At 45.4% G+C, this 72,089-nt stretch overlaps 2 long non-coding RNA genes across 2 annotated transcripts; both read left to right on the forward strand.

Moving 5' to 3' along the window:
* Positions 1-7,538: 7,538 nt before the first annotated feature.
* On the forward strand, positions 7,539-30,066 carry LOC118881307. The gene is made up of 3 exons (XR_005016494.1): positions 7,539-7,920; positions 8,907-8,971; positions 28,935-30,066. It is a non-coding gene; the product is annotated as an uncharacterized LOC118881307 (long non-coding RNA).
* Positions 30,067-41,138: 11,072 nt separating this feature from the next.
* LOC118881308 lies at positions 41,139-42,774 on the forward strand. The gene is made up of 3 exons (XR_005016495.1): positions 41,139-41,286; positions 41,482-41,569; positions 42,126-42,774. It is a non-coding gene; the product is annotated as an uncharacterized LOC118881308 (long non-coding RNA).
* The last annotated feature ends 29,315 nt before the right edge of the window (positions 42,775-72,089 follow it).

Consider the following 72,089-nt stretch of genomic DNA (forward strand, 5'->3'; position numbering starts at 1 on the left):
GGGGTTTATAGGGAAAAGACGGGAAGTCTCTGGGCTGTGCAGGTGGGGGCTACATGCAGAGTAGCACAGTCAGCTCTGACCATCATCTTGACATTGGTCATGCAGTGGTGTGGTCAGTGTCATGTTGATTGTTTCCGGCACAGTTAATCTTCAAGTCCAGTGTTGGTTTGTTCCCATTTCCTTGAGGCCAGTTCCTGGAATTGTGTAAGCCATTGGTTCAGGTCTGCTCAAGATGGAGCAGCTTATGTCATAGCTCCAGTCTGGTCATCATACAGTTAGCTCTCTCCTCTTGTAGCGGTTTTAGTATCTGCAAAACAAGTCAGGAATGTGTCTCTGACACTGTTACTTATGTCCTTGGGGAGGAACTAAAGATTCTGTGACTGCTGTTGTCCTAATCGTGAACTGCTTGAACCTGTTGTTTTGTGACTCAGGGGAGGCCTGGGAGACTGCAGCTGTTTTACAAGCAAGAGGCAGGGGACATGGAAGGGCCCTGCAGGGTCCTGCTTGGTTCCAGCAACCGAGAGGTACAACTTTGTATGCAAGATGATGAGATGTAGTTTTGTTTATTAACAGGAACAAAAATAGTTTGGTCCTAAAGTAAAATGACCGATTGTTCCAGCACCAGAAAGAGGATAGTGAAGGACACCACCTGAATGAATCTAGAAAGTTGTAGGAGATTGGTGGAAAGGGAATTGTATTGGTCTCAGCCGAAGGCGGCTCAGTTTTGATGTTTATTGCAGAGATTTTCAAAAAAGAGCTTATGGTTCTCTTAAGTATCAAATATTATATTGATGCAAAGCTGGAGTTCGGTTTTCTCTCTGTAAAAATGGTATATTTTTTCGTGGAGTATTGGTCTCCTTAATAAGTGGTTGGAAAAGTTGTTCTCTAGATCTGCCTAAACAGCAGAGATTCTGTATCTCACAGGAAGAGCTTTCTGCCCCTAGTTCTGAATTCATCCGGCCGCCTTATTTTCTTGAAAATAAATGCACAGGGACTTCCCTGGTGGTGCAGCGGTTAAGAATCCGCCTGCCAGCGCAAGGCACACGGGTTCGAGCCCTGGTCTGGGAAGATCCCCCATGCTTTTAGAAACTAGAACACGGAGAGAGTGAGGTCATATGAAATTTGAAACGCTAAATATTGTCATAGTTTTAAGCAGTTTGAAGATTGCTGGAAGAAATGATTTGTCATTCATTCAAGTAATACGCATTTGATGAATACTTGCAAAAAGTAAACAGTAAAACATCCTCTAGAGCCCGCGAGCCACAACTACTGGAACCCACGTGCCTAGAGCCCATGCTCCGCAACAAGAGAAGCCACCGCATTGAGCAGCCGACACACCACAACGAAGAGAAGCCCCCGCTCACCGCAACTAGAGAGAGCCCACGTGCAACAGCGAAGACCCAACGCAGAGAAAAATAAATAAATAAATAAATAAATAAATAAATAAATGTATTTAAAAAAAAAGAAAGAAAATAAATGCACAACAAAATTTCTGCGTTTCTGAGAAAGTTAAGCTTCCTTAAAACTGTGTTCCTTTTGGTCTGGTTTTTTCTCTTTAAAGTGTACTGTCAGGAATACCCTGGCATTTCAGGGGTTAGGACTCTGTGCTTCCACTGCTAGAGGCCTGTTTTTGATCCCTGGTCAGGGAACTAAGATCCCACAAGCTGCGTGGCGCGACTGAAAAAACAGCAAAGACAAAATCATCATACTTTAGCCGTTAAACGAAGTCCAGGACCTTTAGTTGCTCCTCAAGGGCTATCGTGTAATATTCTGAGCTAGGTCCTTGGAGCTGTTTTGCAGAGAGTGAAACCCCCAGCAGGTGGAAGAAGTTAACTGCATGCTGCCCACAAGCACGCAGACCCCAGACCAGCTGGAACCAGAAGGTTGACGATGTTGACCTCACATTACCTCACCACTAACCAATCGGAAGAATGTCCACAAGCTGACCACACACCCCTCAACCTCCCCTCCCTCACCCCACCTTTTTGTAATTCACTTTAAACATTTTTTAAATTTTATTTTGGGAGTATAGTTGATTTACAATGTTGTGTTAGTTTCCGGTGTACAGCAAAGTGATTCAGTTATATGTATACATATATCTATTCTTTTTCAGATGCTTTTCCCATTTAGGTTATTACAGAATTTTGGTTTATTTTTTGTTGCGCTGTGTGGCTTGCAGGATCTCAGTTCCCTGACTAGGGATTGAACCGGGCCACGGCCGTGAAAGCCCAGAATTGTAACCTCTGGGCCACCAAGGAACTCCCTAGGTTAATACAGAATATTGAGTAGAGGTCCCTGTGCTATACGGGAGGTCCTTGTTGATTGCCTGTTTTATATATAGTTGTGTGTATCCGTTAGTCCCAACCTCCTGATCTGTCCCTCTCCCCTACCTTTCCCCTTTGGTAACCATAAGTTCGTTTTCTATGTCTGTGTGTCTGTTTCTGTTTTGTAAAGAAGTTCATTCATATCATTGTTTTAGATTCCACATAGAAGTGATACCATGTGGTATTTGTCTTTCTCTGTCTGACTTCCTTCACTTAGTATGATAATCTCTAGGTTCATCCATGGTGCTGCAAATGGCACTATCTCATTCTTTTTATGGCTGAGTAGTATTCCATCGCATATATGTACCACATCTTCCTTATCCATTCCTCTGTCGATGGACATTTAAGTTGCTTCCATGTCTTGGCTATTGTAAATAGTACTGCTATATATATTGGGGTGCATGTGTCTTCTTGAATGATTGTTTTCTCTGGGTATATGCCCAGGAGTGGAATTGCTGGGTCATACGGTAGCTCTAGCTTTAGTGTTTTGAGGAATCTCCATCCACAGTGTTCTCCATAGTGGCGGCACCAGTGTACATTCCCACCAACAGCCTCACCCCATCTTTAAACACCTTTCCCTGAAAGCCATTGGGGAGTTGGGGCCTTTTGAGCCCTAGATACCTGGACTCCTTGCTTGTTGACCTGCCGTAAACGCTGCACTTTCCTTCACTGTGACCCGGTGTCAGTAGATTGGCTTTAATGCGTGCGGGCGAGTGGACCCAAGTTTCGTTCAGTAACAGCATGTTTGGAGACAAGCAAAACTATCACCTCTCCTCCTGTCTTTTCCTCCTGTGGATGCAGTTTAATATAACAACGGCTGTAGCTCTAGTGCAGAAATGTCAGTAGAGTGAAGCAGAAGTGCTTTGTCAGTACAATCCTTTTGGCATGAGAGTCACGTGGAGAAAATATTACAACACAGATGCCTGGACACAGCCTCACAGATTCTAATTCCACAGCACTGAGCTAGGGCCTAATTTTAACTTTCTCAATTGACCTGCTTCTGATTTGGAAATCTCTGGGTGGGATGTGCCACCCAGGCTGGTGCAGTAGGGGGTCTTCAAGGCGTCACTGAATGACATAAGCGGGAGGGAGGTGAACCGTGACCTGGATTTAACACAGGCAGCCTCTGGCAGGGCTGTGGCCAGGCCATGGGTCCACAGCTGAGCGGACGTCTGTGTCAGCCTCCAATCCTCCTGCCAACGGGTCCGTGACAACCCCTCCAGCAGCCTGGTGCTGCTGTGGATAAGCAGCCCTGGGGGCGGAGTTCAGCCCAGGCACCTACCTAGTACATACATACTGCATGTGCTGCTGAGGAAGCGGCCCTCTCCACCAGGAAGCCTGGAGCACACCCTCCTGTACAGCCCTCAGAGGGGCCCAACCCTGCTGACACCTGCATCTCAGACTTCCAACCTGCGAAAATGTCGGACAGTGCATTTGTGTTGCTTAAGCCCGCCAGTTTGTCGTACTTTGTGACGCAGCCCAAGCAAACTGCTACGACCTGTATTTTGAAGACGAAGGAATTCACATGTGACGGTCACTTTCCTGTTTCCCCTGCCTTTATTTTTATTTTTAAAAAATATTTATTTCTCTTAGGCTGCGTCGTGTCTTAGTTGCGGCACGCGGGCTTAATTGCCCCGTGGCGTGTGGGATCTTAGCTCCCGGTCCAGGTCCCAGGCTTCGAACCCACGTCCCCTGCATTAGAAGGTGGATTCTTTACCACTGGAACACCGGGAAAGTCCGTCCCCTGCCTTTAAATTAAGACGTGTCCCTGAGCTTCAAAGAAGCACCTGTCCTTTTCTGTTAGATGAGAAACTTGAATTTTCTTCTTAAACGTTGCATTTCCTGGTTGTGGTAGATGTGTTAGTGTTGAAAAAAATGGTTGAGAGACTTTAAGAGGAGAATGCTTTACAAATCCTGAAGATGGGTGCCAGTTATCTTGATAAAATTGGTATGTTAAGAGACCAAACATAAACAGGAGAAAACAGAGGCAACTACTTAGGAAATGAAGGATGGGAAAGGCTTCTTCCAGTACAGTGTCAAAGCAGATGAAAAGTATGAAGTGAAAGATTTGAACACAAAATATGTTTTTAAGTGTCTGTATAACAGAATGTGAGAGTAAAAAATTAAGTTAAAAAGATAAAGAACAGGGATTGACAGATACACACTTGTATATGTAAAATAGATCAACAATAAGGACCTACTGTATAGCACAGGAAACTATGTTCAGTATCTTGTAATAACCCATAATGGAAAAGAACCTGAAAAAGAATATATATATTCTTACATAAGTACATGTAACCAAATCACTTTGCTGTACACCTGAAACATTGTAAACCAGCTATACATCAATAAAAATAGATAACTGACAAAAGAGGGAAAATATCTGTATTTAATAGAAACACAGATACAAGAAGAGAAAGCTTTATATTGTAAATATCCATATATATGAAGAGATCTTAATGAAACCAAACTAAAAGGTGGCCATTGCTGCTTCTAGTCAAGGTGAAATCACAGGGTCCAGGTTTACCCTCCTAGCTTAAACAACTTTAAAAGGGGGAAATGTATGAAGTGACGGTTTTTCGCCTTTTGGAGAGAGGGGTGAGTCGTGAGAGACATCAGCTCCCCGCTGGACACCCTGTTCATTTGGATGACTCCGTACTTATTCCCCCCTTTTTTTAAAAAAAATTACTTATTTATTTATTTTTTGGCTGCTTTGGGTATTTGTTGCTGTGCGCGGGCTTTCTCTAGTTGCGGCGAGCGGGAGCTACTCTTTGTTGCGGTGTACAGGCTTCTCGTTGTGGTGGCTTCTCTTGTTGTGGAGCATGGGCTCTAGGCGCACGGGCTTCAGTAGTTGTAGCACGCGGGCTTAGCAGTTGTGGCTCGCGGGCTCTAGAGTGCAGGCTCAGTAGTTGTGGCGCACGGGCTTAGTTGCTCCGCGGCATGTGGGATCTTCCCGGACCAGGGCTTGGACCCGTGTCGCCTGCATTGGCAGGCGGATTCTTAACCACTGCGCCACCAGGGAAGCCCCTTATTCCCTTCTTTCGAGCATTTCCTCAAGACAGCTTGTAATAGAAATACTTCCAGAGAGTGTCCAGGGCAAAGTACAGGGCAGGGGGCTGGGGAGCCCAGCATGCCTCTGGGCTGAAGGAATAGAGTGAGGTGTTGAGGTGGGCACAGCAGCTGGGGTTCACAGGCCACCCCAGTCTTCTGCTGAGACCCGGTCAGTGCACGTGGGTGAGGTGAGAACTGGAGGCCTGGTGGCGGGCTGACGGGCGCACTGCCCACCCAGGGTGCTTCCAGGGTACTCAGTGTAGCTGACGTCTTTACCTGGTGACAATGGAAAACGCGAGAAGTGCACCCTGGAGGTTTGCCAGGCTCAGGCTCAGAGGAGGCGTGGTCGCTGTCATTCCCACACAAGCAGCATTTCATCGGTGGGAATTCAGGCAGAGGCCACAGTCAGCAGCAGCAAGAACCGGAAAAGACCATTCCTGGCTCTGAGCAGCCACTTCCAAGAGCAATTGTGTAGAAGCACACAGTTTGTGCAGGATTAATTTAATGTGGCACTTCAGCTGGGGAAATCAGGAATGGGTTATGTGCTTATTCATTTGGATGAGTCATCACTTCTTATTTCCATTTTTAGAGGATTTCCTCAAGACGCTTGTCATATAAATACTTCCTCTGTCCCTTTCATAAGTATCTAAATCTTTTTCAAAGCTAAATCAGTCTCTTGCCAGCATTACAACCCAGGAATGTTTTTGTTAAGGACCTGAGAGCTATCTACTTTATGTCTCTGTCACCAGGGGAGTTTAGGCTAGGTGTTAGGCACTTTGCTCTGAGCTGTAACTACCTGCTTGTCATAACAGACAGGAGAAGTTGTCTTTCTTCTTTGGATAAAGGGTATGAACTAGCATGGACCAGTTCATCACAAGATGACCAGGTGAATTTAGGATGTACTCTGAAAGAATGTATGCCATTTTTTGGTGTTGTCAAGTCTTTTCACATGAGACAAGTTCCCGTTTATCTTGAGGACATGTATGCAACAGATTTTATCTGCTGAGCTATTAAAAAAAAAGGTGAGGTTGATTTCATTTGCACAAACATTAGTGGTTCGCCTGTGGTCCATAGCACAGTCTGGTTGAATGGCTATTCCACAGTAAAACCGTTTTCTTTATTTGTACATTCGTGGAGAGGATTTTCTCGGTTGCCAGGAGATTTAATTTTCATTTTTATTTTTTTTGTTAGTTAATTACTTCATTAATTAATGAGACTGCGCTGTGCAGCATGCGGAATTTTAGTTCCCCAACCAGGAGTCAGACACGTGCCCCCTGCAGTGGAAGCTAGGAGTCTTCCACTGGACCGCCAGGGAAGTCCCTGGAGATTTTATTTTTAACTTTTCCTCTAGCAGCTTTTAAGAAACAGTTGGCCAAGAACAGTTATATTATTTCACCCCCAAAATAGTGATAACTCATTACCCTTATGATTCCATTTTTGAAAAATGATGTTTTTACCTAACATAAACAATATCCTCTTTAAGAGGTAAGATCCCAGGTATGTGTTTTCTGTTTTCGGTTTGTGTATACCTTCTGATTTTTGTACAGTTTTTAATGCGTTGGTTGTGTAATGTAAAAAGCTACAATTTCCATTTTCATTTCCTTCTGTGGGTAATATTAGTTTGTATCGTGGCTGGTCATTTATTGTATCCTAGGATTTTAATGAAAGTTGTAGCGTTTCAGTTAAGCGAACATGATGCACTCCTTCCTCTCTGCTGGTGGTGGGGGAATCTCAGATGTAACCCGAAATGTCTGAGGGCAGGGCAAGGACCAGGGACCCTGGAGGCCATCCCACAGCCCCCACTTGAGTCCACACCTTTCCTTGATCGCTAACAGGAGTGAAGACAAATGGGCCATTGAGTCCCTGGTCCAGGCGGCCCACCCTCGCAGCACAGCAGTTCTTCACCGCCAGATGTGCTGGAGACACTTATGACGCTCCCTAACTTGACGGCGCGGAGACTTCTGGGAAATAGAGTCCTGGTGCTTGTCCCGCTCTCCAGGCGGGCTTTGGCAGGCGGATTTCGGGCGTCCCCCTGCGCAGGTGCGCCTCGCGGTTTGTGCGTGTTGGCGCACGCGCACCGTTGCCGCGCCGCCCCCGCTTCCAGTGCGTGCCCAGGCCCCTGCTGGTCGTCGTTCTCAGGTCCTGGCGGCTGGCGGGTGAGGATTGCGGGGCGTGCGGGGCTGGACGCCGTCCGGCCGGGCCGGCAGCCAGCGGGCGCGGGCTGTGCGGGCGAGGGTTCGCGTGGGCCGGGCGGAGGCTGGAACGGGGACCCCCGAGCGCGAGCCGCGGAGCCCGCGGGCTGGGCCGCAGGGGCCGGGCGGGCGGCGGCGGCGCAGTGCCCGACCGTCTGCGGCGCGCGGCAGAGCGAGGTCCCGGGAGGGACGTGGGCCTGAAGGGAGCTTGTGCCGTAGGCCCAGAGCCGGCTCCTCGGGCCCAGTGGCCTCGTGAGGCGGAGAGGAGGGACCCCAGGAGAGGAGCGCGCCGGAGGAGCAGCCGCCGGTCCGGAGTCTCGGGAGCCCGGGGCTGGTCCGCGAGTCCCGACGGGGTAGGTGGTGCGTCTTCGGGCCTGCAGGCGGTTGTAGACCCTGCGGCCCTTGGAGAGCAGGGCTCCTGTGAGCCCGCCCCGGGCCCCGCGGGAGAGCGACCGGGAGGGTTTGACCGCTTCCTGGAGGTGGAGGGGTCGAGCTGGAGGGCAGGGCCGGCTGCTCTGAATGGGGCTCCCCTGGGACTTGTGAGTTCCGGGTGTCCTGGGGGAGCAGGGGCCACAGGCTCAGCCGGGACGTGCCGCGTCCACCCCTCCCTCCAACCCCCATCCTCCTCGTCCTCCTGCTGTCGCCGTGTCGGGCTCTCGCACGTGTCTCTCAAGGCCCATCAGCACGTTGGTTGTCTAAGCTAAGCGTCCGCTGCCCCCCTGGGTTGTGCCCCGTGGAATCGCACAGTGTAGTTAGTGCAGGATGAGTCTGCAAGGCTTCTGTCCTGCTGCCTCGGTTGAGGAAGGAAGAGATTGGGCCTGAGGAGGGAGGTGACTTGTCCCAGATCCTCACCGGGTGTGCACGTGGGGTCGCTAACAGGACTCAGAATTCCTAGGGCAGGTGTTCTGTCCACTTCAAATCAAAAGATGTTTTTGAGCGTCGCACTTAAGTTTGTCCAAATAATTGAAAGAGTGAAACGCACCTGAGTATATCCCTTTATCCTGGGTATCCTGTGGATTTTCTGCTCTGAAGTTGTTAGCAGAGTTGGTGAGAAGAGATAAACTAAGCGTTTTTTAATCTCATATTTCACGACGGAGGTTTATTTTAATAGGATTCAGCGTACACTGACTACTGAAAACAAAGTATCCCCTCAGTTACCACAGTCACGTGGGAGTTACAGACCTGAGGGTGGTTGCTCCCTCCTCATTCTAACAGGCCCTTGTGAAGGTGAAAGGGCGGGTCTCCCACAGGTGTCTCTTGTGGAGCGCGGGGCGGGTGCTCGTGCACCCCGAGCCGCTTCAGTCGTAGCTTCACTGCCTGCGTTTTTTTCCTTCTCCAGGTCCGCCTCCACTGTCACAGTCCTGCACGTTGTTCCAAGAGCAGCGGAAAATGAATCAGTCTCCGGTGAGTTTTGCTGTTTACGTATTGACTTGCTGCTCTTGTTTTGTAGTAACAGCTTGGGAGGCGAATAGTTCAAAATTTAAAATGGGAAAGTCGGACTAGGTAAAAGATGTGGTTAGACAAAGCATAGAGGAGCAGGTCAGTACCAAGTGTTTCTGGGAAGTTCTATGCGTAGATCCCACGATCCAATACCCTCTAGCTCCATCCGTGTTGCCACAAATGGCAAGATTTCATTCTTTTTTTTTTGAATTTTAAAAGATTTTTTTATTTTACTTTTGGCTTCGTTGGGTCTTTTTGTTGCTGCATGCCGCCTCTTTTCTAGTTGTGGCAAGCAGGGGCTTCTCTTCCTCGCGGTGCATGGGCTTCTCATTGCGGTGGCTTCTCTTGTTGCAGAGCATGGGCTCCAGGTGAGCGGGCTTCAGTAGCTGTGGCTCGCAGGCTCTAGAGCATGGCTCAGTAGTTGTGGCACATGGGCTTAGTTGCTCCGTGGCATGTGGGAATCTTCCGGGAACAGGGCTTGAACCCATTTCCCCTGCATTGGAAGGCGGATTCTTAACCACTGCACCCCAGGGAAGCCCCTCATTCTTTGTTTTTTTTTTTTTATGGCTAACAGTCCATTGTGTGTGTGCGTGTAGCCATATATATATATATATATGACGCATCTTCTTTATCCATTCAACTATGGATGGACACTTAGGTTGCATCTATACACTGGCTATTATAAGCAATGCTCAGCGAACAAAGGGGTGCATGTGTCTTTTTGAATTAGTGTTTTTGTTTTCTTCCGAAAAAATACAAGTGGAATTTCTGGATCCTATAATAGTTCTACTTTAAAATTTTTGAGGATTGAGGTGCACTACTCTTGACACGAAGTTTACCTGGTGCTGTTAGGTGAATCCATCCAGGATCTCTGTGAAGACCTCCAAAACTGTTAAAACATAAGGGTAGGCACTTCCCCGGTGGTCCAGTGGTAAAGAATCTGCCTTACAATGCAGGGGGCCTGGGTTCAGTCCCTGGTCAGGGGACCGAGATCCCACGTGCCGCAGGGTAACTAAGGAATGGTGTGGAGGAGGTGAAGGAAAAGACCATGCCAAGCTCAGAGGCCCTTTCAGATGGCAACAAACTCCTGACATTGACTGAAAATCAATGTTCTTTACGTGGAACAATCGAAGAGGCAGGATGGGTCCTGTTAGCAAGGTCCCCTGAGATGCCAGGTCTCCTGACCCCCAGCTCCAGATGCAGAGATGTCCGGGACCCAGGCTTTGCTGGCCTGGGAAGGCTGAGGGTGCCCAGCTGCTGATGGGACACACGGGGCGGGGGAAGAGGTGGCTGCCGCCCAAGGCAGACGAGTGTCTGTGCAGAACTGCCTCGGCTCAGCCTCGAGAAGCCTGTCTCAGAAAGCGACAGCAAGTCTTCCAGAAGCTCTGCCCAAATTCCATTCAGGCGTCACCGGTCACACCTGTGGCTGCCCGGATGAAGACTGGGGGCCCACACGTTCACACACTGGAAGTTATTACCAAATGCAAGAGAGTGAGGGATCAGACCGTGAACTAGTCTAATTATAATGCATAAGTAGAATCACGCACACCTTATTCTACTTTCCGGTTTTGCATTTGTAATTTCACAAAATGTGTGATTCGTAGTGGGGGTTGTTAGTTGCTTGTAGTTTTGCCTGATGAGAAAAAAACAGCACAATAAGAAAACATTATAGTTTTCACTTGTAATGGGCATAAAAATACATGCACTGTTGTTGATTGAAAACAGCATTATTGTGAATGTTCCAAATGATTTTCTATTTGGTGATGGGTTAAGTGGCTTGCCCACGTTCACTTTTATGAAAAGGGAAGATTAGAAAATTGCACTCTTCTTGCATTTTAAACTTTAAGAAAATGGATTTCAGAAAACCTGGATAACAAATTAAGAAAGCAATCAGAACTGCAAATATTTAGGGGTTTTAGGTTCGTTTCAAAACACAAGGGAACAACCCATGACATATGTGTCTTAAAAGACCACTTGGGGGCTTCCCTGGTGGCGCAGTGGTTGAGAATCTGCCTGCCAATGCAGGGGACACGGGTTCGAGCCCTGGTCTGGGAGGATCCCACATGCTGTGGAGCAACTAGGCCCGTGAGCCACAGTTACTGAGCCTGCGCGTCTGGAGCCTGTGCTCTGCAACAAGAGAGGCCGCGACGGTGAGAGGCCCGCGCACCACGATGAAGAGTGGCCCCCACTTGCCGCGATTAGAGAAAGCCCTCGCACAGAAACGAAGACCCAACACAGCCATAAATAAATAAATAAATAAATACATACATACATACATACATACATACATACATACATACATACATACATACAATTAAAAAAAAAAGACCACTTGGTACAGTAAGATTCCACAGACGGCCTTGTAATCACAGAACGCAGCACTGGTTACACGTTTCCCACAAGCCATGTTCTCAGCGTGAGGCTAACAGGGTCGGCTCACTCCCCTGCTTGGGGGCAGAGAGCACGGGTCTCCTTTGCTTTCTGAGATTCCTTTCATGAGTGGCTAGAAAGCTTAAGCACTGGAATTCCATTAGAGAAAAGGAGTATTCCTCAGAGGATTGTAAATGACAAACACCCAAGAGGACTTTAACAGTGGCATCCGTGTGTCAGAGATCTCCCACGCATGGCTGGGGCCCAAATGACACAGAACAGGCCCAAGGGCCGCAGTCCTAGGATGCCGCTCCCTAACCAAAAGAGTCCTCTCGCTAGTCAGGGAAAAAGAAAGGTGTTCTCAGACACACACAGCCTCCAGAGACAGCAAGTGAGGACCCCACCAGCCTGGCCTATCCCAGGAGAGTGGCTGATGCAGTGCCCAGAACCAGAAAGGGGAACTAAGAACCAACAGAAAGGGAACCACGAGACCGACGCATTTCTCCCACCTCCCCCGCCTCCCCCCGCAAAGAAGCTGCACTCCAGTACTGACCACGGAGGGTCTTGTCAACTAGGAGTCTTACCCACACAAACGTGTTGATTTTGAGAAACTTTTCAAATGCATAGTATTCAACCTCTCAAAGTAAAAAAAAGTAATGAATTTCATAGTAATGCTGGAAAATACAGGAAAAAGACAATAAAACTTGGAAAACAATGTTTACTAACATGACCCCAACTGGAAAAATTTAGAAACATTTAAGAGGACTCTGTAAGTCAATAAGACAAGGAAAACAAAACAGAACAAAACAAAACAAAACAAAAGAAGACAGTATTGGGTCAGGAAGACGGGCAGTGGACATGAACAGGCCCTTCATATAAACACAGAAATACACCGGTCTGAAAAGACCACGGACTGAAGAATTCCAACTACGTGACATTCTGGAAAGGGCAAAAATACACAGACAGTAGCAAGACCAGCAGCTGTCGGGGGCTTGGGGGCATTGGGGGGGATGAACAGGTGGCCCCCAGGGATGTTTCGGGCACTGAAATGGTACTGGGTGGCACTGCAGTGGTGGCTGCAGGTCATCACACGTGTCCAAACCTGAACAGCAGGACAGAGAGTGAGCCTTGATATAAGCTACAGACTCCAGGGGAGAACTAGGTGTCAGTTCTGATCCACCACTGAGAGGACGCGCCACACAAGCGCGAGATGCTATCAAGGGAGGGAACCCAGAGGGACGGGGACAGGAAACTGCTGTCTGCTCGACTCTCCTGTAACCCTAAAACTGCTCTAAAATCTGTCTATCAGTTAAAATGAAGAAACAGCTTCTAAGCACCTGAAAACGCTCTCAACCTCATTCGCGATTAAGGAAAAACCCCAAGGGAACAGTCCATACCGTTTACCGGGGCCTAGGACCAGCGGGAACACGCCGTGGCCTTGCCCCTTCCTGTCGGGCATCGCGCTGGAGCCCAGAGTCCCCCTGACTTGACTCACCGCACCCCACCCCGCGTTTCATGCCGTCCACAGTCTCTACACATGACATCTTTTGATCAGATGACTCACTGTCCCAATTACAAGGTTTCACTTTCTCCACAGGATGAAAGCAAAACCAGCACACGGGGGAGGCTCTTCAGTCAACCTCAGGGTCCGCCTGCATTCACGTCCCGCTGTTCCTGACAGGAGGCCCACATCCTAAGGAAGGAGGTCCTTACCAGCACCTCAGGAGCCTCATCCAGCCCACCTCACGCTGCTCTGAGAGCCTCGCCAACCTCTGCAGCTACCCAAGTCCTGGTCACGTGAGGGCCGTCACCCTTCCCCGAGTCACTGAGCCACGTGCTCTGACAATGCATTTAAAACCAGGCTCTCGGACTTCCCTGGTGGCGCAGTGCTTAAGAATCCGACTGCCCATGGTGGGCACATGAGTTAGAACCCTGGTCAGGGAAGATCCCACATGCTGCGGAGCAACTAAGCCCGCGAGCCACAGCTACTGAGCCCGCGAGCCACAACTACTGAAGCCCGCATGCCTGGAAGCCGTGCTCCGCAATAAGAGAAGCCACCACAATGAGAAGCCCGTGCACCGCCACGAAGAGTAGCCCCCGCTCGCCGCAACTAGAGAAAAAAGCTCGCGCGCGGCAACAGAGAGACAACGTAGCCAAAAACAAATAAATTAATACATAAATGAATAAAAATTAAAAGAAAGAAAGAGAGAAAAGCAGGCTCTGCTTTGTCAGCACTCTGGAGTTCCCTACTTACCGACGGGCAGGATTCCCGTCTTCTCCTGTAATTACGTCTGTGAAGTGCCTTTCCTGAGGAGAACAGAAGCTCCCAGAAGCAGAGAATTGCTTCTTTAAGTTCACATGCAGAACCTGAAGACATTTGATGTTTACATCTAGGAAAAGAGACACAACACTAGATGGTGTGAAGGGTCGCCAAAGCCAAGAGCCAGGCAAGCAGGACACTTCCTCTGGGGATCCTTCCATCAGCAGAGCAGAAAATGTCCGTGGCCAGAACTGGCACTCAATGCGCTTTGAGCTGAGAAGTACCTGGGGAATCACACAGGCTCCTCAAAGAGTAATTACTCCCACATTTAAGAAACGAGATGGCTTTTCAGGCAGAGAAGGCAAGTACAGTCTTCCCGGCTGGCGGAACGGTGTGTGCTGATGGTCAGGTTGGAGCTGGGCCTCAGAGCGCTGCCCTCTCCTCCAGCCCCCAACCTCACCCTCACCCTCAGCTGAGGAGCTGCTTCCCTGAGAACAGAGAAGCCATCGGAGGGCTTCTCCACCTGCACCCCAGCTCTGCCACCCCCTCCCCACGCCAGGACCCCGGGCCGCAGCTCTCCCCGCTCCCACACGCGTCTACTGGATCAGTCCCGCTGTTGTTTCTCCCGTTACAACACAGCACAACACGACACAACACCCGCCCCGGACCTCAGCTCCTACTCCAGCTACTGTCCAATTTCTCTTTTCCCCGTCACAGCAAAACGTCTTGAAAAAGCTAGGAACACAACAAACCCCGTTCTCCCACTCCTCTCTCCTAAGCCTCTCCGAGCAGGATCTCACCCCACACACCCATCCAAACGCATCAGCAGCGAGTTACGACCTCCCCCAGTGCTGGGCTCGAGGGTTAATAGCTCCACAGAATGGCAACCTCGTTTGTCCAGTCACCCAGGGAACCTCTAAAGTGCTTCCCACGTGGAGACAAACTGCTGTGATTCATATTTTAGGAGAAATACTCAGCGTGGAAAACACACTTGAGCTGGTGGAGGAAAGAGGTAGCAGCACAGAAGCAAAGGTTCTGTAACTACAGAAATGAAAAAATAAGCTATTTTAATGGTAGCAAGTATGGGATGAAGAGGAACGAATAAAAACCGTTTAGAATAAAACGTTAACAAGCCTAATACAACCACTTGCTAACAGAGGATGGAGAAGGACTCTACAATGAACCCATTTTTCTGGGTAGGGTGACAGGCTGGATGATGCAACGATGAGCCGGCAGGGACAAAAGGAGAAGGCAAGGGGCGGGGGAGCTGTAAATAATCGTTTTTGGATCTACTGGATCTAGTCATTTGAGGTGCCTTTTGGACAAACTCCATAGAGATGCTGGCAAGTGGCTGGACAGAGGCATCTATCTGGTCCAGGTGGGAGAACTGACAAAGCTGGAGGTGAAAAGCACCAGAGGGTGAGATCAGACAGGTTTAAGAGTCATGAACCAAGAGTAAAAAGACAACACACAAAGAGGACGGAAGAAAGAATCCGTCAGGAAGAGAGCAAGGAGAGATCTGTCACAGAAACCAACATAGGAGACTCTGCAGATGGGAAGGCGACAGTGGTCTGAAGTGAGGACTGGCAAATCTCCACTGGTTTGTATGCTGGATGACAGGTCACCTCAACCGGATCAGGTTCCGGGAAGGGGCAGAACCAAGACCACAGGCTGCACGATAAAATTCAGATGGGAAATAAGGAATCTTTGCCAGAGACATCACTACTTGGTGTGTAACGCGACCCCGTTAGATTGTAAGAGACAAAGAGGGAAATTTACTTGAAGGGGGACAAGGCAGTTCCTCCAGATGATGCTCACGGCATCCCTGGATTGAGCACTGAAAACAATGTACCTACGGGACAACAGTGTTGTACTGAACAGAAAAGTTACATGCACTGAGTGCTCCGTGGACAGCATGCTCTCGGCTTACAGGAAGCACAAGGAAGGCACCAATGTCAACACGTTAGGGGCTGTCACTCAGGAAGGCTAGCGGCCTACAGCGGGATCCTCAAGGAAACCTTTCACGCCCGAGAACAAAAGTGCTTCGGCAGGACAATGTAAGTCAAGCAAGGGATGGTATTTTGCCACAAATGTCAAGAACCCAAGGCTTGTACTGTGGCTATAAGAGGATCGTGGGATCTACACGTAGAACTTGCCAGAAACACTTGGTACTGACCTGCTCCTCTACGCTTTGTCTAACCACATCTTTTACCTAGTTCGACTTTGCCATTTTAAATTTTGAACTATTCGCCTCCCAAGCTGTTATTACAAAACAAGAGCAGCAAGTCAATACGTAAACAGCAAAACTCACCGGAGACCGATTCATTTTCCGCTGCTCTTGGAACAACGTACAGGACTGTGACAGTGGAGGCGGACCTGGAGAAGGAAAAAAACGCAGGCAGTGAAGCTACGACTGAAGCGGCTCGGGGTGCACGAGCACCCGCCCCGCGCTCCACAAGAGACACCTGTGGGAGACCCGCCCTTTCACCTTCACAAGGGCCTGTTAGAATGAGGAGGGAGCAACCACCCTCAGGTCTGTAACTCCCACGTGACTGTGGTAACTGAGGGGATACTTTGTTTTCAGTAGTCAGTGTACGCTGAATCCTATTAAAATAAACCTCCGTCGTTAAATATGAGATTAAAATACGCTTAGAGTTTATCTCTTCTCACCAACTCTGCTAACAACTTCAGAGCAGAAAATCCACAGGATACCCAGGATAAAGGGATACACTCAGGTGCGTTTCACTCTTTCAATTATTTGGACAAACTTAAGTGCGACGCTCAAAAACATCTTTTCTTAAAACTGATTTGAAGTGGACAGAACACCTGCCCTAGGAGTTCTGAGTCCTGTTAGCGACCCCACGTGCACACCCGGTGAGGATCTGGGACAAGTCACCTCCCTCCTCAGGCCCAATCTCTTCCTTCCTCAACCAAGGCAGCAGGACAGAAGCCTTGCAGACTCATCCTGCACTAACTACACTGTGCGATTCCACGGGGCACAACCCAGGGGGGCAGCGGACGCTTAGCTTAGACAACCAACGTGCTGATGGGCCTTGAGAGACACGTGCGAGAGCCCGACACGGCGACAGCAGGAGGACGAGGAGGATGGGGGTTGGAGGGAGGGGTGGACGCGGCACGTCCCGGCTGAGCCTGTGGCCCCTGCTCCCCCAGGACACCCGGAACTCACAAGTCCCAGGGGAGCCCCATTCAGAGCAGCCGGCCCTGCCCTCCAGCCCGACCCCTCCACCTCCAGGAAGCGGTCAAACCCTCCCGGTCGCTCTCCCGCGGGGCCCAGGGCGGGCTCACACGAGCCCCGCTCTCCAAGGGCCGCAGGGTCTACAACCGCCTGCAGGCCCGAAGACGCACCACCTACCCCGTCGGGACTCGCGGACCAGCCCCGGGCTCCCGAGACTCCGGGCCAGGGGCTGCTCCTCCGGCGCGCTCCTCTCCCGGGGTCCCTCCTCTCCGCCTCACGAGGCCACTGGGCCCGAGGAGCCGGCTCTGGGACTACGGCACAAGACCAGACTGGAGCTATGACATAAGCTGCTCCATCTTGAGTAGACCTGAACCAATGGCTTACACAATTCCAGGAACTGGCCTCAAGGAAATGGGAACAAACCAACACTGGACTTGAAGATTAACTGTGCCTGAAACAATCAACATGACACTGACCACACCACTGCATGACCAATGTCAAGATGATGGTCAGAGCTGACTGTGCTACTCTGCATGTAGCCCCCACCTGCACAGCCCAGAGACTTCCCGTCTTTTCCCTATAAACCCCTTTTCCCTCTAACTGGCAACTGGGAGATGCTCTGGGGGACACTAGTCCACCATCTTCCCAGGTTGCCAGCTTCCTGAATAAAGCATCTTTCTTCTTCCACCAACCCTTGTCTCTGGAACATTGACTTCTGAGCGATGAGCAGCTGCACCTGAGTTCTGTTCCAGCCGATAACATTACTATTGCTCAAGCCTCATTCATATTATATTCATAACAACTTTGAACCAAAGCTACTTCCATTGCACAAAGAAAACTAGGAGTGAATAACTGACAACTGCCCATCACACACCAGCATTGTAGGCTAGCAGAGCTCATGAACACACGTAACACAACATTACGAAGCCACAAACATCCCTTACACAACTTCTCCAAGTGCCAGAGACAAACACATTCATTAACACACCCACAGATATAGCCTCTAGGTAACAAATAAACATATGCAGCAAGAGCATAGAACTTGAGATTATGCTTAGTGATCAACGTTTCAGGTTTCTGTCTTGCTTAGAAATGACCTCGGTATCCAATGATTATCCAGTCAGTAACACAATTTAATATCAGTTCAAGGGTTTACGTAAACTAAAGATCTTGGAATGTATCCACAAGCTAACACAGTACAAAACATAGTTACTGTTGAAATAAAGTTTGTCAGAAGAATCATTAAATGTGGCTAAACACAAATTTACATTTTTCATAACCTTAAATATTAAGTAGAAGTAATGTTAGCTTATTTGATGGGTACACCTATATAAATTTAGGAAGAACACACCCAAGTAGAATTGTTTTCAATGTATGCCTAATACTGATAAATAAGATAGGAGTAACTTTGTATTAAACCAAAGCTATTAAACTAGCTTCATTTGCCAAAGATTGACCTAAATTATGTAAACTTGAAGTCTTTAAATTTCTGAGTTGATTTTTTTGTTTGTGTTTTTGGCTGCACCGAGAGGCTTGCTGGATCTTAGTTCCCTGACCAGGGACTGAACCCGGGCCCTGGCAGTGAAAGCACCGAGTCCTAACCACTGGACCGCCAGGGAATTCCCTGACTTGATTTCCATAAGAATACTTTTCTAGCACATTTAAAGTATCAGAAGTTCAAATTCCTTTCTCTCTGAGAATTTTAGGGATACATAATTTTTATAAGCACATTTGTATCTTTGTAAGCCAATCAGGACAGAAACACTTGAATTTAAGAGACTCTACAATCTACTTTAATAGATCCCGAAGTAGGAAAACATTACATACTCACACTGTCAGAGGTAAAGACCTTACTGAATTACAGACACACAGACATACAGAGAAATGGAACTTTCACCTTCAGTTCTAAAGTCTTAGACATGGGTCAGGAATAAACACTCACCAGTCTAGAGATTAAAGAGCCGTTCTCCTCCCATTGGGCAAGAGATTCTTAACTGATTTGAGCTTGTCAAAGTAGACAAATAGACGAACAGAAAAGACTAAGAAAAGACTAACAAACCAGATCCTCTGTCACCTCTCACCTAACTGAGATTAGCTCTGTAGAAACTTAATCGCTTTGGAGAGACCATCAAAAGTCTTCAAACGACAGAGCCAAACTCAGAATCACTGCTGCTACAAATGGGGAAGCACTTAGCTGTAATCTGAAAACAAAGCAGAAACACAAAAGTAATAGAAGGGGAAACTAAAGAAACGGAAAGTGAGCCAAGTTCAATGGCTGCTTGGGTGGGTTCACCCCTGTGAGAGGAGAAAAGATGTACCTGGGCTTTACCGGCTCATGAAACATACCACTTGTTGCTGGGCTTTTACAGCTTTATTCATGTATAACTCATATACAAAATCCAGCCCAGGTTTAATTTGCATAACTTGATGAGTTTGGACATATGCACACACCTGTGATACCATCACCACCATCACGGTAATATACTCATCACTTCCAAAAGATTCCTTCTATCCCTTTGTGTCTGTGTATGTGTGTTAGGAATACTTAACACAGCACCAGGTACATGAAAAGGTGCTCAACGTCACTAATCATCCGGGAAATGCAAATCAAAATCATCATGAGATGTTACCTCACATCTGTTAGAATGGCTACAATTTTTTCTTTCTTTTTAAACATAGTGTGGTCAAGGTTGTAGAGAAATCGTAACCCTTGCATATTGTAGGCAGGAATGTAACATCGTGCAGGCACTGTGGAAAACAGTATGGAGTTTTCTCAAAATCTTTTAAATAAAAATTCCATATGATCCAGCAATCCCACTTCTGGGTATACAGGCCCAGCTCAGAGACAGTGCAGCTTCAGTTCCAGAACACTGCAATGAAGCGAATACCGCCATAACACAAGTCACATGAATTGTTTGGTGTACCCGTGCATGGAAAACTGACGTTTACAGTATACTGTAGTCTGTTAAGTGTGCGATAGCCTTGTGTGTAAAAAAACAACGTACATACCTTTATTGAAATATACTTTAGGGAAGAGAAATATACATCAATGGAACAGGATAGGAAGCCCAGAGATAAACCCACGCACATGTGGTCACCTTATCTTTGATGAAGGAGGCAAGAATATACAGTGGAGAAAAGACAGCCTCTTCAATAAGTGGGGCTGGGAAAACTGGACAGCTACCTGTCAAAGGATGAAATGAGAACACTACCTAACACCATAACACAAAAATAAACTCAAAATGGATTAAAGACCTAAATGTAAGGCCAGACACTATAAAACTCTTAGAGGAAAAGAAAACACAGGCAGAACACTCTATCACATAAATCACAGCAAGATCCTTTTTGACCCATCTCTTAGAAAAATGGAAATAAAAACAAAAATAAACAAATGGGACCTAAGGAAACTTAAAAGCTTTTGCACAGCAAAGGAAACCATAAACAAGACAAAAAAACAACCCTCACAGTGGGAGAAAATATTTGTAAACGAAGCAACTGACAAAGGATTCATCTCCAAAATATACAAGCAGCTCACGCAGCTCAATATCAAAAAAACAACTCAATTTCAAAAATAGACACAAGACCTAAATGGACATTTCTCCAAAGAAGATATAAGATTGCCAACAAACACGTGAAAAGGATGCCCAACAACACTAATCATTAGAGAAATGCAAATCAAAACTACAATGAGGTATCACCTCACACCACTCAGAATGGCCATCATCAAAATATCTACAAACAATAAATGCTGGAGAGGGTGTGAAGAAAAGGGAACCCTCCTCCTGCACTGCTGGTGGGAATGCACACTGATACAGCCACTATGGAGAACAGTATGGAGGTTCCTTAAAAAACTAAAAATAGGGCTTCCCTGGTGGTGCAGTGGTTAAGAATCCTCCTCCCAACACAGGGGACACGGGTTCGAGTCGTGGTCCGGGAAGATCCCACATGCCGCAGGGCAACTAGGCCCGTGTGCCAAAACGACTGAAGCCTGCACGCCTAGAGCCCGTGCTCCGCAAGAAGAGAAGCCACTGCAATGAGAAGCCCGCGCACCACAACAGTGTAGCGCCTGCTCGCTGCAACTAGAGAAAGCCCGCACACAGCAATGAAGATGCAACACAGCCAAAAATAATGAATAAATGAAAATAAATTTATAAAAAAAAAAAACAACTAAAAATAGAACTACCAATATGATCCTCCAATCCCACTACTGGGCACATATGCTTAGAAAACCATAATTCAAAGAGAGACACGTACCACAATGTTCACTGCAGCACTATTTGCACCAGCCAGGATGTGGAAGCAAGTTAAGTGTCCATTGAGAGATGAATGGATAAAGAAGATGTGGCACATATATACAATGGAATATGACTCAGCCATAAAAAGAAACGAAACTGAACTATTTGTAGTGAGGTGGATGGACCTACAGTCTGTGAAACAGAGTGAAGTAACTCAGAAAGAGAAAAACAAATACCGTATGCTAACACATATTTATGGAATCTAAAGAAAAAGTGGTTCTGATGAACCTAGTGGCAGGACAGGAATAAAGATGCAGACGTAGAGAATGCACTTGAGGACACGGGGAGGGGGAAGGGTAAGCTGGGACAAAGCGAGAGAGTGGCATGGACATATATACACTACCAAATGTAAAACAGATAGCTAGTGGGAAGCAGCCGCATAGCACAGGGAGATCAGCTCGGTGCTTTCTGTCCACCCAGAGGGGTGGGATAGGGAGGGTGGGAGGGATACACAAGATGGAGGGGATATGGGGATATATGTATACATACAGCTGATTCACTTTGTTATACAGCAGAAACTAACACAACAGTGTAAAGCAATTATACTCCAATAAAGATGTTAAAAAAGAAAATACTTTAGGGACTTCCCTGGTTGTCCAGTGGTTAAGAATCCGCCTTCCAATACAGGGGGCGCAGGTTTGATCCCCGGTCGGGCAACTGAGATCCCATGCGCTGTGCAGCACAGCCGAAACAAAAAAAAAAATTAAAAATACTTTATTGCTAAAAAATGCTAACCATCAGCTGAGCCTTCAGCGAGTAGTAATCTTTTTGCTGATGGAGGGTTTGAAATAGTGTGAGAATTACTAAAATGTGACACAAAGACAAGAAGTGAGCAACTGCTGTTGGAAATACTGTGCCAACAGACTTGCTCCACAAAGAGCTGCCGCAAACCTCCAATCTGTAAGAAACACAAGATTCGGGAAGCACAATAATTATAATAGAATGTAATGTCCTATGATATAATATAATGTAATATAATATAATATAGCCTGTATAGTCAAAGAAAAGGAAATCAATATCTAGAAGAGATATATGCACCTCTACATTCATTACAGCATTATTCACAAGAGCCAAGATAGGAAAGCAATGCAAATTTTCATCAACAGAGAAATGCATAAAGAAAATGTGGTATATACATAGGATATGATTCAGACTTAGTAGTAGGAAATCCTACCAGTTGTGACAACGGGGACAGAACTAGAAGACATGATGATAAGTGAAATGGGTCAGTCACAGAAGGACAAAACTGTGTGTTTCCGCTTATACGAGGTATCTAAAAGAGTCAAACATATATTGTCAGGGGTGGGGGAGGAGAGAATGGGGAGTTGTTCCATGGGTATAAAGTTACAGTTACACAGGATGCATATGTTCTAGAGAACTGCTGTATGACTAAGTGTCTATAGGTAACGAGGCACACTATTCTTTTTTATCTTTTTAAAACTTTATTTTCATTGAAGTATAGTTGATTTGCAATATTATATATGTTTCACAGGTACAGACAGTGGTTCAGTATTTTTATACTCCATTAAAATTTATCACAAGATAATGGCTGTATTTCCCTGTGCTGTACAATATATCCTTGCTTCTTATCTGTTTTATACATAGTAATCTCATGCCCCTAATTTGCCCTTCCCCCCTTTCTCCTCCCCACTGGTAACCACTGGTTTGTTTTCTATGTCTGTGGGTATGTTTCTGTTTTGTTTTGTTTTTTTCACACACACTGTATTTTATTTTTACAAGAGATAAATAGACTGACACCAAGCATTGTACATGGATGACCACAACAAAAGCAACAATGACTGCAATTACCAAACACGAAACACACTCATACTATGTCATAATATTGACGTTCAGTCCAGTAATCCTCCACTGTAACAGCTCCTTTCCTTTGCAGTGAAAATTGATTTGTATATTCTTTGCCTCTGAGTCCTTGTGGGATTTTTTTTTTTAATTCAAACAAAGTCAGAAAAATTATACTCATCCTCATCAGTTCACTCAGTCCCATGTAATTAATTTTTTTTTCATCTTGATCTTTTGTTAGCACTTTTATAAGTTGGCACTTTTATAAAGGGAAATGGGTTCAAGCCCTGGTCCCGGAAGATCCCACATGCCACGGAGCAACTAAGCCCGTGTGCCACAACTATTGAGCCATGCTCTAGAGCCTGTGAGCCACAACTACTGAGCCCGCGTACCACAACTACTGAGCCCGCGTACCATAGCTACTGAAGCCTGCTTACCTGGAGCCCATGCTCTGCAACAAGAGAAGCCACCGCAATGAGAAGCCCATGCACCGCAAGGAAGAGAAGCCCCCGCTGGCGGCAACTAGAAAAGAGACCACATGCAGCAACAGAGACCCAACGCAGCCAAAAGTAAAATAAAGTTTTTAGTCACTTATCTTTTTTTTTTTTCTTTTTTTTAAGAACTTCACGTTCTTTTATTTATTTATTTATTTATTTATGACCGTGTTGAGTCTTCGTTTCTGCGCGAGGGCTTTCTCTAGTTGCGGCAAGTGGGGACCACTCTTCATCGCGGTGCGCGGGCCTCTCACCATCGCGGCCCCTCTTGTTGTGGAGCACAGGCTCCAGACGCGCAGGCTCAGTAATTGTGGCTCACGGGCCCAGCCGCTCCGTGGCATGTGGGATCCTCCCAGACCAGGGCTCGAACCCGTGTCCCCCGCATTGGCAGGCAGATTCTCAACCACTGCGCCACCACGGAAGCCCCTAAAGTTTTTAAAATTAAAAAAAAAAGAATGAAATCTTGCTATTTGTGGCAACATGGATGGAGCTAGAGGGTATTATGCTACGTGCAATAAGTCAGACAGAGAAAGACAAATACCGTATGATCTCATTTGTATGTGGAATCTAAAAAACAAAACAAATGAACTAATGTCACTAAAGAGAAACAGACTCATAGATACAGAGAACAAACAGGTGGTTGCCAGAAGAGGGTAGGTGGATGAGTGAAATAGGTGAGGGAGATGAAGAGGAACAGATAACCAGTTACAAAAGAAATGAGTCATGGGAATGAAATATACAGCACGGGGAATACAGTCAATAACATGATAACTTTGTACGCTGACGGATGGTAACTAGATGGTAACTAGACCATGATCATTTTCTAACATATAGAAATATTGATATTATGCACCGGGACCTAACAGAGTGTTGTAGGTCAGTTACAGTTGAATTAAAATTTTTAAATTAGAACGAAAAGAATAGTGTGCCTCGTTACCTATAGACACTTAGTCATACAGCAGTTCTCTAGAACATATGCATCCTGTGTAACTGTAACTTTATACCCATGGAACAACTCCCCATTCTCTCCTCCCCCACCCCTGACAATATATGTTTGACTCTTTTAGATACCTCGTATAAGCGGAAACACAGTTTTGTCCTTCTGTGGCTGACCCATTTCACTTACCATCATGTCTTCTAGTTCTGTCCCCGTTGTCACAACTGGTAGGATTTCCTACTAATAAGTCTGAATCATATCCTATGTATATACCACATTTTCTTTATCCATTTCTCTGTTGATGAAAATTTGCATTGTTTTCCTATCTTGGCTCTTGTGAATAATGCTGTAATGAATGTAGAGGTGCATATATCTCTTCTAGATATTGATTTCCTTTTCTTTGACTATACAGGCTATATTATATTACATTGTATTATATCATAGTACATTACATTCTATTATAATTATTGTGCTTCCCGAATCTTGTGTTTCTTACAGATTGGAGGTTTGCGGCAGCTCTTTGTGGAGCAAGTCTTTTGGCACCGTATTTCCAACAGCAGTTGCTCACTTCTTGTCTTTGTGTCATATTTTAGTATTTCTCACACTATTTCAAACCCTCCATCAGCAAAAAGATTACTACTCGCTGAAGGCTCAGCTGATGGTTAGCATTTTTTAGCAATAAAGTATTTTTATTTTATTTTTTTGTTTCGGCTGTGCTGCACAGCGCGTGGGATCTCAGTTCCCCGACCGGGGATCAAACCTGCGCCCCCTGTATTGGAAGGCGGATTCTTAACCACTGGACAACCAGGGAAGTCCCTAAAGTTTTTTTTTTTTTTAACATGTTTATTGGAGTATAATTGCTTTACAGTGTTGTGTTAGTTTCTGCTGTATAACAAAGTGAATCAGCTGTATGTATACATATATCCCCATATCCCCTCCATCTTGCGTCTCCCTCCCACCCTCCCTATCCCACTCCTAAGTGGACACAAGCACTGAGCTGATCTCCCTGTGCTATGCGGCTGCTTCCCACTAGCTATCTATTTTACATTTGGTAGTGTATATATGTCCATGACACTCTCTCGCTTCATCCCAGCTTACCCTTCCCCCTCCCCGTGTCCTCAAGTGCATTCTCTATGTCTGCGTCTTTATTCCTGTCCTGCCACTAGGTTCATCAGAACCACTTTGTTTTTTCTTCAGATTCCATAAATATGTGTTAGCATACGGTATTTGTTTTTCTCTTTCTGAGTTACTTCACTCTGTTTCACAGACTCTAGGTCCATCCACCTCACTATAAATAACTGAATTTCGTTTCTTTTTATGGCTGCGTAATAGTCTTCTGAAGCACGTGTTGTTATTATTTTGACCTTCATGACACAGGAGATCAGAGGCCTAAGATACGGCTGAGCTGGAAGGTGACTGTATGGGCGTCCCAGGGCTGCTGTAACAAAGCACCACAAACTGGGTGGGTTAAAATAACAGACATCTTTTCTTCCACAGTTCTGAAGTCCAAAATCAAGAACTTTGATATATCCATCCAATTTTGTTGAACACCTGCTGCATATCCAGTGCTGTTTCACATATGTGTTGAGGCTATGAGGGCAAAGTAGACAGACGGGGTCCCTGCCCTCGAGGGGCCCACCCACATCCTAGTGGGGAGAGAGACAGACAACAAGAGGACAAATACAGTAACTGCACGTTCACTTAAGAGCCAAGACGGACATGAACGTGGTGCTGAGATGGCAAGTAATGGGGGATCCAGTTAGCCCGGAGGGTCAGGGGAGGCCTCTCTGAGGAGGCAGTATTCTGAGCTGAGGCGTGAAGAATTAGGGGAGGAGCATTCCAGGTGGTGGAAACAGCAAGTGCAAAGGCCCTGAGGCAGGAAAGGTCTTGGCTTTGTCTGACAATAACAGAAGACCATGTGTCTGGAGGGCCACGAGTGAGGCAGGCAGTAAAAGGAGATGAGGCTGGAGGGGTGGCCAGGGACCTCGGGCCAGTGGCAGGAGGCTGACTTTTAATAAGTGCATCTGGAACCCACTGGTGGGTCTTTAGCAGGAGAGCAACACAGGGTGCTTCCCCTGCAGGGGCAGTGGGGAGACTGGCCGGGAGGGGGCAGAGTGGAAGTGGGGGGCTGGCTGGGAGCTGCCCAGGTGCTCAGGTGAAAGATTCAGGAAGTGGAGGTGGTTCAGAGCAGACACAGCAGGAATGCGTCCTGTGGGAGGAATAGACAGGCCTTGAGGATGGACTGGAGGTGGGGGTGGGAGAGAGGAGCCCAGGGTCCTGGCCTGAGCAGCTTGTCGTCACTCACAGTGGCTCCCCTTCCGGCCTGTGCCATACATACCTGCTGTGCTCTGGGGACTCAGGTCTGACTCTTTGGGGCTCCATTATGAGAGATAAAAGCCCAGAAAAGCGGAACAAGAGGCCAGACAGGGGAACTGGATCGCCCACTTCATGCCTTGAAATGCTCAGTCAGTGGCTTCTCAGCCTCGGTTGGGTAACCTGAGCTCCTCGAGTTCAGTCTTGGAGATTTCCTCACCCTTTCCTGGATCCTCCAAAACTAGGTCCGGTGCATAGGGCGGGGTTGGGACTTTCGGGAATACGAAAGTGGGCCTCGCAGGCCTCCATGGTCAGGGGTGGGCTTCACTCGAGCTCCGCCCTGGGGCTCCCAGCCTGGAGGGAGGGGCCTCCAGGCTGAAGGGGAGGTGGGACGCTGAGGCTCCGCACCTAGACGTCTCGGTGGGGGAAGCGCTGCTGGGCAGCGTGAGCCCCGGCTGCACCGAGGCGTCTGGAGTGCGGCCCTGCTCGCAGAGCCTAGTCTGCAGAAAGCCCAGGGCGCTCCCTCCCCTGCGTGCCCCCAGGAGCCTCTGCTCCAAGTGTGGTGACAGGGGCCCAGAAGTGCCCCCCGAGGGAAGCGATCTGGATTAGTTTGCGAGGACTGCCATAGCCAGTCTTGCCCAAGGTGAGAGTGCCGGAAAGGGCAGAGCCCTCCAGACCTGGGGCCTTAACCGTTCAGCTGCGCCGTTTCCAAACAACCTCATTAGTCCCCCTGCTGGGGTGGATCGCCCAAAGGGCAGGGGGGCTTTGAGGCTAATGTTGGCCCCGCGAGTGTCCTCTCAGGACCCAGCACGCTGTCGAGCACATTGCAGGCCCTGTGCAAGGACAGCTCCTGGCTGTTCGTGAACCATCTGATGGATGCCCGCAGGCACCGCGCATCCTTATGCCATCTGGGGATCTCCCAACACCCCCTCTCAGGAGGCACATCTGAACCTCAGACACTTCTGGGAGGTCAGCAGGGGGTTCCTGTCCGGGCTTCTGTTTGGATCCACAAAGACTTCCTGGGCACCTCTCTGGGTCAGGCATGAGACACTTCCAGTTTGGTGGGGAAACATCAAGACCCATGAGCAGACCGATTCAGTATGGCGGGAGGTTGGCCCCAGTGCTTTAGGAGCAAGAGACGGAGCACTTAATCCCAAAGGGGTTTGGGAGGAGGTGACACACCTGATCTGGGGATTTAAAAGTTTATTTAAAAAAATCAAATTCATATATGTACATGCTTGAAAAAGTGGAACAGTCCTACGTGGTTTACAACAAAATCAGTGGCGCCTTGCTCTACCTGACCCCACTCCAGTTTTTCCCTCCAGTGTCCATTTTCAACCCATTTAGAAGTTTCTTCTGGTGTTTATAACCGTGTTATTAAATGACACACTTATCCTACTGTTTCCTGATGAGAGTTCAGGTCTCTGACATCCTCCTGGCCTCACACCCACTTCCGGCCTTCCCAGAACATCGAAAGGAAGGATTCCCATTTGGCGTTCGCATCATCAGGACCTAAGTTCTTACAGTTCACGCTGGAGCCACGCACACGTCTATGCTTCCGCTTCTGTTCTTGACATTTTTTTCATTTTCTCTGGATTCAGTAGTTCCTTTTGTAATTTGATGAGTTCTCTCTGTCCCATTATTTGTTTTCCACCAGCACCCTGGACCTGGGCACCTTCTTCTTTTTCTTCCCAGCTTTACTGAAATATAATTTACAAATAATATTGTGTAGCTTTAAGGTATACGATGTGATGATTTGACACACATATGTACTGTGAAATGTTTACCTCGGTAAGATTAGTTAACACGTGCTTCACCTCCCATCTTGCAGCTTTCTGAGGGATGATTTTGCTTAGGGATATAATTTTTTAAGCTGTGTACACTAGAGTCAGGCTTTCCTGTTGGCAGCACGAGCTCCAGGTAGCCTTTTTTTCCCTTCCTCCTGGATTGATCAGAAATTTCAGTTTCTAAGGCAGCCCGAGTATTCACCATCAGGTAGTTTGCACGCACTTGGATTCTCTTAAGAACTGCTAATGCCTGCAGTTTTTTCCACGATCTACTCCACCACCTGTACCTGTGACATCTTTTGGGATTTGAGAGGTGGAACAAGAGCTTTCTGCTTTGCATCTGTGCCATCAAAGGAGGCACCTGGTGGGTGCGTCAGAGCACGAGTGAGTGTAACTGAGGCAAGGTGGTGGTTGTCTATCGACTTCAGGTGTTTAACCGCTAAATAAATTGTGTTTTCTTTCTTTAAAAAACAAGGCAGAATCATTTATACGAGACCACTAGAAAGGAGATGATTTGACAAAATTATTAAACATTTAACTGAACGGAATGTACTGGGTGACACTGAATTTGGGCTGAGCCTTTGTGGCTCCTCCAGGGCCTGGCCCCTGAGCTGAAGGTCATGAGCTGCATCCAGATGGCCTTGCGAGCACGCTGCTCTCTGCCTCGGATTTCCTTTCCTGCAGATGTGGAGCTTGTATCTCAGATCCTGATTCTCCCGACGGAGGTCTTCATTGTCTCCTTACTGTCTACGAACTTCCTGAACTCTCTTCCCTCTGAAGAAACAATAATTTCCTCTCCACCTTTTCCAGATGAACTCCTTAGTGGATGCACCCCAAGACCCACATTTCTGGGACTCTCTTTCACAAGTTAAAGCATCCAATATCACAGCAGAAACTCAGTGACAAGATCTTTTTTTTTTTTTAAGTTACGAAAGTGAAAACTCAGGGTAAGTGTTTTCATCTGCACTGTCCTTTGCTGAGCTGTGGCATCTCCCCATCTTTTCGGTGTTGAGCTAGAAAACTAGAAGGGAAGTCCACTCTGTCACTCACTCACTTTCTCACTCACCACACACCCCTTAGACTTCTTTACATTTGCTAGACAAAAAGAGGTCACTGGTACTTTAACTTCCTAATTCTGCTAGAATTCAACAGAGGGCTCAGGAGATAAATGAAAAGGCTGCTTAACTAGGAGATCAAAGTGTGTGCGGGCCACGCTAATTTCCCCTCACATGTCCATGGAGGATTAACTCAGAGGTTATGAGATTTTAGCGATAACACGAGCACAAGCAAAAACCCTCCAGAAAGACAAGGAGTTACTTAGTATTCATTGCCAAGGGTGAGTGTTTAGTATCTACAATACTCAAAGAAAATTCAAGAGTGATTTTAAATTCTGTTTCAAACATCTCCTCTATTTTCTCTCCTTTCCTCTAAGACATCTCTGAATAAGAGCTTCCCTCCAACTGCCAGGGAAAAATAGTAAGCCTGATCTCACGGGAGTCAAGTCATTTTTGCCCCTAATAGAGGTAGGGTTCAGGACGTTTAATCAAATTTTATTTTGTTTCTCTTTGCAGAGTTTTTGGGATTTTTGACAAAAAATGTTTTAAAAAGTGTAGAAAAATGGACCTAGAGATTATCATACTAAGTGAAGTAAGTCAGAAAGAAAAAGACAAATACCCTATGGTATCACTTATATATGGAATCTAAAATATGGCACAAATGAACTTATCTATGAAACAGAAACAGACTCACAGACATAGAGAACAGACTTGTGGTTGTCAAGGGGGAGGTTGGCGTTAGTAGATGCAGACTATTATATACAGGATGGATAAACAACAAGGTCCCACTGTAGAGCACAGGGAACTATATTCAATGTCCTGTGATAAACCGTAATGGAAAAGAATATATATATATGTATAGCTGAATCACTTTGCTGTACACCAGAAATTAACACAACAATGTAAATCAACTATACGTCAATAAAATAAATTTAAAAAATGTATGGGAACATGTGGGGGGTCAGTGTTCTGGAAGCTTCCATTGCATAGACTTGTTATGATGTGGCGCCCCCTTGTGGTGTGGAGGACAATCTCAGTCCAGAGCTTCTTGAGATGAAGCCATCTATCGTGAAGCTTTGGAGGCTTGTTCTAACAGGGATCCCGGATGTCAGCAGGGATCCAGGTCCACAGCCTGAATCAGGCCTGGAGAGCTGCAGGTCATCACTTTTCTCCAGACTTTGAGGCCCAGGGACCCCTGGCATCACTTTCTGTCCAGTGTCTCACTATTCTCTTTTCTCCATTTTCCTTCCTTAGGGCACCTTTAACTGCATAAAATGCATTATCCCAGAACATTCTAACATGTGCTCATAAATGCCTGCCATTACCCCTTTCCCACATGATTCACTTCTAATGAAAAGCAAAAGTCCTTCTACAGTAATCACAACAGTATGGTAATGGTGCAAAAACAGATATACAGGTCAATGGAACAGTATAGAAAGCCCAGAAATAAACCCATGCACCTATGGTCAATTAATCTATGACAAAAGAAGCAAGAATATACAACGGAGAAAAGACAAACTCTTCAATAAGTGGTGCTGGGAAAACTGGACAGCTACATGTAAAAGAATGAAATTAGAACATTCTCTAACACCATACACAAAAATAAACTCAATATAGATCAAAGACCTAAATGTAAGGCTGGACACTATAAAACTCTTAGAGGAAGACACAGGCAGAAAGAACACTCTTTGACATAAATCACAGCAATATCTTTTTGGATCCACCTGCTAGAGTAATGAAAATAAAAACATAAACAAATGGGACCTAATGAAACTCAAAAGCTTTTGCACAGCAAAGGAAACCATACACAAAATGAAAACACAACCCACAGAATGGGAGAAAATATTTGCAAGCAAAGTGACCAACAAGGGATTAAACTCCAAAATATACAAATAGCTCATGCAGCTCTAGGTCAGAAAACCAAACAACCCAATCAAAAAATGGGCAGAAGATCTAAATAGACATTTCTCCAAAGAAGACATACAGACGGCCAAAAAGCACATGAAAAGATGCTCAACATCACTAATTATTAGAGAAATGCAAATCAAAACTACAATGAGGTATCACCTCACACCATCCAAAAGTCTACAAACAATAAATGCTGGAGAGGGTGTGGAGAAAAGGGAACCCTCCTACACTGTTGGTGGGAATGTAAATTGGTACAACCATTATGGAGGATAGTACAGAGGTTCCTTAAAAAACTAAAAATAGGGACTCCCTGGTGGCGCAGTGGTTAAGAATCCGCCTGCCAATGCAGGGGACACGGGTTCGAGCCCTAGTCTGGGAAGATCCCACATGCCGCGGAGCAACTAAGCCCATGCACCACAACTACTGAGCCTGTACTCTAGAGCCTGTGAGCCACAACTACTGAGCCCGCACTCTAGAGCCCGTGAGCCACAACTTCTGAGCCCGCTTGCCATAACTACTGAAGCCCGCGCGCGTACAGCCCATGCTCTGCAACAAAAGCCACTGCAATGAGAAGCCTGCGCACCGCAACGAAGAGTAGCCCCCGCTCGCCGCAACTAGCGAAAGCCCATGTGCAGCCACGAAGACCCAATGCAGCCGAAGATAATTTAAAAAAACAAAAAAGAAAAGAGTTTAAAAAAGACAAAATAAAACCCCCTAAAAATAGACCTACCATATGATCTAGCAATCCTACTCCTGGGCATATATCCAGACAAAATTATAATTTAAAAAGATACATACACCCCTTTGTTCATAGCAGCACTATTCACAATAGCCAAGACATGGAAGCAACCTAAATGTCCACTGACAGATGAATGGATAAAGAAGATGTGGTATATATATACAATGGAAAATTACTCAGCCATAAAAAAGAACAAAATAATGACATTTGCAGCAATATGGATGGACCTAGAGATTATCATACTAAGTGAAGTAAGTCAGACAAAGAAAGACAAATACCATGATATCATTCATATGTGGAATCTAATTTTAAAAAATGATACAAATGAAGTTATTTACAAAACAGAAAGAGACTCACAGATTTTGAAAACAAACTTATGGTTACCAAAGGGGAAATGTTGGGGAGAGGGATAAATTAGTAGAAGTTTGGGATTAACATACACACACTACTATATATGAAACAGATAACCAACAAGGACCTACTGTATAACACAGGGAACTCTACTCAATATTCTCTAATAACCTGTATGGGTAAAGAATCTGAAAAAGAATGAATATATGTGTATGTATAACTGAATCACTTTGCTGTACACCTAAAACTAACACAACATTGTAAATCAACTATACTCTAATAAAATTTTTTAAAAAAAGCAAAAGTCCTTCATTTAAATTTTGGATTTAAGATGTCCTTTCTAAAGAAGGCCTTGGGGGTTTAGGTAAACAGAAGGGGAAACCATTTCTGCTCAGCTTTTGTAACTTTCTCTGCAAGTGTGGAGTTTGCTTCTTTCAATTTTAAGCGAAGACTTTTCAATAGAAGTATAAACAATTACTGCTTTATCGACTCTGTTCCTCTGACTTTGAACAGATGTGGGATATTTCTAACCCGGAGTGTTTCCGTGGGGCTGACGGCCTTGATGATTTTGTAGAGTGACCTCAGCTGATTGCAGAGGCTGCTCCCTTTCGGAGCTGCTGCAGGTCTGGCGAGCTCAGGGGAGGGGGGTGATGTGGTGCCTGTTTGCTAAAAGCCAGTGGGAGAAGGTTTTACTTCCCTTCACCTTTTCATCTTGCTCAGTGGACAAAGCTGGGAAACTGGATATGTCTAAACAGAACTGAGAATAAAAACATTTCTTTATCTATCCACATCCAGTTATGTAGACAAGCTTGCTCTCTCAAAAAAAAAAAAAAAAAAAACCTGATGTATAGCTTATTTCTGTGACATAAATACTCTCATCACTATCAATTTCAAGCTACCAGTGGTTTGGCAACCAGCTCACAAAATTCCTGAATATTTAACAATTGGTTCTAGAGAACAGGGATGATATATTGACAACGTACCACTGTGTCTCTCTCGATCTCTCCATTTACATCTATCATCTGTCTATCTATCATTTACTTATCCATCTATACCTGTCATTCATTCATCTATATCTATCTTCATTCTATCTACCTATTTATCCATCATCTATCTGCATCTACCTGTCTATCTTCATCATCTGTGGATCTATCTAGAAAGATAGAAATGTCTCAGGAACCCCAGGCACCCCAGCCCCCAGCTGTTTGAGTCTTTCCAACCCAGACACATGAAGAGAACATTTTTCTTTCTTTCTTTTCTTTCTTCCTTTCTTCCTTTCCTTTCCTTCCTTCCTTCCCTTTCGTCCCTTTCTTTCCTTCCTTTCTTTCTGGCTGTGTTGGGTCTTCGTTGCTGCACACGGGGTTTCTCTAGTTGTGGCGAGCGGGGGCTGTTCTTCGTTGCAGTGCACGGGATTCTCATTGTGGTGGCTTCTCTTGTTGCAGAGCACAAGCTCTACAGCACAGGCTCAGTAGTTGTGGCACGTGGGCTCAGTAGTTGTGGCTCACGGGCTCTAGAGCACAGGCTCAGTAGTTGTGGTGCATGGGCTTAGTTGCTCTGCAGCATGTGGGATCTTCCCGGACCAGGGCTCGAACCCGTGTCCCCTGCATTGGCAGGCGGATTCTTAACCACTGCACCACCAGGGAAGTCCTGAAGAGAACATTTGGGATGACCCCAGCTCCAGCCTGTCTGCAACCACATGGCAGACCCCAAGCAAGAGCTGCCCAGCTGAGCCCTGTGAACACCAGATTCATGAGCAAATTAAAGGTCACTGCTCTGGGTGGGTCTGTGAGGCCACAGTAGGCAATTGGAAGACTCCCCCTTCACTTCAGAGTAAGACGTGTAGGGCCCAGAAGAGAGAGGAGAACAGAGGGGACTGGAGGAAGTGATAAACCTTCATGTTTATCACTTGATGGAGGCAGCAGTGGGGTAGTGGGTCAGCTCGGAGGAAGGAGTGATAAGGTCTAAGCAGGGAGGACCCTTGAGGGTCACATGGTCAGGACGAAAGGGAAAGAGAGGGTACTGACTTTACTGAGTATCTATCATGTGTTAGGGTCCTTGACCCCAAGCCTTCTACCCCTAGCAGGCCTTCCAGTAGGGCAACACTGTGGCAGCCAGCTTTCAAGGGCACCCCAGGGACTCTCTCCTCCTGGCATTTGTAACAGGGAAGAACCTTTGTATTCCATTCCAGGTTAATCACCAAAGGGATGTTGCCTATAAGCTTAAATGATACACAATGGCCCATCTCTGGGAACCCTGCTTCCCAGGTAATGAGCATTAAGCTGAAATACCTTTGTTTAGCTCACGGGAAACATCCTGACCAGGCCCACCTATGAATGACTGCAGGGAGGAAGAAATGAACACATCCCCTCCAGAGGGTGATGGGAACCAGGAAGTGTTTGATTTTACTCCCTCTCCCCTTTTAGTATAAAAGGAGCCTGAATTCTACCTTGGGCAAGATGGTTCTTTGGGACATGCGTCCACCATCTTCTCGGTCTGCTGGCTTTCCAGATAAAGTCACTATTCCTCACCCCAACAGCTTGTCTCTTGATTTACTGGTCTGTCGTGTGGTGAGCAGTACAAGCTTGGACTTGGTGACACATTCACACCCTTGTGTGGTCTCTTCCCACATGGTTAGGGCTTAGCTGTGAAGCCACAGGGATCCTGTGGACATGGTGGTCTGTGACCACTGGGGCTAAGTCAGAAGAGACACTGATGCTTCCACCTTGCTCCCTTTTGGGGTGAGGATCTCAATATACACATTTTTTGGGGACACAAACATTCAGACCATAGCACCGTCTTACTAAATTTAGAAGGTGGTCTTGTAAAATGGAGATGATTCCTTCATTCCTGATTTCATTCAAAATCACATCACCTGCTGGGGCACATGCAAGACCCCAAGAATGTAGGAATGAATACACTGTGGTTCCCACCCAGGAGGATCTCACGTTTAATGAGAGAGAGAGAGATGGAAATGCTAATTATTGTACAATTAGTGCGACGAATGTCACCAGAGGTACATTCATGAAATGCCACCAGGAGCTCAGAGGAGGAAGTCAAGAGGGGCTTCCCGGTGAAGGGGACATAAACTGTTCCCCTCTGGTCCCATCCACTTGAGAGGAAAGGACCCACATGGTCATGTGCTAATGGCACTTCTCCACCTGAGTATTTTGGTTTGTGGGATTTGCCAGTGAACAGGGATAGAATTAACAATCTCATGTCATAAAAGATTGTGGCTTGATGTTTTGAAGGAGTTTTTGAAATATCAAAAAAAACAAAGAAAAAGGTAACCAGCACTATGCCTTATTTCTCAGAATCCAGAATTTAAACCATTAATACGTTGTCATTTTTATTTCAAATCACTATTTTTTAACATTTAAAGGAGCTAGAATAATATAATAAAGATGAAGTACCCTTTGTATCCATCCCCAGCTTCAATCTCCTTTTTCTCTCCCCAGAGGCAATATTATCATAAATTTGGTATGTATTTGTCTAGTCTATTTAAAATGATTTCATCATGTTTCAATGAATATATATTTCTATACCATATTGCAGGGTAGCATTTTATGCATTTAAAACTTCTACAGAAGTTCTATGTTATGTATCACATAACATCCTAAAGCTTGATTTTTTATTCAACATTATGTTTTCCAAGATATAGCCGCCCTGATAACATATATTAGCTTATTAATTTTAAATGCTGTAGGGCATTCTTCTACTGAATGACTATTCCATGATTTATTTATACATTTTCCTACTGATGAACATTTAGGTTGTTTCCACTTTTTTGCTCTTTCCAACAATGCTGCAATAAGCCCTGTGTACACATCTGGTAGAAAACTGCAAACATTTTTGGACTGTAGACTACAAGCATCACCAGATAAAGCCACCTTGCTCACCAAAGCGGATGTACCAATTTTCACTCCCACCACCATTTAATGCATCTTTATATGAAACACTCAGTATTGTCAGGCTTGTTGATGTGCCAGTTAGTTGTGTGAAGTGAACTCCAGGCACGTGCTGGAGTTGGTTTGGGCTGCTCAGGAGAGCTGATCACATGGATCTCTTCCCAACTCTGGGTTCGGTGACGTCATGACATTAGCTTGAAATTAGCCAGGATGGGAGTATTTACACCATGGAAAGTGGCAAACACGACAAATCAGGATTGTCCCCTGTAGAGCAGGTGTTAAGCATTTACAGGCACACCCCTGCTTACAGCACCCCTGAGGTCCACCTTCCTCCCCTGAATTCATCTCACAGACTCCCCAGGTTACCAGATTGATGCGATTCTTACCGTTTGTGGCTGTAAGTCTTACACAGGATAGTTGAGGCAACTGTTGTTGTCGTGGAATTTAACATGGTCTTAGCTGTTCCAGACTGAAGGGGGCACCAGGCAAGAGGCCCTCCTGTAAGCAAATTTAAAAAACATTTGTGAACTTCAATGGTTTCTTTATTGAGAGGGTATGCAAACAGGTATTTAAATACATTAATACATTCTATTTGTATAACTTTTGGGCAAAATGTCTATTCAACTCTTTTACTCATTTTCAGTTGGGTTATAGAAGGTCCTTAAATATTCTGTTATAAGATGTTACAAGTTAATCAGATACATGATTTGCAAATATCTTCTCTCAGTCTGTGGCTTGTCTTTTTGCTTTCTTAATGGTGTCTTTTGAAGAGCAAACGTTTTTAACTTTGATGAAGTGTAATTTATCACTTTTTTTTTTAAGGATTATGCTTTTGTTGTCATATCTAAGAAATTTTTGCCTAATCCAAAGTCACACAAATTTTCTTTAATGTTTTTCTTCTAGATGTTTCATAGATTTAGCTCTTACACTTAGGTCTCTGATCCATTTTGGGTTAATGTTTATATACAGTGTGAGGCAAGGATTAACTTCTTTTTTTTCCCTGTATGGATGTTCAATTGTTCCAACACTACTTATTGAAAAGGCAGTCTCTTTCCCTTTGGGTTGCCTTGGCACCTTTGTAATGAATCAATGAACTGTGCATATGTGGGTCTATTTCTTTCTTTCTTTCTTTCTTTCCTCCCTCCCTCCCTCCTTTCTTTCCTTTCTTTCCTTCCTTTCTTTCTTTCTTTCTTTCTTTTTCTTTCTTTCTTTCTCTCTCTCCCTTCCTTCCTTCCTTTCCTTCCTTCTCCCCCCCCCCCTCCCTCCCTCCCTCCCTCCCTCCCTCCCTCCCTCCCTCCCTCCTTCCTTCCTTCCTTCCTTCCTTCCTTCCTTCCTTCCTTCCTTCCTTCCTTCCTTCCTTCCTTCCTTCCTTCCTTCCTTCCTTCCTTCCTTCCTTCCTTCCTTCCTTCTCCACAACCCATAGCATGCAGAACTTCCCTGACCAGGGATCAAACCTGCACCCCCCGCAGTGGAAGTGCAGAGACTTAACCACTGGACTGCCAGGGAAGTCCTGTGGGTCTATTTCTGAATTTGTTTCCTCTTTCAATCTATAGTTCTATCCTTTCAATAGGTTCTTAAGTATTTCTGGGAATATCACTTTAAAAAAAAATTGATTTCTTTGGCTGCTTCCTATAGAATCTCTTTTTCTTGGGAATCTGGCCCAAGTATCTTTAAGGGTTGGGTCAGGTGAGGTGCACAAGGGTGTCCAGGGATGTCCTTTGCAAGTATTTTAATTATTCTCCCCCTCCCCGCCCCATCCCAGTTTCCCAGGCCTCATGTATATACCAGGAACTCTTCTTTAAGTATGGGTTCCTGCCCCACTGGACACAGTTTACTAGGAATCTTAAACCTGGGCCAGGCCAGGAACCCATTCATCTCCCACGGGTTTCATCTCTCCATGGACCCACCAGAGACCCTGATGGCCCCTAGGGATGCCCAAAATTGCAGTGACACCAGCCTAGGACCTTCTGCTCTGCTCATAATACAGAGATGTAGGAGAGTCACCACAAAGTCACAAAGTGTGTGTGTTTATGGCCATTATAATCCCATTTAAATTACATTCTATCTCCAAATATTTGGGTCTTCACTCTCAGCCCTGAATGGCTGAGAAAATGCCGTTACCCTCATGTCATCAGGCGCCCTCCCCAACCCAGCCACGTCTACTGGGGAGACACTGTAGACCAGCAAACGCATAGCCAAAATATTATGTGAAAGGACAGCTACAGGAATACAGACATGACAAAGAGGAGGCCCAGAAAGAGACCAGTAACCCTCGGAACAGGCTGTGGGGGGTTGGATGGGGAAAGGCTTCAGCAGGCTGACATTTGAGGTGGGGTCGGTCAAACAACAGGATAAAAGCAGGCAAGAGAATTCCAGGGAGAGGAAACAGAATTGGCAAACCTACCCAGGTGTAGACCAGCAGAGGATCGCCAGCGGGTTAGGAATTAGGGTCAAACTGTGAAGCCTAACGTGGGACCAGAGGGAGGCGGAGGCCAGAGGGATCGCATTAGTTCTGTGACTTTGCCCCACTTAAAAGCTTTTAGAATTGTGGTAAAATACACATACATCTTGACCATTTTTAAGAGTAAGGGTCAGCAGTGTTACGTGCATTCACATTATCGTGCAACCATCACCACCATTCTTCTCTAGAAGATTCTGCTCTATCATAGAATCACACAGCACTTGTCTTCTCGTGACTGACAGCTCACTCAGCAGAGCTGCCCTCAGGTTCATCCATGTCGTAGCATGTGTTACTGAACCAGCTTTGTTCTGCCCGCTTGCAGCAGGTCAAACCACCAGACACCGAGGTTTCCAGTACCAAGGAGGGTTATTCACAAGGCAGCCAATCGAAGAGATGGAAAACAAATCTCAAATCTGCCTCTCCCAGGGCAAGGGGCTGGGGTGTGTATGGGATACACTGACGGAGTAGAATACAGAGAGGTAGGGGGGTCGGAGGCATGGGGAGAGGGGATGGGAAAAGGTGTGGTCCTGGTCGTTCTGCGCAGGCGTAGCTAATTCCCGGGCCTCGGCACCATTGAGGGTGGAGTTTTCAGCACTCCGATGTTACAAGGCAACCTGGCGACACTCGCGCATGCCCAGTTGGAGGGTCGGTGGTCCTATCCAGTCACAACCAGCTCAGCTCAAACTAGACACAGCTGACTCCAAGTTTCTGGAAAATAACTCGGGCAAACACCTTATGGTTTAGGCTCCGTGATGCCTGGAGGATGTGCAAGTCTTAAACCGACCTTGATTAGTGGACGCGGGTGAAATGGATCTAACCTACGGTTTCATTAGAATTTCCTTCCCTTTCAAGGCTGAGTATTATTTTATTGTATGTATATGCTATATTTTCGTATCTATGCATCTGCCAATGAACACTGAATTGCTTCCTTTTACCTTTTGGCTACTGGGAATAATGCTGCTATGAACATGGGTGTATAAACATCCCTTTGAGACCCTGATTTCAATTTTTGGGGGGTGTAGACCCAGAAGTGGAATTGCTGGATCCTATGGTAATTCTATTTTTAATATTTTGAGGAACCACCATACTGTTTTCCATAGCAGCTGCACCATTTAATTGTATTTTTAAAATAAATTTATTTATTTAGTTTTGGCTGCATTGGGTCTTTATTGCTGTGTGTGGGCTTTCTCTAGTTGCGGTGAGTGGGGGCTACTCTTTGCTGCGGTGCGCGGGCTTCTCATTGCGGTGGCTTCTCTCATTGTGGAGCATGGGCTCTAGGCACGCAGGCTTCAGTAGTTGTGGCATGTGGGCTCAGTAGTTGTGGCTCACGGGCTCTAGAGTTGTGGCTCACGGGCTTAGTTGCTCAGCAGCATGTGGGATCTTCCCGGACCAGGGCTTGAACCCGTGTTCCCTGCATTGGCAGGCGGATTCTTAACCACTGCGCCACTAGGAAAGCCCAGCTGCACCATTTTACATCCTGATCTACAGCACACAAGGTTTCCAGTTTCCCCCCATCCTGGCCAACACTTGTGCTATTTTCTGCTTTTTTGGGACAGTCACCATCCTAATGGGTAGATTCACCCCACTTTTGTTAGGAGACTCATTTACCTCTGAGCCACCAGAGTATAAAGACTGGCTCCTGGTAATGATTTTTTTTTTTTTTTTTTTTAATGAGTATGGACTTGACTGACGTCTGTCAGGGTTTGATTCTTTGGCTATCAACAAGTCAGTGAGGATCATCTCCGGATCCGGAACTATCAGGTGGTATTTTCGTTACAGATCTCACCAGATGTGTTCTCTTTCCCTGGCCAGCGTCCGGACTGCTGCCCTGCCGTGTGCCTCACTGTACGGACCCGCGCCTCCCGCCCCCACCCCCTGGTCTCCTGCAGCCACAGACCAGGACAGCCTGTCAAACAAAGGGAGGATAAGCGGGAGCAGATGAAAGTTGGGGAAAATGAACTTGTTTCTGAGGTTTCCACTGAAATCTGGGTCCTGTTCCCTTTCTGTCTCTCCTCTTTCTTTCCGTGAGTGCAATGGTGTGTGTCCTTATCTCCCTCTCATCGGGTTGGAGTGCTGGATGTTCTTGACAAGCTCATGGGCTGTTATAAGGATCAGATGAGATTAGAGATGAGAAAGCACTCAAGTCTGAAGTGCTCCATCAATGTACAGGATTATTATTAATCTCCCATTGATCTCTTAATACAGGGAAAAAAAAAGAACAGAAAAAACAACTAACCCTTCTCCCGTGGGGTTTCCACGGCAAAGAGATGGCTGTGCCTCTCATCTGCCCGGCCCCTCTCCTCCCTTCCTCTGCTGGATCCAAAGTCCTGGCCCTGGAAATTTCATCACCCTTGTGATTTACCACTGATTAGCCGTACATCAGGGGTTCCACGTCTGTTCTGAATTGGGTGCGTATATTACTTTTGCTTGGCTCATAGAAGGTTTAAGAATTATTTTTATTTTGTGGGCAGTGTACAGAAATCAGGAAGAACAAGAATTCAGGTTTCTGACTTTTGGGGAAAAGTTAAAAGACTTGGCTACTCTGGGAATACCTTTCTACCTGCTAACAAGGGTCCTTTCCCCACCTGCCTGACTCGCTCTAGGGATGTGAACTGCAGCTCTGATGTGACCGCGTAACCCGGTGTGAGGATGGCAGGAATCAAATGCACCAACGCTCTCCTCTGGGAATTCGTGAGTAACAGTGAACGGATTTGGAGAATGTTGGATTTTGGGGTGTGTCTGTGTCCTTCCCGGGGCCTGTAAAACCATCGCCCCGTGATGTGGTCATCCTCCCCACCTTCTGGTGAATTAAATCCCTCCACGAAGCCGGGCAGGAGAGTCCATGGGTGGATAACAGTATCAAGACAGGGAGACTTGGGCTTCCCTGGTGGCGCAGTGTTGAGAATCTGCCTGCCAATGCAGGGGACGCAGGTTCAAGCCCTGGTCTGGGAAGATCCCACATGCTGCGGAGCAACTAGGCCCGTGAGCCACAACTACTGAGCCTGCCTGCGCGTCTGGAGCCTGTGCTCCGTGACAAGAGAGGCCGCAATAGTGAGAGGCCTGCGCACTGCGTTGAAGAGTGGCCCCCGCTCGCCACAACTAGAGAAAGCCCTCGCACAGAAACGAAGACCCAACACAGCTAAAAATAATAAATAAATACATAAATAAATTTATTAAAAAAAAAAAAGACAGGGAGACTTTGAAAAACTGCGATTCTAAGTGTAAGCCTACATGTGTTCTGTTTTAGGATGAAAACATCCGAGACGAACGTGAAGCGTAATCAGATAAAAAGATCCAGCATGATGAGAGGATCTAGAACCAATCTATGAAATGAAAAATCCCGGGGTGCCGTCAGCAAGATGGCTGAATAAGACGTTCCTCACATGTATCCTCCCACCTCAACAACAATTTGGGGTCCATCCACCTACAGAAATGCTCTTGTAGGAGCTCTGGGATCCAGGTATGAGACTGTAAAAGCTCAATGCAGTCCTTGACGAAGGAGAGGATTTTGAGAAGGAAGGCTCACACCCCGGCAGCAGATTTGCTGACCACGGTCCCAGCTAGAGACCCAGAGACAGCTCGGTACCCCCTGAGAACTCGGCTGCAGCCCCGTTTGGCTTGGTTCTGCCATCAGCACCACATGCCAAGGGAGGAACCAGGCCCACCCATAGGTCGGGTGTTAGGTGTACAGACCTTGGTCCTGGCCGTGGACCCCGAAGTGGCCCGTGAACTGGCTCCAGCCCCTCTTGGCTGTGGTCCAGGAGCCCGTGGTGGTGAGTCCTCCAAACTAAGTCAGACTGTAGGTTCTGACAGGGCCCTGTAACTGGGCTCCAGAAATAGAAAAAAAAAAAAAAATCCTAAAATTCATATAGAAGCATGAAAGATCCTGAAGAGCCAAAAAAATCTTGAGAAAGAAGAACAAAGGTGGAGGCCTCACACTTCCTGATTTAAAACTATACTACAAATCTGTAGTAGGTCAAACAGTATGGCACTGGCATAAAAACAGCCACGTAGACTATGGAGCAGAATCAAGAGCTCAGAAATAAACCCACACATATATGGTCAACTAATATTTGACGAGGGAGACAAGAATACTCAGTGGGGAAAAGAAAGCATTTTCAATAAACAGTGTTGGGAAACCTGGATATTCACATGCAAAAGAATGAAACTGGACCCCTATCTTACACCACTCACAAAAATTAACTGAAAATGAATCAAAGACTTAAATATAAGACCTGAAACTGTAAAACTCCTAGAGGAAAACAGAGAAAATAGTCCTTGACATTGGCTTTGGCAATGATTTTTTTGGATATGACACCAGAAGCATAAGCAACAAAAGGAAAAATAAGCAAGTGGGGCCTACAACAAACTAAAAAGCTTCTGCACGGCAAAAGAAACAATCAACAAAATGAAGAGGCAACCTATGGAATGGGAGAAAATATCTGCAAACCACCTGTTTAGAGGTTAATATGCAAAAAAATATAAAGAACTCAAAAAACTCAATAGCAAAAAACCCAAATAATCTGATTAAAAAAGTGGATGAAGGACTTGAATAGACATTTCTCCAAAAAAGACATACAAATGTCCAACAGGTACATGAAAAGGTGCTCAACATCACTAATTATCAGTGAAATACAAATCAAAACCACAATGAGATACCACCTCACACCTGTTAGAAGGGCTTCAAAAGACAAGAGATAACAAGTGTCTACAGGATGTGGAGAAAAGAGAACCCGAAAGCCCTGTGGTGAGAATGTAAATTGGTGCAGCCACTATGGGAAGCAGTATGGCAGTTCCTCAAAAAAATAACAGTAGAAGTACCACATGATCCAGCAATCCTACTTCTGGGTATATATCTGAAGGAAATGAAATCACTGTCTCAAATAGATATCTCTACCCTCATGTTCACTGCAGCATTATTCACAATAGCCAAGACATGGAAACAAGTGTCCATCAATGGATAAATGGATAAAGAAGATGTGTATATACACACACACACACACACACACACACACACACCCCAGAGTATTACTCAGCCATAAAAAAAACGAAATTTTATCGTTTGCAGAAACATGGATGGACTTGGAAGGCATTATGCTAAGTGAAATAAGTCAGACAGAGAAAGACAAATATTGTATGACCTCACTTATATGTGAAATAAAAAAAAAAAAAGCCAAATTCATAGAAACAGAAAGTAGAGTGGTGGTTGTCAGGGGCTGGGGGTGGGAGAAGCAGGGATATGTTGGCCAAAGGGTACAAACTTCCAATTATAAGATGGATAAGTTCTGGGGAATCTAGTATTCAGCATGGCAACTGTAGTTAAGAAAACTGTATTACACACTTGAAAGTTGCGAAGAGAGTCAATCTTAAGTATTCTCACCCCAAAATAAAATCATAATTATGCAATTGATGAATGTGTTAACTAACTCTATTGTGGAAATCATTTCACAATATATACTTCTATAAAACATCACATTGTAGGGCTTCCCTGGTGGCTCAGTGGTTAAGAATCTGCCTGCCAATGCAGGGGACATGGGTTTGATCCCTTGTCCGGGAAGATCCCACATGCTGCGAAGCAACGAAGCCCATGCGCCACAACTACTGAGCCTGCGCTCTAGAGCCCACGAGCCACAACTACTGAGCCCGTGCGCCACAACTACTGAAGCCCGCGTGCCTAGAGCCCGTGCTCCGCAACAAAAGAAGCCACTGCAATGAGAAGCCCGCACACCACCACGAAGAGTAGCCCCCACTCGCCACAACTAGAGAAAGCCTGCGCGTAGCAACAAAGACCCAACGCAGTCAAAAATAAATAAACTAAAAAAAAATCACATTGTACAACACCTTAAACTTACATAATGTTATATGTCAATTATGTCAGTAATGCTGGAAAAAATTTTTTTAAATCTTTACCCAGTGTGTTGAATAAAACCTGATTCCAGGGGCTTCCCTGGTGGCGCAGTGGTTGAGAATCCGCCTGCCAATGCAGGGGACATGGGTTCGAGCCCCTGGTCTGGGAAGATCCCAAATGCCACGGAGCAACTGGGCCCGTGAGCCACAACTACTGAGCCTGCGCGTCTGGAGCCTGTGCTCTGCAACAAGAGAGGCTGCGATAGTGAGAGGCCCGCGCACCGCAATGAAGAGTGGTCCCCGCTTGCCGCAACTAGAGAAAGCCCCCGCACAGAAACGAAGACCCAACACAGCCAAAAATTTAAAAAAAAAACCAAAAAAAAACCTGATTCCAGACAAAAATCAAAACATACCTTTTAAAATTTTTGTTGTTTTGGTAACTTTCCTCTGTCTCCCAGTAAAAATGTGGCTAGCCCATGAGGTTTTGGTTCATTCTTACATGACAGACATTCCCAGGTCAGTTTAAGAAGCAAAAGCAATCTCAGATCAACATATCCGACTTGAGATATTCATCAAAACTCCAAGCCTGTTTTAGCATTAAACCTCCATTCTGGTTTGGACCTGCTTCAGGCTGGAAGCCTGACGTGGAGACCCAATTGGTCTCATCTGTTCCCTGTCCTGCTTCTCACAACAAGCTACCTGTAGCTTGGAGAGAGACGAGAGGAAAAAGGCGAGAGCTGGTGCTATTGTAAGCCAACTCTGTCCTCTCTAAGCCTGTTCTCTAGGTCCACACAGAATGCATGTTTCCTTTGGGTGGCTGTTCCAGTTATCTGTTGTTAGTTAACAAATTAACCCCTAACTTAGCTGCTTACAACCATCATTTTATTTTGCTGGTGATTCTGTGGGTCAGGAATTGAGGGAAGGTTGGGATGGGCGGTATTCCCTGGAGCCTTTCACAGGGTTGCCGTCATATGGTGCTGGGGCTGCATCATCTCCAGGATGGACCAGGATGGACATCCAAGATGGCGCACTCACACAGCAGGAGCTCAGCTGGGTCTGTGGATCAGAGCGCCCCCAGGTGACCCTTCAAGGTGCCTGGGCTCAGACTGCACCAGGGCTGGGCTCAGAGAGGGGTGTCCAGGAACCAGTGCTCAAGTCCAGAGATCCAGATGACCTGGTTCTTCAGATTCTCCAGCACATAAGTCAACCAGCTGGAGAGTTAGGACACACCATAGTCATGAGAATTGTTGGACTCACCTCCCCCAGGGGATTTCCTCGTTTTTAATTTTTTTTCCCAAAGACTGTCTTGGCTAATATTGGCCCTCTGCATTTCCACATAAATTTAGAAACATTGTTAATTTCTACAAAAATTATAATTTTGATTGGAATTTGAATCTGTAGATTTAACTAACATCTTTCTATTGAACAAAGGCGATTGTAGGCGATTGTAACAGCTTTACAATACTGAATTTTCCACTCCATGAACATAGTATTTAGGTTTTCTTTACTTTTTCTCAGTAATGCTTTTCAGTTTTCTTTAGAGATAACCTGTATAACATTTATAAGATGCATTTCTAGGTATCTGAATTTTTTGTGTTATTAAGATGTTATCTTTTTACAGGCTTTATTTTCTTTTTGTTGCTGGTATGGGTGAATAGATTTTTATGTATTGGCCTTGTTTCCAGCAATCTCGTTAAACTCATTTACTAATTGTAATTATTTTCTGTAGATTCTTCTGGATTTCTACAAACCATTAATCTGTGAATAATGCCCTTTTTATTTCTTCTTTTCTAAGTGTTATGTATTTTGTTTCTTTTTCTTGCCTTATTCTTATCTCACAGGATCTTCATTACAATGTTGAATTGAAGTGACAGCTGGTATTCTTGTTCCTGTCCTTAAAACTTTTTTTTCAAAATTTCATTAAGTATTTCATGTAGTTTGGTGTTGCTGTAATTTTTAAAAGAAATACATCCATTATCATATTGAGGGAGTTCCCTTCTGTTCCTAGTTTGCTAAAAGTTTTTAAAATCACAAATAGATGATAAATTTTATAAAACTTTTTGCATCTATTGAGCAGATACTATAGTATCATTCATTGATTTTTGAGTAGTAGATCCACATTGCATTCCTGGAATAAACCCAGCTTGGTCATTAACTGTTATTCTTTTTGTTTTTGTTTTTCTTTTTATTTACCACTGGGATCAATTTTGATATTTTGCTTCAGAATTTTGCATTCAGATTCATGAATTGTAATTGATTTTGTCAGGATCTGGTATACTAACCTCATAAAATGAGTTTTGGAGTGTTCCTTCTTTATTCTATTCTCTATTAAAGTTTGTATAAGATTTGCATTATTTATTCTCTAAACATTTCATAGAACTTCTCAGTGAAAACAATCTGGGCGTAGAGTTTACTTTGTGGCGAGTTTTTAAATTATAGATTTAATTCATTTAATAGTTATAGAACTATGCAGATTTTTGATTTCTTCTTGTGTCAGTTGTGTTTTTCTAGGTATTTGTAAACATCTAAATTTTGAAGTTTATAACTTTGCTCACATTAGCAAATTTGCTCTTATTTTTATTTTAATATCTAAATATCTGTAGAAATGTTACCTTTTTCATTCCTAATATCTATTTATTCCTTCTCTTTTTCTTGCCAGAGAACCACTGATTTTATTAGTCTTTTCAAAGATACAACTTTCAGCTTTTTCATCCTGCCTGTTGTATATTTGTTTTTAAATTTCTGCTCTTTAATATTTCCTTCTTATCTACTTTCTTTAGTTTATTTGCAGTTTAATTTTTTTTAAGTTCTTGAGATGATTAGATTTTTGGTCTCACTGATTTTTGGTCTTCCTTTTTTTTTTAATTTTACACTTTATTTATTTATTTATTTTTGGCTGTGTTGGGTCTTTGTTTCTGTGTGTGGGCTTTCTCTAGTTGGCGGCAAGTGGGGGCCGCTCTTCATCGTGGTGCGCGGGCCTCTCACTGTCGCAGCCTCTCTTGTTGCGGAGCACAGGCTCCAGACGCGCAGGCTCAGCAGTTGTGGCTCATGGGCCCAGTTGCTCCACGGCACGTGGGATCCTCCCAGACCAGGGCTCGAACCCGTGTCCCCTGCATTGGCAGGCAGACTCTCAACCACTGAGCCACCAGGGAAGCCCCTTGGTCTTCCTTTTTAATTTTGGACTAACATGAACAGGTTTTAAAGTTAAGTTATGAATTAGAAATATTTCCATCTTACTTGTCATCTCTTTATTTTCAAACTTTGTGTCATTTGTTTCAGGTGATTTGTTTTAACTATATGTAGCTGACTATTATTTGATACATTCTGAAAATGTTTGTCTCTTAACAGGAGAACTTAACTGGTTTTTTACTTGTTGTGATTACCAATATGTTTTAATACATTCCCCTATCTTATTTTATGTTTTATTTCCTGTCTTTTGAGGATTGATCATATTATTGTTTTATTATTATTCCTCCAGCAGTTTGAAATCAAGTTATATGTATATTTCTATTTTTCTACTAATTGTTCTTAAATTTAAAAAATGTCTAGAGTTAATCAGGATTTTTATTTTCTCCTAAGTAAGACAAGACCTTTCGTATAATTTTACTCCTCTATTTTCCTACCAGGCTTCCCCCTCTTCTTGCTAACACACCTTTCCCAAGTTGAATTCTTTTGGAATGTTTTCAGCTTAATGTTTTCAATAACACATTTTAAAATATTATGCATCCTAAATTGTCGACAGATAATTTTTTTCTCCCCTCCATTCTTTCAGTTGTCTACACGTGAAACTCATGAGATGACTGTTCGAGTGATTTTATTTTTTTTCTCGTTTTGGTTACTTGCATCTTACGTCGCCTACTTAAATTCATTATTTTTGTTTGTTTTGGTGGAGCAAATCCTTAACTATTTGTTCAAAAAAGATTTATTGAGTGGTAAATGCTTTGAGTCCTAGTATGTCTGAAAGTGTCTTGATTTTGATCTCACATTTAAATATTAGTTTTGGATGGTGTATAAGATGCTGGATTCAAAGTAATTTTTATCCTTAGAGTTTTGAGGTTGCTGCTCCTTTGTCTTCTAGCATCCACTGTTGCCAACAAGAAGGCAGAGCCCAGTTTCATTTTTGTTCCTTTGTGGGCAATCTGTTTTCTTCGCTCTCTCTCTCTCTCTCTCTTTCCTGCCTGCTTTGTAATCTTTTAGGACTTCCCCTTCCTCCTTTTAGGACTTCCCCTTCCTCCTGTTGTTTTGCTTATTTGTTTCATTCATTCTGATCAACTTTCAGTGAACCTGTTCAAACACAATCCTTGTGTCTTTCTTTAACTCTGGATAAGTTTATTATTAAATTTTTTCCTCTCCTCCATTCTTTCATTCTCTACTTAGGAAATTCATTTTGGAATGGTTCGATTATTCAGGAAATAATCAGTTTTTAGCTCCATCAATCTACTATTCATTTGATCTGCTGAGTTTAAAATTTTCAGTATCATATTCAATATTTCTAAGACTCCTAATTGGTTCTTTAAAAAAAAAAGTCGTGCCCCCCCCTCCCCCCGATCTGCTGTAATCTCACTAGGCATTGCTTTATCTGGGGAAATAAAATACTTCATGAAAAAACAGAAACCTTGTCAGTGTTACCCAGTATTTCAGATGGCTTGAGAACTATGCATTCATAGTTGACCTTAACCTTGGTCATGTGCAGAAAGATCTGAAGAAAGTAACACATCCAGAAGTCATACTGTTAAAAACAAAATTACTCCTGTCAAGGGTAAAGTTAAAAATCTTGAGATTCATTTTAAACCAGAGCAACACGGACTTACTGTATTCCCCAAAGAGGGACAAGCAAGCTGAACAGACACTGTCTGAAACGCTTTAAGAACTCTGCCACTGCGATTCTAACTTGTCACAGAGCCCGATCTGTAACCCTAAATTTAGACCATTCTTTGTTATGAAACCAGGACATTCCATCTTTGTTCAAAAAGGAATGAAACAGAAGTCAATTCAGCTGCTTTTAATTCATGAAACAGATTTAAATTCAGCTGAGGAAATAAAGATGTTAATTACAGTATTATTTATAATAGCACAAATTGGAAACAACCCAAAAGGTCAAAAAGAAGGAAAAAAATAAATCATAATCAAAGTATATTATGTAGACATTAAAAACGATAGCTATGAAGATTCAGTGGCAAGATGGGAAATACGTTATATAAGGTTAAATGAAAAACAGGACAAAATTGTATGTATATTCCTCTTACAATTATGCATATGTAAAATATACTTGAAAATAGGAAAACATAAAAGAAACGTTATTTGTGGTAATGAACTGGGATGCTTTTTTTCTTCTTGTTGTAATTTTACTTAGTTTTTACTGTTATTTATTATTATTATTTTCCATTATGGTTTGTTAGATATTGAATATAGTTCCCTGTGCTATAGAGTAGGACCTTGTTGTTTATGGGATGCTTTTTTATGGGGCAATTTTTCTGTTTGTTTTTTAAAGCCAAAGTTTTGTAACTTGAGATTACTTTTAAAATATTAAATTATTTAGGACAACATTTGGTAGAGATAGGGAATATGCTGGAGAAATCAGTGGATGGAGCCAGGAGTCCTGGGTTCTAATCACAGCTCTGCTCTGGGCTTGGAGCACCCTTGAACAACATCAGCTTTTCTGTTGCTTTTGGGCTATTATTTTTGTTGTCTTTTCTCCCTCCATAGATCATATCCTGTGTACTTTCCATACTTCTAAAAATCTTCTAGTTGGGGAGGGAAGGATTGGGAGTTTGGGATTAGCAGATGCAAACTATAATATATAGGATGGATAAACAACAAGGTCCTACTGTATAGCACAGGGAACTAGATTCAATATCCTGTGACAAACCATAATGGAAAAGAATATTAAAAAAGAATGTATATATGTACTATATAACTGAATCACTTTGCTGTACAGCAGAAATTAACACATTATAAATCAACTATACTTCAATAAAATTTAAAAAACTCTCCTACAGTCTAGTACTATTATGTATTTATTCTCATTAAAATTATATTTTCTGCCATTTTACAGGAGTTGCAGTCAGAGGAAAGTGATGCTTAGTCCAGCATTTTGTTATGTCTCTGTTGTTTATCTTTTGTTAACTAATCAATAATTCTAAAGACATGCTTATTCACAATCTTTGTTCTCCTAATGTTACTTCTCCCTTAAATCTTTGTTTGTTAACCAGTAAGTCTCATCCAGTTGTTTCTAGAAACTTAATCCATGAGGCTGGCCCAGAATATCGTATGTTAGTTCTGACTAACCTTTAAGATTTATTTCAGTCTTTAACAATTGCTTGCCTCTTGGAGTTAAGTAAACTTCATATCACTCACGGTATTGATTACGGATCTCTCACCTTGCTCTCTGTTGAGCTTGGTTGGGAGGAAATGTTTAGCATTGATTATATAACATCGCATTGAAAGTCACAACTCATGGGCTCTGCTTTCAGCTGAGGCGCCAGGTTATAGATCAACTGAATCTGTTTTATTTTACTTGATACATATTTCATTATGCACCATCGCCTGTGCTGGCCAGCCTGGATCTGTTCATAAAGCAGTACCTGTGGGTAGGTATTCCTGGTTGACTAAACTACGAGTTATTAAGATGGCATCCCAATAGCTGCCTGCCTTTTAAAATGTGGCTACTAGAAAATTTAAAATTACACACATAGCTTACACTTATAGCTTGTGTTATATTTCTACTGGGCTATGCTGAAATAGAGTCTAGAAATAGATCCATGCATATATGATTAATTTTTGACAAAGATGCTGGAGCAAATCAATGGGGGGAAAAGTCTTTTCAACAAATGATGTTAGACCTACAGACACAGAAAACAAACCTATGATTACCAAAGCAGAAAGCGGGGGAGGGATACATTAGGAGGTTGGGATTAACAGATACACACTACTATATATAAGATAGGTAACCAATAAGGACCTACTGTAGAGCACAGGGAACTATATTCAATATTCTGTAAATAACCTATAAGGGAAAAGAATCTGAAAAACAATATGTATGTATACATATATATCTATATCTAAATCACTGTGCTGTGCACCTGAACCTAACACGACACTGTAAATCAACTATACTTCCAAAAAAAGTTGAAGAAAAAATGGTGCTAGAATAACTGGATATCCATGTGGAAAAAAAATAAGCATCAGCCCTTACACCAGACCACACACAATATTAACTCAGAATGAAACATACACCTAAATGTGAAAGCTCAAACAAAGCTCCTAGAAGAATGCACAGGAAAAAAATATTTGCAACTTAGGGCATGCAATGATTTTTTTCTTTTTTGAGATGTGTATTATAATTTCCAGTCAGAGAAATAGCAATGCAGTGAGACCTCATGGAGAATGGGGAGTTTTAGATACATAAATTTCATCAAACAGATAAGGAGGCAAATAATATACTGAGAGGCAGCAATGTACCAGGTCTTTTTTTTTTTTTTGGCCATGCTGCGTGGCTTGCGGGATCTTAGTTCCCTGACCAGGGATCGAACCTGCGCCCTCGCAGTGACAGCGCGGAGTCCCAACCACTGGACCACCAGGGAATTTCCCATGCAATGTACCAGGTCCTTGCTGGCTGCACTTTACATCTGTGACATCATCCCAGCCTCACAGCACCCCTGCATGGTGGGAAGGGTCGTCTCTGCTTTATAGAGAAGACAGACAAGAAAACGGAGTGACCTGCCCACATCATTTAACCATAAGATGTGAATCTGGAATATAAACCCAGTCTGTAGCCAAGTCCTATCACCATATCATGCTGCCGCCTTTGAGCTACCAATTTTTTTTCATTCAATAGTCAATCATTTATTAGCCAATAAATGGTCATAAAATGGGAGTGAATTTTAGATGTGAATTTCCTTTTATTTTTAATTTTTTTCCAAAAAAGACATACAGATGGCCAAGAGGCACGTGAACAGATGCTCAACATCGCTAATTATTAGAGAAATCAATCAATAAGGTATCACCTCACACCAGTCAGGGTGGCCATCATCAAAAAGTCTAAAAATAATAAACGCTGGAGAGGGTGTGGAGAAAAGGGAACCCTCGTACACTGTTGGGAATGTAAATTGGTGCAGCCGCTATGGAAAACCGTATGGAGGTTCCTTAAAAAACTAAAAATAGAACTACTATATGATCCAGCAATCTCACTCCTGGACATATATCCGGAAAAGACGAAAACTCTAATTTGAAAAGATACACGCACCCCAATGTTCACAGCAGCACTATTTACAGTACCCAAGACATGGAAGCAACCTAACTGTCCATCAAGAAATGACTGGTTTAAGAAGATGTGGTATATATATACAGTGCAATGTTACTCAGCCATAAAGAGGATGAAATAGTGCCATTTGCAGTAACATAGATGGACCTAGAGATTATCATACTAAGTGAAGTTAAGTCAGACAGAGAAAGACAAATATTATATAACTTACATGTGGAATCTAAAAAAGAATACAGGGAGTTTCCTGGTGGCCAAATGGTTAGGATTCTGGGCTTTCACTGCTGTGGCCTGGGTTCAATCCTTGGTTGGGGAACTGAGATCCCGCAAGCCAAACAAATTTATTTACAAAACAGAAACAGAGGGACTTCCCTGGTGGCGCAGTGGTTAAGAATCCACCTGCCAATGCAGGGGACATGGGTTCGAGCCCTGGTCCAGGAAGATCCCACATGCCACGGAGCAGCTAAGCCCGTGTGCCACAACTACTGAGCCTGAGCCCTAGAGCCCATGAGCCACAACTACTGAGCCTGTGTGCCACAGCTACTGAAGCCCACGCACCTAGAGCCCGTGCTCCGCAACAAGAGAAGCTACCACAATGAGAAGCCCGCACACCGCAACGAAGAGTATCCCCCGCTCACCGCAACTAGAGAAAGCCTGTGTGCAGCAACAAAGACCCAACACAGCCAAAAACAAACAATAAATAAAATAAATAAATTAAAAAAACAAAAAAACCCAAAAACCAGAAACAGACTCACAGACGTAGAAAACAAATTTATGGTTACCAAAGGGGAAGGGAGGTGGGTAGGGAAAAAAATTAAGAGTATGGGATTAACATATACACACTATTAAATATAAAATAGATAAGTAACAAGGATTTACTGTATAGCACGGGGAACTATATTCAATAGCTTATAATAACCTATAATGGAAAAGAATCTGAAAATATATAAATATATATTTAACTGAATCACTTTGCTGTACACCTGAAAGTAACACAATATTGTAAATCAACTATACTTCAATTAAAAAACCAAGAATTTCTTAAGTAGGATACAAAAAGCAAATTACAAAATTTTTTAAATTGATAAACTGGACTTTACAAGATGTTGAAAAACATCATTAAGTAAACAACAGGGCAAGTCACATAATTGGATTTTTTTTGTTTGCAATATCTGTAATACACATATCTTGCAAAGGACTTGTATCATATATATGTAGATAATAAGAAGATGAATGGCCAAATAAAAAATGGGCCAAATATTTGAAAGGACAATTCACAAAAGATGATACTGTTGGAAGACAATTCTCCATGGATTTCTTGTATGCTTGCACGGTACAGGCCTTCTGAGCAAAGAACACATTTCAACAGCAAGCCTGTATTGAAACGTAGAGCTAGAATATTCCACCAGAGAAATTTAGAGAAGTACCTTCCTAGATATGTCCCAGGGTCATCAAGATAAAATCTCCTTCCTCTCCTGGAAATATCTGCTTGCATCCCAGGGAGTGATTAATCTTCCTCTCCAGAGGGGAAGGCTAGCAGATATGCCAGAAATCCCATAAGAGTGCAGAATCTCCCCATTTTAGGGTCCTGGGGTGCACCCCACTGCCTGTACAGGTGACATCTGGCCCTTCACACATGGCGCTGTGGGGTTTCAGGTGTGGGAGAACACATGAGATGCCACTCTGCCTACTGTTTGTGCCATGAGTGATACATCAGTCGTGTCTCTGACCCATGTCTACGGATATAAAATGGTATATGAGGGACTTCCCTGGTGGCACAGTGGTTAAGAATCCACCTGCCAATGCAGGGGACACGGGTTCGAGCCCTGGTCTGGGAAGATCCCATATGCTGCAGAGCAACTAAGCCTGTGCGCCACAACTACTGAGCCTGCGCTCTAGAGCCTGCAAGCCACAACTACTGAAGCCCACGTGCCACAACTACTGAAGCCCACGCACCTAGAGCCGGAGCTCCGCAACAAGAGAAGCCACCGCAATGAGAAGCCCGTGCACCTCGACGAAGAGTAGCCCCCGCTCGCCACAACTAGAGAAAGCCTGCGCACAGCAACGAAGACCCAACGCAGCCAAAAATAGAAAAACAAAAAAATTTATTAAAAAAAAAATGGTATATGAAATGGTGGCCAGCTAAGTCCTTAGCGCACTGGTGGGGAAAAAGCCCAGGCCCTTCCCAGATTCTCATTAACCCTTTTGGTAATGAGGCTGGGGTCCTGACCTGGCCTCCTGGACAAGGCAGACGAGGGGCCCAAAGACCAAGTAATGGGACCTGAGGGAAGGTCATGGGAATCGGTACTTGACATGTTGGCCAAACTCTATGATCAGCCGGGCCATACGGGGTTCTCCACTCGGTCGCCCGTTAGTGGGGTGGTTTGGGGAGTAGGCTGTACGGTCGAAACAAGTAGCCCAAATGGTGCTTTTGGGTTTTGCTCTCTCCTCCAGGTGGGAGAAGAAAGGGTTCTGAGTCCCCAGAGCTGGCAGAGGGCTTGGGGTGGACTCGTGATGTTGGAATGTCGTTCACTGGACCACGAGGAGAGGTTGTCACGCTGCTGAGACCTGCGCGTCAATGTGACTCACCTGCTGGCACAGACACACTGTCTCTGGGTCCCGCTCTGCAGCTTTCAGGATTCAGGGTGAGGCCGAGTCTCCCTGTCCCAGAGGAGGACTGAGCACCCCGGACGACTGTCTAAATACATTGGGAGGAAGGACCTCAAACATCGATTTCCCCATTGGATACAGGTACCCAAGTGCCCATCCTACCTGGTCCTGTGGGGGATGGGACGCTGGGCGCAGCAGGGGGAGGGGTAAATGTACTGCGAGGGTTTATTTTGTGTGTCACCTTGGAGGCTGTTTTGGAGTGAGATAAACGTTTAAGTTGGTGAACTCAGAGTTAGCAGACTGCCCTCCACACTGTCGGGGCTGCATGCGGAGAGCCGGAGGGGGTGGGCTTCCCTGCCACTTGCTACCACTGATGATGGGTCAGGACTTTGCGCGGGGGCCCAGCACCCTGGCGACCTCTCTAGATACTGGTGGCCGAACAGGCATGAGGATCTTGCTGAACTGGAGCCTCCGGGCTCCATAGCGAGGCAGCCTCCACCAGGAGGTCCCTTTGGGGTTTTGGACTTGTTTCGACACAGCTGTTAGATAACATGACTTTCAAAAAGCAGGTACTAGCTTGCTACTGGGCTCTTGGTGAAACAGAGGCCTGGGGTCGTCTGCGTGATCTTCCCATTTTGGGGGAGTGGGTGTATTGGACTCTATGACGGACTGGGGAGAAGGGCCCAAGAGCCTTACGTGTCCGGTGGGCCTGGGGTCTTGGGGACTGTAGTCAACCTGGCCCCGGAGCAGCTCGGCTTTGCGGGAGAAAGTGGCAAAGCATGAGTTACTGGCTCTTAAGGGTCCTTCCTTCACAAAAGTTCCCCTAAACGCGTGGGCCCGGCCGCGCTGACACCGGTGCCGTCTGCCCTGGTCGTCCAGCATGCAGGGCTGAGACCGGACAGCCTGCTCAGCGGGGGAGTGCAGACCCTCAGACCAGGGAAGGTCAAGGACACCCCTCCTTGGGGCCATGAAGTGTGGAGACAGATCACGGCTGCTGACTGAGTGGACTGGCCACGGTCACGCACGTGGCGTGACAAGGGCGGGCTAAGGCCGTGGGTAACGAGCGCTGCGGTCACTGGGCGCCTGCTCTGTCCTCTGAGGGGACCCAGGGGAAGCACGTGGCTGATGGGGCCCGAGACGTGTTTTCAATTTTTCACAAAGTCGCTACGGACATCCAGGCACATCCTTTCTTGTACACGAGACAGGTGGGGGCAGGTGGAGGTCCAGGGAGACAGAACTCTCGCGTCGGAGGGTGTGAGAATTTAAAATGTTTACGGAGGCTGGCAGCTTGCCTTCCAAAGCAGGATACAAGTGACAAGTGTTCTCATTTCCCTCTGCTTTTAATACAGAGTTTTAAAAAATATTTTACTAAAATACAGAGCATCTGGCTTTGTTTATCATACTGTTTTTGCTTCAGAAGCTCTAGTTTTGTCTAGCACCTGAGGCTTTTCACTGGGAAAGACATACGGGGCACCCACTCTCTGTTCTAGGTGTGAGAACACAGCCAGAAGCAAAACAAAGCCCCTTCCCCATGGCTGCAGCTTGGAGTGGAAGAGACCACAGCCCAGCCGACAAGCACACACAGAACAGGGTTAACAGGCAGGGGCTGCAGAGCAGGGGGTGGGGAGTGGGCGGGGCCAGATGATAAGGAAAAGCCTCTCCAATGCGATGACATTTGAGCCGAGATCAGAATGAAGCAATCCCTATCAGGGGATCGATAAATGTTGACTAAGTGAATTGATGTTGTATATAAAAAATTTCCACTCACGGCACCGCTTGGCCAGGTCATACAACTGGCCCTAGGCTACTGCTGCTGCTGAAGGACGACGCATGTGGACTGACCCCTGACCCCGACTGGCCCAAACTGAAGATGTTTGCAGGACCAGTGAATGACAGGACTCGTGTTAACCCACTGTGCACACACCTCTGGACTTGTTCTGTTTACAATGGTAGCCGTCAATCTTTAGTTAGCACAACTACCAGGGTCCCCTCTACAATCTAAACCCTGCATTTCTGCTCAGCACTTTTCTTCAGGGACACATGCCCCTTTGTCTGCATTGGAATGGACTCGGCTTTGCATTTTCTGTCTAAGCTCTGATCATCTTTATTCTTTGATGGCATCCACTCTGATCAAAATAAAATAAGTATATAAAGAGTCAGAGATGTGAAAAGGCCGGTGAGGATAAGTTTAACTTTGGTTTATTTGCCGTCTATGGACTGTTGCTGATACCCCGGAAATGTGGCACCCAGGGACCCTTACACCTTTGGTGCCCTTACCCTGAAATTGTGCCATGAACAATGACAGCAGGTAGAAACTCACTCCCAGAGGCTTTAACGCAGTGGAAGGGCAGGGAAAAAAATCACTTTGAAATTCAGGAAGCAAGATGGAATTTACTTGCCCTAGCAGGTGAATTGCTGGAGATGTCTCCTGCCCTTTTGGCTGTCTAGGTTTCTAAGGAGGGTTATTTTGGCGCTGATCAAGTGTCCAGTGGGCTGCTCTGGACACTCAGTGAATGGAAACGTATGAAGGTAAGAGCTGAGCCATCGCTCAGCAGCTTTTGTTCAGGAAGCTGACAATCACGGTTAACAGAATTAATGATGCAATTCAATAAAGACATAACATGTACAAACAAAATACTGTCTGATGCCTTGTATTCTTCAAAGTGGAATCCATATACGATGCTACACTATAATGTAAATTACTACTGATGTATTATGTCATATATAAATACAATATAGTATAATATAGTATGATATTATTATGTCATAGGATGACTTGGTTGTCGGATCTCAGTCCTGGATCTCAATCCTTGGAGGTATAGCTTTCGATCACATTAAGCAGAAATTCAATTTGATTGTTGAAAGAGCTAGGATTCAATCCACCACGACTTTCCCTGCTAATTAGGTTGGACCAGTGCTTCTTGAGTTTAATGTGCATATGAATCAGTGGGGATCCTGTTAAAATGCCGAGTCCGATTCAGAAATTCCAGGGCGGGACCTGGGAACCTGCATTTCTGACCAGCTCCCAGGGGATGCAGCCGCTGCTGGCCCGGTGGACCCCAGTCTGAGCAGCGGGGGTAGACAGTGGAGACACGGTCTGCCAGGCATGGGCCCCAGGGGTTAAGACGTCGCTCTCTGCAGACGGGTAGGGCCTGGGGCGGCCTGAATCTCTGGACTGGTTCCCTCTAGCCAAGAACAGCTTCATACTTTTACTCCAGTGGTTTTGGTTTTTTTTTCTACACTTACCAGTATGGGGTACGAACTAGCTTTGACTTTATAGACCCTGAACTATCTGTATCTGTTCAGATTCTTTAGATTTCTGGGGACGAAAACCCGCAATCCAAAATGACTTTGACAAAAAGGAGATGTATTGGTTCATGTACTGGGAAAGTCTAGGAAGAGTCCTGGCGTTAATGACTCAAATGATATCACCTGGACCCACTGTTTTCCTATATTCTCTGGTCCCACTCACCACCAAGGGGAGGGGGGGTCCCTCATATTCTTGGACTCCTATTCTCCCTGACAGGCCGGAGAAGGCTGGGGCGCCTCCAGACCTCATGTCCCCTCAAGGTCAAATCCAGAATTCTTAGCTGTAATCTCACTGCATCCGACTGGCTCCTACTGGGTCACATGCTCACCCCTGCATTAATCACTACTGCCAGCGATTGAATTGCAGTCGAAGTGTGTTTCCCCCAGAGATGCTACAGTGCTAACCCCAGCACCCATGATGGGACCTTATTTGGAAATAGCGTCTTTGCAGAGGATCAGGTTAAGATGACGTCATTAGGGCGGGCCCTAATCCACGATGATCTATATCCTCATTAAAAGAGGACATTTGGACACAGGAACAGAAAGGCACACAGGGAGAAGGAAGAGATCGGGGTGATGCATCGACGAGCCACAGAACGCCGAAGACTGACGGCAAACCACCTGCAGCGCGGAGAGGAGCGCGGAAAGGACCCTCCCTCGCAGCCTCGGAAGGAACCCACGCTGCCCGCACCTCGATCACGGACTTCTGGCCTCCAGAACTGGGAAACCACAAATTTCTGTTATTTCAGCTGCACACTCATCACTTGGTGATGGCAGCCCTAGCAAACCAGCGCCCCAGGGTCATGCAGTGCCCATCTGTCTCTGTTTATGCTGTTCCCTCCCCCCAGCTCACCCCACCCATCACCCCGGGAATGCCCATCCTTCTCTCCTCTACAGACTGTCCTTCTCCAGTGATTCTCCAGTTTCAATCACTTGGGGCGGGGGGGGGGGTGGTCTGTAAACACATGTGTAGCTGGGCCCCATCCCCAGGGTTTCTGATTCAGCAGGTCTGGGGTGAAGCCCGAGAACCTGCATTTCTAAGTTCCCAGGTGACGCTGAGGCTGATGGTGTGAGGACCCCCCTGCTCTGATCCGTCCTGTTTCCAAGCCTCCCTGAGAGGCTCTAGATTTTCCCGTTCACTGCTTTGTATTGTTTTTTAGACTTTGCTGTTTTCCTCTCATCCCGGCCACACTTAAGCCTCGGGGAGTTCTGTGTGCCCCTCCTCGTTTAGGACACAATAGACACGCCAATCGCCAACTGGTGTCTAGACTTGGGAGGAAAAGGCAGAAAGCCTCCCTGACATTCGTTAGTCACCAAAGGCTGCAGAAGTACCCTGTCACTCACACCTTCTTTCCTTTCAACTTTCCTAACATCGTCCGCGTTTGTGTACATCCCGACGTACCTCGCCACAGTCCCCAAGAACCCAGCCTAAGTTAAGACTTCAGAGAGTAACACTGCACACGCTTTCTTGGAGGTTTAAAGCAAGGAGTTATTAGTGTGAATGCTGTTGCTACCCAGCGATTCGAGGGAAATGGAAATGCTCCTCGGCCGGCGCCCATCCAGAGCTGCACACTCGGGGCCTCCTGCCTCTTGCTGCATCTCACTTGGAGGGGAAATGCACTCTAGTCCCCCCTCCGCCCCCAGGATGTTCCCTGTACACGCTGGGGAATCCCTTTGGGCCCCTACAACCAAGAGATGAGAAAAGCCATGCCTACATCAGCTTGGGGCGCGCCCTTCCCCCCCAAAGAACCTTCTAAAAGAATAAGGGCTTGGTCAGTTGAATAATTGGTTATGACTTCCTATAATGCACCCTTGCTGTGGTCTTTCCTGCCCACGGTTGTTGGGCATTGGCTTTGGCCAGTGGGATGACACAGGCAGGGATTCAAAGTGTGCTTGCAAGGTTGGGCATGTACTCTTGACCTTCTATCACTGACAAAAGAGGAGCTTCCCCTGAATAGCTTCTGCGTCTTTAACCTGGATCCAAAGTGAATCCACATGGCACAGACTAGAGTCTTAATCCTAGATGGGGAAGGGGGAAAGGCCAGCTAGACTCGTAGCCTGAAGCAGTAGAAACCCCCCAGATGAACCCAGACTAGATCAACAAACACATGCAATTTTTTTTTTTTTTTTTTGCCGCTGAGATTTTTGTGATTATTCCTTATGCAGGGATAGTTGACTGACGCAGAAGGCAACGACAATGGTGAGGAAGCTAGGGATGCAAAATACACTTTTCTCACCTCAAAGCTGCCCAGCCAGGCCCTGCTCCTGCATCAGAAATCACAGGTCCATGCATGGCTTTTTCAAACACCTGATTCACTTTTGTCTCCCTCGGTATGATTTGCAGAAAACGATGTCATTAAACAGCTTTAAAAACTCTTCCATTAGTAGAGGGGTGGGATTATAACCAACACTTTGGCAAGATTTCAAAACTGAAGGAGAGTTGTGGGGTGGGTTCATTTATAATAAAATGAAATGACTTGAAGGTTTTAGTTTTCAATTATGAAAGTTCGAGTGCCAAAGTCTCAGCTGTGCAATTCAGTTCTTAGCTATTTTCACTAATATTTCCTCAGCCCTTGACATGTAAATACCAAGTCAGTCAACAGCCATAATGGAGTTCTTGTTACCTGCAGGGCTGTGTATTGAGCTGCTGGGAGAAGAGAAGAAAAACACTCTCCCACGCTTTGGGAATTTATAACTTAGAGTTATAATTAGTTATTTAGTGAGCCACTAAATAGATCAATTATTCATTTAAATGCTGAGAGAAATTTATCAATGCACTCTTTAGTAACTTTACTTTTGTAAGTTATTATAATCATTTGTGTTTACTTCAAATACTTTACAAAATATAAGAAACAAAGAAAAAAATAGATTGCCAGTAATCCTAACTTTCAAATAACCATTCTTATTAACATTTTGATCAATAACCTTTCAGACATTTTTTCAAGACACATGTATTTTCTTTTTTTAAAGATTTTTTTTGATGTGGACCATTTTTTAAGTCTTTATTAAATTTGTTACAATATTGCTTCTGTTTTATGTTTTGGTTTTTTGGCCGTGAAGCATGCGGGATCTTAGCTCCCTGACCAGGGATCAAACCCACACCCTCTGCATTGGAAAGCAAAGGCTTAACCACTGGACCACCAGGAAAGTCCCAAGGCACGTGTATTTTCGTACACATATTTCTTTTTCAAAGAAAAATAATATCATATTGCTTTTTTCACTTAATATTACGTGGCCATCTTTCCATGTCAGTGATTATTGAACTGCAGCATAATTTTATAGCTGAAAAGTATTCTTTGCATGGCTGTGCCATGACTTGCTTAATCAATTTTCTATCAATAGTCTTTTAGGTTATTTTCTTATTTTCTCTAATATAAAGAGTAATGCAGGGACTTCCCTGGTGGCACAGTGGTTAAGAATCTGCCTGCCAATGCAGGGGACACAGGTTTGAGCCCTGGTCCAGGAAGATCCCACATGCCGCAGAGCTACTAAGCCTGTGCGCCACAACTACTAAGCCTGTGCCCTAGAGCCCGTGCTCCCTAACAAGAGAAGCCACTGCAATGAGAAGCCCGTGCACTGCAACGAAGACTAGCCCGTTTGCCACAACTAGAGAAAGCCCATGCGCAGCAATGAAGACCCAACGCAGCCCCCCAAAAATAAAGAAAAAAAATACGATGTAACATTAAAAAAAAAGAGTAATGCAGTTAATAATATCATATATTCACCTATGTCCAACGGTCCCCTTTTGACCTTAAGACAGGTTCCTATGTGCGGAATTTTCAGGTTGAATGTATGCTTTTTGAATAAAGCACTTGATATATTCAGGTAAACTGACTTCCAGAGTTTCAATTTTAATTGTATTTTTTTAAAAATTTTATTTATTTATTAATTTATTTATGGCTGTGTTGGGCCTTCGTTTCTGTGCGAGGGCTTTCTCTAGTTGCGGCGAGCGGGGACCACTCTTCATCGCAGTGCGCGGGCCTCTCACTGTCGCGGCCTCTCTTGTTGCGGAGCACAGGCTCCAGACGCGCAGGCTCAGTAATTGTGGCTCACGGGCCTAATTGCTCCGTGGCATGTGGGATCTTCCCAGACCAGGGCTCGAACCCGTGTCCCCTGCATTGGCAGGCAGATTCTCAACCACTGCGCCACCAGGGAAGCCCCCACAGTTTCAATTTTAAATGTCTTCTCTAAAACTTTAATTATTTTGATAAGATGATCATGTCACCATTGAAACATACACTGTATCTGAGTCTCCCTCTTGATGTTAAAGGCTATTATTTTCAAGTTTGTAAGTTGGTTCTAAAAGCTTGATGTCCTTGTGACTCAATCAAAAACTTTGAATTTTGGTCCTTTCAACTCAATGTTCATTAGAGGGGAACGTCTACACATATGAAAAAAAAAAAAAAAAAAAGAGACAGACGGTGCTACTGCATCTCTCCTGAGACTCAGCTCTCACATGCTCTGCGTACCTTACTCACCCCCTCCCAGCTCAGCACCCCTACATCAATAATTGCTTCCAACAAACCAGTACCGATCTCCAGTCACTAGACACCTCCCAACGGCTGGGAAATTCCACAGGTTGGAAACTGGCAGCTTCTAGGCGGGACCAATACATCTGCTCACATAGTCCCCACTGTTCCCCAATGATTAAGCCTGGTTGCTTCACTTACTTTCCCTTCCTTGTTTCTGTGGCCCTATTGGAGCAGGACCCTGTGGGGCTCTTGGGCACAAAAGCCTTTCTGTGTCCCCCGTTTCTTGTTTTTAGGAAAGAAGCTTCATTCAGCCTCCAGGACCTTCCCTGAGTTCCGAAGGGCAGGTTCAAACAGTGGCTAATCAGGGAAGGGAGGGGATGCGGAGACAAGGAAGGAGCAGTGGAGAAACAATAGTGCAGCCTTGGGGCAGGGTCCTGTTCCCCTCAAGGGACACACATAATATCTCTGAGCTGTTCTGCAGAGACTGAAACTCCCAGCAGGTGGAAGAAGTTAACTGCATGCTGCCCACAAGCACGGAGACCCCAGCCCAGCTGGAACCAGAAGGTTGATGATGCCGACTCCCAATTACCTCACCACCGACCAATCAGAAGAATGTCCACGACATGACCACGCCCTCCTCCTTGAACCATTTCTATAAAACTCCTCACTGCCCCCTCCAGGTCGGGACACACAGTTTTGAGTGGTTAGGCTGCTATGGCCCCCTTTGCCTGGCAAAGCAATGAAGCTATTCTCTTCTACTTCACCCCAAACTCTGTCTCTGAGATTCAGTTCGGTACTGGTGTATGGAGGCCAAATTCTGGCTACACTATCTATGAATTTTGTTCTAAATCTCTTCTGTTCTTGTTTAGAAGAAAAGGGTCTTACGTGCAAATAAGGAACTTGTGAAGTGACCTCACGTGAACTCTATTTCACAGAGCTTTGTAGAACGAATGGACGTGGGAAGGGGGCACTTTCTGCCCTGATGGGGGGGTCTTCCCACTGGCTCGCTTGGTTCTTCTTTTCTCTGTGGGTCCCTTTCTGCCTCTGGTCCCCAAGTCCCGTGTCTGACCTCATGGAAAATGAAGGCAACTAAAACAAGTCAAAATATAGGAAAAGGAAAGAGATTGAGCTGCAGTCTCCACCCTTTGTGTGACAAATGGGCTCCCCTGGTCCTTCCAATGGTGCACATGAAGCTGGCTCTTCCCCAGCCGCCCCTATGATTCCATCTGGGAAGCCAGAGGGCAGGCTGGGGCAGGAAGTGAACCCCTTCCTTCAATCTAAGCAGTGTCTGCAGAAGTCAGGGATTTTATAATATGCTCTGGGAGAGGGGAGACGTTGCTATGACCCCAACTATTCTCTTCTACCCCTGTCTCTTGTTTTTAAGAGGTACATCTAAAGCAAAAGGCACGCAGAGGTCGAAAATAAAAGGATGGAGTAAAAGACCCATCAGTAATATACTACCCCAAAGACCGCTGCTCTTACATATTAGACAGATTAGTCTTTAAGCCATAAAGCGTGATAAGGCATGGCGCTGGTCTCTGCAAAATGGTAAGAGGTTCCATTTGGTGAGAAGATACGGCTGTTCTAATCATGAATGCACCCAACAAAATAGCTCTATATGGAGGAAGCTAAAAATGGTTAGAACTGCAGGGGAAATGGATAAATCCACCCTTACAGTTGTTTTAGTTATCGATAAGGTAATCACACAAAAAATGAACAAGGATTTGGGAGAGCTGCACAAATCACATTGTCTGAGTGGACCCACGTGGAATCCTGCATTCAGTGCTAAAGATGGACAGGACCCTCGGGCGCCCACCAATGTTAGCGGCGTCATTACCAGGCCACACAGCGTCCTCTATAAATCTCACAGGATAGTTTACATACAGCCCTTGTTCTCTGATCACATATTATTAAGTTAGAAGCTAATGTGAAAAGACAATCAAAAAATGCCCAGTAGTTGGGAATTGTAAAGCATGCTGCTAAACAATTTGTGGGTTAGAGAAGAAATCTTAAAAAGCCGAAAGTTTATTCTTAAACAAAAAAAAAAACCCAAACCAAACAAACCCATATAGACAAAGTTCTAGCAAGACCAATCGAGGAAAAAGAGAGAAGGCCCAGATAAATAATGCTATAAAGGAAGAAAGAATCATACTTATGGATAAGGTCGAGATTTAAAAGATAAGAGAACACTGTTACCAAATACAGTTGATTTTTGTTACTCCTGGCATCTGTGTTTTATAAAGTCACCACAAACTCTGAATTAATGAATGGTTGCTCCCAGGAAGTTTGGGGTTAAGTTCCCGCCAGCCTCTGGTCCCAGCATTTTCATCAACGGATCAGTACATAACTTTGTTTTATGTGTGTTTCTGTTAAAAGACACCTTATTTTATACTGTTGATTCATTAATATTGAACTCACAGCCAACCGCGCCGCAACTTAGGCATTCATGAAGCTCATCTAACGCACGTGTTTTCTCTGAAACGCACATCACAGCCTTTATGCCCTTAGGAACCCTAGACCACACTTCAGCACCATGCTTAGGGGGTATTTTCAACAGCAAGAGCATAAAAATGCAAAACATGGCATAAATAGACCGCAGGAAGATTGCTTGTTTACAGCACAAGAACTGAAACACGAAGGCAAGGGGTCGCATTGGGTGTATCAAGTTTTTCTCTGCTTTGCACAGCAGCCCTGCAAGTGCTGATTTGGGGATTACCAATAAGGTTTAGGGTGAAGGTGCATTCAGAATTATGGAACCCGCGAATAAAAAGCATCAATTGCAGGTGCCGATGGTTTGTTTTTTTAAGACTTGAGTTTTTTAAAAAGCAGTTTTAGGTTGATAACAAAATTGAGGAGTAGGTGCGCAGATTTCCCATGTCCCCTACCCCTCACACAGCCTTCCCCATTATCAACATCCCCACCAGAATGGTCCATTTTTTACCAAGGATGAACCTATGTTGACACATGATCATCACCCAAAGACCACAGTTCACATTACTGTTCACTCTGGGTGCTGTACATTCTACGGGTTTGGACAAAGGTTTAATGACATGTATACACCATTATAATATCATAAAGAGTATTTTCACTGCCCTAAAAATCCTCTGCACTCTGTTTATTCATCTCTCCCTCACCCCAGAAACCACTGCTTTTTTACTATCTCCATAGTTTTTGCCTTTTCCAGAATGTCATATAGTTGGAATCACACAGTATGTCCTCTTTTCATGAGTTGATAACTCATTTCTTTTTAGCACTGAGTAACATTCCATTGTCAGGATGGACCACAATTTATTTATCCACTCACCTACTGAAGGATATCCTGGTTACGTCCAAGTTATGAATAAAGCTGTTATAAACATCCACGTGCAGGTTTTTGTGTGTACAGACGTTTTCCACTCCTTTTGTTTGCAAACCAGGTTCATTTTGCCTGACGCGCAGCAAGCCACAACGCTGAGAAGCCTAGGTTTGCAGCAAAGTTCACCTGACACTTGCACATGCCTAACTGCAGGGTGGGTGGCCCTATCCAGTCTTAACCAGCTCAGCTCGAATTAGACACAGCTGACTCCAAGTTCCTGGAAAACAACTCGGGCAGACACCTTGTTGTTTAGGCTTCCTGCGGCTTGGAGGACGTGCAAGTCTTTTGCAACAACAATTAAAACGACCTTGATTAGTGAAGGCAGGTTACAGGTGAAATGGATTTAACTAAAGCTCACCCACGGTTTCACTTTGGGTAAAACCAAGAAGCGCCATTGCTGGATCCCATGGTACTATGGTAAAAGTATAGTTAAATTTTGTGAGAAGTCATCACACTGTCTTCCAAAGTGGCTGCACCATTTTGCATTCCCTCCAGCAATGAATGAGAGGACCTACATCCTCACCAGCATTCGGTGTTGTCAGTGTTCAGGACTTTGTCTGTCCTAATAGGTGTGTAGTTGTATCTCACTGTTTTAATGTGCATTTCTCTAATGACATATAATGTGGAGCATCTTCTATACTATTATTTGACATCTGTATATCCTCTTTGGTGAGGCGTCTGTTAATATCTTCAGCCATGGTCCACTCTTATAGAGACGAAGTGAAGCACAGAGCTGAGATGATCTGAAGAAGCTAATCTAATTCCTGGAATCAGCTAGAACGTAAACTTAATGAGGCCATTAACTTGTGTTTCTAATCACTGCTAAATTTCTAGCACGAGAACGGTGCCTAGCACATGATAGAGGTCCTGTGTTTGCTGAGTGAATCATCAAATAAGACATTTGTATGGATTTGTTCAAGAGTCAGCAAATGTGGTCTCTGGGCCAATGAGGCCCTCAGCCCATTATTATAAATAAAGTTTTATTGGGACACAGACACACCTGTTTATTTACATATTGTCTAAGGCTGCTTTTGCATTATAATGGCAGAGTTAAGCAGCTTCAAATGAAACCATCTGGCCTGAAAAGCTGAAAACCATTTACTCTGTGGCCCTTGACAGAAAAGGTTTATCCAGCTCTGGATCAGGTTGTCAGTTTACCAGTTGCCCAGAGGAGGGCAGCACTTCGGAGCAGGGAAGGACATCCTTTGATTCCTCAGCACTACCTTTTCATTCAGCATTTTCTTAGTCACACATTGTACTGAGGCTTCAAATTTTATGGATGGCTGGGAGCCAGTGTCTCCCTTCCTCTGTTCAGGCTGGTGGGGTAGAAAGGTATGTAAACACAGGTGCATAATCCTTACACGCCACTCCAAAGTTCAAAAGTTCTTCAAAACCTGACCTGACCTGATGAGAGGCTATTTATAATCATTATTTTCCCCGCTCAGTCTGAATATTCATGTGCTTTCCCTCAGAAATATTAATGGGTTTGATTACAGGTTGTCGTCCCTGGATCCTTCTGTGTCTTTAATGTAATAGAGGGCTTCCCTGGTGGCACAGTGGTTGAGAATCTGCCTGCCAATGCAGGGGACACAGGTTCGAGCCCTGGTCCGGGAAGATCCCACATGCTGCGGAGCAACTAGGCCCGTGAGCCACAACTACTGAGCCTGCGCGTCTGGAGCCTGTGCTCCGCAACAAGAGAGGCCGCGATAGTGAGAGGCCCGCGCTCGCCGCAACCAGAGAAAGCCCTCGCACAGAAACGAAGACCCAACACAGCCAAAAATAAATAAATAAATAAAATTAAAATAAAGGAATTCCTTTAAAAAAAATGCAAAGAAAAAAAATGTAATAGAAAGCCTCGGCCGTGCATTCTTTGGAAAGCTGCAAAGTTCTCAGTGCGAAAGCACGTACGGCCCCAGGGGTGTTGGATAAGGCGCGTTGGCCTCTAATGGTGATAGGACACGATGCAGCTACAGTTCAGCCTACAAGCAGAGTACTCGACTTTGGGCGGGGGAAGGTGAAGGGCTGGGGGACTCAGGCGGGCAGCGCTTCGTGGGTATCTGGTAGCAAAGCCGGGGCCACGGACATCCATGAGGCACTCGGGGCAGTCTGGGGAGAGAGAAAGGAATGACGGGAGAGTTCTGCTGAAAGCAAATTTCTAATTTTTCCCAGGACGGACTCCACCTGAGGCTCCTTCTGCTACAAGTGGAACTCATTCACCTCCAGGCGAAACTGTGCCATAGGGACTTCCCTGGCGGTCCAGTGGTTAGGGCTCTGTGCTTCCACTGCAGGGGGCACGGGTTCGATCCCTGGTCGGGGGAGCTAAGATCCCACGTAACACGTGGCCAAAAAAAATAAACTGTGCCGTATCTAGTGTCTTGGTTTTCTGTCTGCCCCTCTTCCCCCCGTCCTCCTCTTTCTCACAGATGCTCCCTCTCCCAGCTAACGCGTCGTCTCAAGTTGGGGAAATTCCCTGTCCACGCTTCAGAACTGGTCCTGATGAGGACAGACAGGAGGATGGAGAGCTCCCCGCCCCTCGCATCTGGCGTCACTAGCTCAGGAGTCAAAACCAGGCTGTGCTGACTCGGGGGTGCAGGTCCAGTTGTTAAGGAACTGTTGACCGAAACTGCCTGCCTTGGGCAGGCACGGTGACAACCACTTGCATGAGCTGTCTCACAACAGGACGTCCTGATAAGGAATGTGGTGCTGCCCCCGAAAACTACCCAGGAGAGTTCGGGAGGGGCCGAAGGAGGGAGGATACGCCAGCCCATAATATATCCTACCAACCTCCCAGAATCCTCCACTCTGGGATCCATCTTGACTGACAGATGCGTGTACCACCGGAAGGACCCTGAGTCAGGCCAAACATGGGCCACGCAGGATGACTGGCCAGAGATAACCTGGAAACTAGCCCTGTCAGCATAAAACCCGAGGCTGCGAGCCACGTGGCAGAGCAGATCTCCTGGGTTCCCTCACCCTGCTGCTCTCCCCCCGGCCGCCCCTTCCCAATAAACTCTTTTGCTTTGTGAGCATGTGTGTCTCCTCGGACAATTCATTTCTGAGTGTTAGACAAGAGCCCGCTCTCAGGCCCTGGAAGGGGTCCCTCTTCCTGCAACACTTGTCTGATTTTGAGCTGCAAGGGAGGCTGGGAAAGTGAGTGTCTGGCATCTTCAGCCCTGGTCTCGAGAGCTGTCACTTCCACACCCCCCCGCCCCAAACACACACCAAGAAGGGACCCTTGACCGGAAAACAAAACGGAAGTAGAAAACCAATGAGATCATGGAAATTCCTAAATCGTCTATCATTTGGTTTTAGTTTTTTTCCCTTCTCATGGATGCCAATCTTTGCTTCCCGCCCTTCTCTTCTCACTTGAAATCAAATTATGCTTTCAAAAACTAGTCATATTTTATGGACCGATTGAATGACTTCATTGGCTGAAAGAACTTTCTGCTAACTGCCTTTAATTGATTTTTTCCCTTTATATCAAAGGTGCTTATATTCAGTCCTGGATCTGCTCCAAATTAAGTGATTATATGTTGTTGCTGCCACACTCTCTCTAATTTCTTCAGAGTAAATGGAGTATTCACATCCCTGCCGAAAAGTAATAACCCATTCACAGAGGGAGCACCTGCCATGGTGGGTGATTGGTTTCGTGGGGAGAGGTGAATTTTCTCTGGCAGGCAACCCCCTTAGAATTCTTACAAAAAGAGCTAAACGAAAAGGAAAAGGTAGAAAAAAATAAGGGAAACAGTTGGTCTCCACGATGACAAATTAAGAAGAATGGTGACTGTGATTGAGTTGCTTTTCTCATCTTTGGATTTGAGTCATTAAAACGTGGGAGAGACTGAACACCTTTTCTGTGTGGAGCACTTCTGCAGAAGCTTTTAGGGAAGACCTCTGCGGCTTAGGGAAGAGGACAACACAGGGGAGAGGCACGGCTCGGCAAAGACACAGGCAGCGATGAGAAAAGGCATGATTGGGTCTAATTCTGATGTCTCAAGTGGCTAACATCAGGTCTCTGCACCCGTGCCAATTTTCCTACTTTCTGTAGGAATAGCTTCTTGTGACATACAAACCCTTTGCAAGTTCAGTTTCTGGGGCACCCTGAAAAGCAGTGACACAAGTTGCGATCATGAAGTGGAATCCAGTTGGAATAAACTGCCCGGGCGTGAAGGTGAATTAGCTGCAGAGGCGCTGGCGGGCGGGGCAGCTGGATTTGGTGATTGCCATCTGCTCAGTTATCAGGGTGATAATTACTTGAAACGACCTTTCCGCCCATCTCTAGGCTGGTACAGAAGGGTAAATGTATTCCCCAATCCATTAACTGTGTGTATGTGTGTGTGTGTTTAATGTTTGTGTCTTTGTTCAGTGTGAATGAAGGGAATTCAGAACAAATTGAGGTGGGGGTGTCTAGGAAACACACAACTTTTCCCAGATGTGACGACTTTGATAAATGGGATGCAGGAGAAAAGAACCCAGGAAAGGGGCTTCCCTGGTGGTGCAGTGGTTGAGAGTCTGCCTGCCAATGCAGGGGACACGGGTTCGAGCCCTGGTCTGGGAGGATCCCACATGCCACGGAGCAACTGGGCCCGTGAGCCACAATTGCTGAGCCTGCGCGTCTGGAGCCTGTGCTCTGCAACAAGAGAGGCCGCGATGGTGAGAGGCCCGCGCACCGCGATGAAGAGTGGTCCCCACTTGCCGCAACTGGAGAAAGCCCTCACACAGAAACGAAGACTCAACACAGTCATAAATAAATAAATAAAAGAACGTGAACTTCTAAAAAAAAAAAAAAAAGAACCCAGGAAGGCATTGCAGAAGGAAGGGAGAGGAGGGAGGGGATGGAGGGGAGGGAGGGCAGGGGAGGGAGGGGAGGGGGGGGGAAGGGAGGGAGGGGAGGGAGGAGGGGAGGGGGAGGAGGGGAGGGGAGGGGAGGGGAGGGGGAGGGGAGGGGGGAGGGGAGGGGGGAGGGGAGGGGGGAGGGGGAGGGGGAGGGGGAGGGGGAGGGGGAGGGGGAGGGGGGAGGGGGAGGGGGAGGGGGAGGGGGAGGGGAGGGGGGGAGGGGAGGGGAGGGAGGGAGGGGGAGGGGGAGGGGAGGGGGAGGGGGAGGGGGAGGGGGGGAGGGCAGGGGAGGGAGGGAGGGAGGCAGGGAGGGAGGTAGGGTCTCTCCGGTTTAGCAAGGCCAACTTCTTCTCTTTTTGTTGGTTTGCCTCATTGCTTTTGCTTTTAGAAATCAAAACAGAAAATTCTGTGAACGCCCACATGTGAATCTAGCAAGACTTGACCTGCTGTGTCTGGGGCTGGGGTGGGGGAGGGGGGCTGAAGCCCCCTAACGTGGTCCCCTCCCTGCTCATCTCCATTCAT

This window comes from Balaenoptera musculus, chromosome 15 (assembly GCF_009873245.2).
Source record: "Balaenoptera musculus isolate JJ_BM4_2016_0621 chromosome 15, mBalMus1.pri.v3, whole genome shotgun sequence".
Lineage (NCBI taxonomy): Eukaryota > Metazoa > Chordata > Mammalia > Artiodactyla > Balaenopteridae > Balaenoptera > Balaenoptera musculus.